Raw genomic sequence first — 72,089 nt, forward strand, 5'->3', positions numbered from 1 at the left:
CCCTGGCGGATACGCCTTCTTTTCCAAGAAATTCCAAATATTGTAATACCAAGGGTTCTTGTCTGAAGCCTTATTCATCGCGGCAATGGTTTCATAGGCCGACGTGTACTTCTGTTTAATAACGATTAGACACATCCTGACTCCCAATGGAATGTCTACCATAGAAGATAGAGTTACTAGTGCATCAACAAATCAGTTGTTCTCCCTTAGTAGATGGGTAAACGTTAGCTTTTCAAACCTCGAAATTAACATATCCAAGGCTTGATGGTAAACCTTCATTTTCTCCTCATTAACCCGCCAATCTCCGTTGGCTTGAGACGCAACCAAGTTCGAATCCCCGATGATGTCCAACCTTTTTGCCCCTAGTTCTAGGGTAGCTTCTAAACCAACAATACACGCCTCGTACTCTGCTTTGTTGTTGGATACTTTGAACCGGAGTTTGAAGGCTAAGGGTATATGGGAGTCATCGGGTGCTATTAGCAACACACCGATCCCATAATCGTATTGATTGGTTGCTCCGTCAAAGTACAAGAATATCTTTATTTGGGAAAAAGTACTCCGCCGCTTCATCCCCCTCTACTGGGTGATCTGCCAGGAATTCCACTATAGCTCTCCCTTTAACCAACTTGCATGTAACATATTTGAGATCAAATTCGGAGAGGAGGAGCAACCAACAGGCTAGCCTACCCGTAAGCGCTGGTTTCTCAAAGAGATAATGGAATCTAATGTCGAAACCAGAATTACCGTGTGAGCTAATAGGTAGTGCCTCAACTTTCGGGTAGCCCATACCAAGGCTAGGTAAGCTTTCTCGAGGTGAGTGTAACAGGTCTCGTAATCCAGCATTTTCTTGCTCAAGTAGTAAACAGTTTTCTCCACCTTGGCCTCTGATTCTTGAGCCAACATACACCCCCTAGCTGAATTCATCACTAACAAGTACAAAACCAACGGCTTTCCTAATTCTGGTGATGATAACAGGGGCGGATTCTGCAGGTACTGCTTGACTTGTTCAAAAGCGAATTGACAGTGATTATCCCATTTGGAAATAAACCGCTTTATGAATTGCACTTTACCCAGAAAGTCGCGCACCTCCTTTTCAATCCTTGGTGGTGGCATTTCTAAGATGGCCTTGATTTTGGAAGGATCTACCTCAATTCCTCTCTGTGTGATTAGGAATCCCAGCATTTTCCTATTGTTACGCCAAATGTGCAATTTTGTGGGTTTAACCTCAATTTATACTCTCTGATCTCTTGAAAGAATTTTTCCAGTGCGGTGTAGTGGCCCTCTCAATCTTTGGACTTGACAATCATATTGTCCACATATATCTCAATCTTTTTATGGATCATGTCATGCAGAATGGTGGTTGTAGCCCTTTGATAAGTGGCCCCAGCATTCTTCTACCCAAACGGCATGACTCGATAACAATAGGTGCCCCACAGAGTAGTGAAAGCGGTCTTCTCCTTATCCTCAAATGCCATCAGAATCTGGTTATACCCAAAAAATCCATCCATGAATGACAACAGCGCATGGCCGGCAGTAAAGTCTACCAACTCGTCAATATGCGACAGTGGAAAATCATCCTTCAGACTAGCCTTATTCAAATCCCTAAAGTCAACATAGACCCTGATTTTGCCATCCTTCTTCGGTACTAGGGCGATGTTAGCCAACCGCATCAGATACTCAGATACAAGTATGAACCCTACCTCAATTTTTTTGGTAACTTCTTCTTTAATCTTCAAAGCCCAATTCGGGAGGACTCTACACAATTTTTGTTTAATTGGTCGGGCCTCAGGGTCAAGAGGGATCTGGTGCTGTAAAATCTCAGGATCAATTCTAGGCATGTCCTCATAGGACCACGTAAAAACATCTTTGAATTTTTTTAATAAAACGATTAAACGCTCGCGTTCCTCCAAAGACAACGTGGACCCGATCTGGACCAAGCAAGGATCTTCCTCAGTACCCACGTTAATTGATACGATTTCATCTGTACAGGGCCTAACACGTCTCTCCTCCTCATGATCAACCAAATTTTTCAAAACCCGAGGAATTTCTTCCTCTTCGTTTAAGTCGAAATTTTGAAAATCAAGATCAGTACAACAAACCAAAGGCACAGAAAAATAGGCAAAGTTCACAACATTCCTATTCAAAAAGTCTGGATCTTCGGTTATAATAGACTTAAAAGAAAAGCTGAAAGATGACCTGGATAGGGCTTTGGTATTCGGGTTACCACTTCTAAAAGTACCAAACTCAAAGGAACTTGAATCTGACCCCGACTCCACAGGCTCGGAGGAATCAGATTCGGACTCACTATCTGATTCAGTACTGTTGATGGTGCCTCTCTCAAACTTCTAGACTAGGCGTGAAGCCTCAGACGCGTCTACGATAAGATTGGAGAAATTCGCTGATGGGTTATCCCTGATCATTGAGATAGTTAAACTATCCCCCAAGTTGGCAGACTCAACTTCAGCAGTAGAACTTGCCAGTAGGTCAACCAGCACTTTTCCCAACAACTCTTCCTCTTTAATGTCCAGGCTTGTAGTCCCGCCTTGATTAATGCTAGGGCTCAAGTCTGCTTGTTCATCTTCCTCTTTTGGCAACTGTTGTCCGAAGAAGATCTCGAACCCCATATACCTTGTTTTTCTTTCCTAGTCATACCAAGGTTCTGGAAATCCACAGAAGGGGAAATCTTCTCCTTGGCAAAAAAAACGTCCGTTCAAGGTTCCCCATATTGGTTTGTGGACTAACTCGTACTGCCTCATAGTCCTTTTTTCTTTCAAGTTTCCTCGTAACTCCTCCCCCTTTCTTTGCCAATCTATAGCGGTAAGTTTGTATCCCAGCCCAAAAGCGTGGAGGTTGTGACTTATCTCCTTAGTAATAGTACCTCCGTGCCTGCCATTTTTGCCCATTCCTGATCCAGGAATATGCTCATGTTTGTTTATCATGTAGATGGATTGCACACTCACGTAGTTCCCATCGCCCTCAGCCATGATGGATTGGAACAACCGAGCTTTTTCCAGAGAGAAACCAGAAAGGAACACGTCCTCATCCCCATGTATGATTTCCAATAATGGCGTAATGGTTCCTTGGGGAGTATGGATCGCAGAATTACCGTGCATAATGGAAATCCTGCCTTTGAAGGGGTACTTCACTAACTGATGGACTGTTGATGATACAACCCTCATCTGATGTAGCCAGGGCCTTCCTAGTAGTAGATTAAAAGTGGTCGGAATGGCCATGACATGGAATTCCACCTCATGCTCAGATGGGCCGATTAGGATATGGATTTTGAGCGTTCCTATAACATCCTGGCTTGTATTGTCATAAGCCTGAATGGCCTGAGTCATAGGTGTAAAGTCAACCGGTCTCAAACCGATAGCATAGGCAGTCCTCACTGGACATACATTGATCGTCAATCTGATATCTACTAATACCACCGAAATCCACTTTTTCTGACTTTCCAGGGTTACATATAAGGGTCGGTTGTGGTTGGCACCCTCAGGCGGTAACTCCTTTTCTGTAAATGATATTACTGGCATAACGTCCCTAAATGTAACCAACAATACCAATTGGTCAACAGTGGTGTCGATAGGTAATTTGGTCCGGTTCATTGCCTCTAACAGTGCTTGCCTATGCTCCCGAAAAGCCATTATCAACCCCCAGTTTGATATATCTATCTAAATCTTCTTGAGCTATTTCAAGACTAGGTTTTCTTCAACATCATTCTCTTTTGCTCTTTCAGCCTCCTTTCCAAAGGTGTCTGGCTGATCTAATGTCTCGGGTTTGAAGTACCAACCACTCCGAGTGAGATGATTGATCTTGTCAATATACCAGGTGTCATTAGGGGTATCAGCTTTCCACCATTCGTCAATGTGCGAATGACTTAGGTCGCTTTCTTTCCACCACTCTCCTGCAGTCATGGCCGGGCTAGCATTAGGTTCTATCTGGAGCATGTTAACATCACGCGTCCTATCATCATACCATTCTTCCTCCACCACAGTCTTGGTTTCTGAATCTCGATATTTTCTGAGCATCCTCAACATCCTTTTCCAGTCGCTGGGCTCCCATTCGACGTTTTTGGTAGTTTTGACATCACCCACCGTTGTCTCAGGTTCTTCTTTCTCTTTTCTTTTTCCCTACTCCAGAGTTATCTTTGTCTGGATCTCTTTTATCCTTTCCCTTTGAAATTGTTCTAGTGCATGTTCTTTCTCAGTCAGAGGTACAGCCTCAACCTTGCCACTAGCACCAATTTTCTCTTCCTTCCAAGTCTCCTCTATCTATTCCTCCGCATCTGACTCTTCCTCACTCAACCATTTGTTGTTTGTTTTCGGCTAGCTTGGATCCCACCATCCCAGTTGTACACTGCTTGTATCCTCTTCTTCAAAAAAGTAAAGGTTGTCTAGATTCTCTTCTAGCTCAGCCAAGTCTTTTTCCAGTTCAACCAAGTCATTTAGGCCCTATTCCAGCCAATTGTTCTGATTCTACCCTAACTGGTTCTCCCCAATAGCATTAATGCTGGGAAAGTCCAACAAGATGACTACTGGCTTTGGCTAATCAACGGCCACAATGTATAAACTGGGATCGTACTCCTCTGCGAGCGAGACCCCTTTCTCTATGACACGGGTATCAAATGACCCTGCCTTCAGTACATTCTTCTCTTTCTCCATTTCTACTACCACGGGCCTGGATTATGTTTGTTGTGTTAGATCCATCATGCACTTGTATGTGCCTTCTAGAATAACCACCTCCAGTTTTGGGAGGTGGGATGAGGTAATGTATGTGTCAGGGTTAAAGATGGGTGGTAGTGTATGGATGTGGTTAATATTTCTGGGCGGGGGAATTTGGTTATGTGCAGGGAGTCGGTTGGTTGTTACATTTGGTTTAGCGGGTGGGGTAATGACTTTGTTATCGATGAGATCCTAGATCTCATGACGTAAACGGTAGCACAGGTCCATGGGATGGCCATGTTGTTAGTGGAAGATACAATATTGGGTAAGGTCATGTTTGGGTGGCAATGGGTCTAGAAGTAGACGAGGATCGAGAGGCTTAAGATGCCATTTTTCCATTAATAGTTTGAGGGCACGGGCCAGGCTCATATAGAGGGGAGTAAAAACTCTTCGATTCTAGGGTGGGCTAGTGTTTTGTGAAGGTTGTGAGGTTGTGGTAATAGCAAAGGGATTAGCCATCTTGGTCGTTGAAACAACAGTACTAACATTCACAGGCCGTGGGATAGTGCTATTGCTAGCATTGATATTCCGAGAGAATGGCCTTCTGGCAGGTTCACTTGTTCTGTGGATGATACCATTTTTGAATGCACTCTCAATCTGGACCCCCAACTCATGTAAGGAAGCAAAGGTGGATAACGGTGCCACTATCATCCTCTGCAGCATATCTGGTTCAAGATTCTGGACCACCAGTCAGACTTGTTCTCTTTTAGTAGGTCTATTTGTCATTCGCGCTGCCTTGAATCTCCACCGGGCGACAAAATCAATGAATGATTCTTTGGGGTTCTGGGTAGTAGCCTCCAGCTCACTGATGGTTACCCCTATCTAGGTGTTATATGAATGCTATTTGACAAATGCCTCAGATAACTCCTCTCCATTCTGCTTTGTTGAGTCTTCCAACTTAGCATACCAGCTGGCTGGCACATCAGACAAGGTTCTCCCAAGTAACGAGAGCTTCTGCACCCGAGACAAACCCATAGACCTCAATACGTCTGAAAACAACCAGACATGCGCAATTAGATCCCCACTTCCATCAAATCTGTTGATGTAGGGCATCTTAAATTTCTCTAGTAATCTGACTGAAGCCTCAGTGTACCCGTCTTCGATATTCGAAATGGAGTTGAAGCCTTGGGATTTCTTCAATGCTTTCTCCAATCTAGCAATCTTGACCAATGCTGGATCAATTTCATTGATATCAAAAGGAAAGATTCCTACAGGCGTTGAACTGGAGGCCTATAAGCCGGAGCTGGGGGAAATATTTCCTAAACATCTGGGATTTGGGGATTTTCTACTGGTGAGGGTAGATCCGGGTTTGGCTGAGTAGCTGAGATCGAATGCACGGTTGATATGAGTGTTCCAGATGTACGTCGTAGATTGGCAATAATTTCATCCTATGCAGCCATCCTTTGGTTTACAGTATCCATGGTTCTCTGGAAAGCTGCCATCATGGTCTCAAATTCCTCTGCGCTCTGTGTTGTATTCTGTGCCATTGCTTGTTTGGGTGAACTAGATGTTGGTGAACTAATTGAGTAAGAATGGATAGGTGTTTACAGAGTGCTTTGTACTGGTGTTGCTGACTATCTGTTCCTTCTTCATCAAGTAACTGGCCGAAGTGAGACTAACATTGGCTGGCCACCAACAAGGTCTTAAGCTTTGCAAAACCTGCCAAAACGAGTCCATACAACTTGGGGAATATCGGGTCTTTCTGAAGCTATGATGGTAAACTACCTAGCAAAAGAAAGAAAAATTATTGATCAAAATCAGATTGCATCTTGGCCTAATTCACAACAAATAAAACATAACTGAAGAACCACAATCCCCACAGAACTCTGTTCTCAAACTCATACTGATATGAACCATCTTGTATAGTCAAAAGCACATACCAAGTGAAAGAACCAAAACACACCTATGAGGGGGGTAAGGTTACCCTGTCCTAGATTTTTTACATGATCTAGGTTGCACTATTTCAAACAATGAGTTTCACAACATCTTGCAAATGGGTGGCATCCTGTCCTAAGTTGGAATAGTCGCTATAGCTTCACTATATGCAACTAGGTCAAGTGGTCGAAAAGGTACCTTAGCAAGATTACCTAATATACCTCTCACACCTAACACCAAGAAGTAAAAGGAGGATCAAACGATACAGCAGTAATCCAGATCCAAAGGTTGTGTTTCCAACATGGTAGAGCCCATGACTGCTCAGCCTTTTGGCAAGACTTTTGGGCAAGCCTCTGGCAAACCGTCTAGGAATAGCAGATAGAAAACACAATGACTTAAAGTAGCCATGCAAATATAATGCAAAGAATATATAAGTGTAAATAAAATTTCACATCATGAGTTTCAAGTCAAGTTCTCTAAATCCCTAGCAGAGTCACCAGAAACTGTAGCTTGCTTTTCGTGCTCCTTTCGGATATGACTAGTTCTACAGTTCGGACTCTCGCGGTTCTAAATCTAATTTCACAAGTGGAATGTGAAATAGTGAAAACACAAAAGAGTGTCCAAATCCAACAATTCTTTTTGGAAAATCAATGTTTAAATCAAATGTCAAAAATGGACTACTTTGCCAGATTACAGAGTTGCCACCTAAATATTTTAGAAAATTTAGAAAACCCGAGACTCGTGCCAAAGGCCTTTATTCTGTCATCACCAAAGTGTCTCGGCCCATGAACTTAGAGGCACGAGAGGGAAAGGTCATGAATTGAGCACCCCACTCGCCTGATCAAAGATCAACCTCTACTAATCATGACGTGATTTTTATTTACATTATATGCTCTTGTTCTGGTTTTATTAGAGTAACATTACTATGTGACGTACATAGGTATAGACTAATTTGCAAAAATTGGAATGCTTCAATTTCATGTTTGTTTGAAAATTGTTTTTGATACTTGTCACTTGAAAATGTGAGTTTGTACATTAATCAATTTATCCCAATTGTGGCAATTAGCCTCCATCCACAAGCATTCAAACAGGTATATCATTTAAGCAATTAGACTCATGAAAATATGCTTGACATTACAACACAAACATTTGATGCAAGATGCTAAAACTCAAAATTGCTCACCCAGTACTCCGAGCCAAAACAAAGCAAAATAATTAGAAAATATGCATGTTCCTAACTAATGCGATATGACTAATGCAACGCACACATTTATGCAATACTTAGGTTCGGCTATGAGCATGGCATATGATTTCATTCAAGACAGGTGATGAATCACGTATTCAAACAATGAATTTAAACATTTGGTTAGTATGATGAGCCGAATCTTGGATGCATGCAAGACAATGGATGTAAAGCATAAAGATGCTAATTTGAAAAATGATGTTCTATACTAACCATCATAAGCAAATAAGTAAAAGGGAGAAAGATGTGGGGTTGGAAGACATACAATTTATTACATGTCGGCCCTTGCACAAGAGGGTCCTAATGAGTATTGAATGTACGGCTTTAAACTAATTATTACAAAGCCAAGTGAGTGAATGAATAACTATCTAAGCTATAATTAACTAACTAGCTAATTTATTACAACAAAATAAGCTAACTATCTAACCAATCATTTCTACAACAATATTAATTAAGATGATGATAATTATAACAATATTGAAATCATTAATTTACAATTTACAATGGAAGCACAAGAATGGAATGCTTATAGTGGTTTCAAAAGTAACTCTGTCTGCCTTCCTTGGAATCTGTCCTATTTCACCTTCACTTACTGCCCTCTACTTCTGCAAAACACACTGCCTTACCAAACATTGATGGCTAGCCAGGCCCAAATAAGGCTGGCCGGGCCTTAATTTTACGCAAAATCCTGTTTTTGTGCTCTGAACTGAAAACAATGCAGACAGAGTTGTTCTGAACTCTGTCTGTCCCTTTTACTCTTCTCTCTCATGGTAAGCCTCAAGAGAAAAATGATGTCATTTCCAAAACCATCAATGAGAAAATTGATTGCTTGATGAGTTAGGGCATGATTTTGGACGAAAATTAATGAATACAATGAATCAATAACCACCCCTCCCTCCTATCATGGAGTTAACTCAAAGAGGAAGGCAGGAATGCTTCAAGGCTCATCGAAACATCATGAATTGATGCAAGAGAACCCTTGACACAATAGACTCAGCATAACGTTCGGCCGATTCCAAGCAACATAACTCATTTTCTTTATGTGGGTTGGTTCATTTTAGCAATTTTTTAGACCTTTCCATTCTTTAGTCCATTAGTTCAAAGTGATGATTACGTCCACTAAACGAGAAGTGTGTCAAACGGGAAGTGATTCTCAACATGAAAGAGAGAATATGCCATTGGCAATGGACCTCCATAGAGATTAAGCCATTAAGCATAGATCTCTAGTTCATGTTTTGAATAATCGTCAACTGGTTGAAATAACTCTCAAATGAAAGAAATGAATGGTGAGTTGATTATTAAAATGAGGCACTTAAACATGGAAATTAAACAAAGAAAGGCCAAGAACAACATACAAAAGCTATATATGCGAACTTATGAGACAATAAGCAAACTAATCAAAACATGAATTAATTAAACAACCTAGGATAGCCCTAAAACAGCCCTTAATGGGTGAAAAAAAGTGGCTCAAAGTACATGAAAAGAGCCCAAAAACCTAAACAACAAAGAAGGAAAATAAGGCAAGTAAGTAAGAACAAGGAGGGGTGGCTAACCCCTCCACTTTTGAAATCCCAAAGCATGATTTTAGTCTCTTTTAAGCTCTGAAAATCAATTTAGAAAGCAAAAAAAATGGTGTAAAAACAAGGGTTTGAGCTACAGGTGAAGGTGTAAGAAAGAGTGTTAACTCTCTCTACCCTTTGGTAGCTATCTAAACCCAATCTTAGACACTTGAAAGAGGATCAAAACAATACAAAAATACAAGAACTAGATAGCAAGAGAAGAGATAGTAAGCTTATACCTCTCAAGAAAGTTAAGCTCTTTGTTGTGAATCAAACTAGGTCCAAACACACTCTTAAGCTTCAATTGTGCTGCTTAAGGCTCAACCAAGGTTCCAAGGCTAAGGTGTGAAAGTGTATATGGTGTATGGATATAGGTTAAAGGTTGTAAGCTTGCTCCAAGGTTGCTTGTATAAGAAGAAGAAGCTCTCAAGAAGGTGTATAAGCTTTTTAGAATTTGTTCAACCCTCAAAACAGAGATATAACTTCGTTTTTTATAGAATTTGAGCAAAAGATGTCATAAATATCTTCAAAAATAGACAGCTGGCGGGTGGGAATAGTGTTTCTCGCTACCAAGGCATGGCTGGCTCCCAATAAGGCATGGCCAGGCCTTAATGTGATCCCCTATCTCTCTGCTTCATACTCAACATAGGGTGGAAAAATGTGTAAAAATGGATTTCTGAGGTACAAACAGTGGGAATATGGAAGGTTTGGGATTGTTTCGGAGCTTAAAGATAGCCCCTTCGTTGAGACCTCGAACCACGCATAACACCACTTTTATCATCAAGTGTACCTGGCAAAGCACTCAAGCCTTGTGGCAGTGAAAAATGGGATGTTTACACATACTATCAGCACCTAAAAGTTAGTTTCCACATAGGGTGAGTTAAAGTCCAGTAGAGAATATCTTAAGACATTGTATGATGCTTAACAAAGTCATATGGTGAATGCATATGAATGTCATTTACCAAAACATTACACTTTTCTCTTTCAAAATAATACAATGCCATGATTATAAATCAATTTGTAAAAAAATACTTTTTGAAATTAAACAACAAAACAGTGGATACACAACACTGGCAATCTCTAGGTACGTGCCTACCAGTAGGCTATGCAAGCACCACCAATGTCATTTTACTAGTACTAACCAGAAGGATCGGTACCTAATTGCACGGATTTTTAGACTTACACCAAGGACACACAGGCCAACATAGATAATACTAGAACAACACCCCCTAACTAGATTCACCAAGTTATTTACCCATTTTTCTCAAAACGATACATTTTCAATGTATAAGTATGAAATAATGTTCAATGCAAGATATATGGATAATTGGTTTCAATTAACCTAATCCTCTTGCAATTTCTACAACAATCAAAGTTATCCTCCACTGATAGCATAAGACAGATATCTCTATACAAAAAATAAATCTCTAAACAACAGGTATAATTTCATAATCTTAATATAGGAGTGATAATACATATTAAACTTTACTCTCATCATCAACAGATATATTCATTTTATCATTCCAAGAACTCAACATCTTTCCCTTTGTTCTTAGTCCAAAAATCAATTATTTCTAATAAAATATCTATTCCATTCAAAATCATAGTTAAAGGAGAGATATTCAAGATTTCAACCCAAATTATCAATATAACCATCTCTACAACATTTCTCATGGACCCATTTGAAAACTCTTCTTTTATACTCCCAAAACCAAACCCAAACCCAAATCAAACCCTAAATCAAACCTACAACTCCCAAATTACTACACTTTTCAAAGAACACATAACGAGGCTAAGAATCATACAAAGAGGTTACAGAAATCCCTACCTCAAGATTAGAAGGAGAGAAGAATAAGACCCGAAGTTTGACGGAGTTGAAAACTAAAACTTTTTCAATTAGAATGTTCACCTCTACGAGCTCTATACTTTTTCCCAAAGCACTACAGTGGCGAGACCAACAAATTTAAGTATATAAGGATGTTTAGACAAGAACTAGAGAGAGAGAGAGAGTGAATAAATTTGGTAAAGTTACTTTTTAGAGAGAGCGAGATCAAAAAGTGAAAGAAAAGATCTTTTTCCCATACTAAAATACACACAGACCACTCGAGTGACCAAAACACCGCCTGAGCCTCAAACACAAAGAACTGCTCGAGCGACCAGGTCATGGTTCGAGCGCATAACAACCCTCTCCTAGTAGTTCAAACCTACAACGATACCATTTGAGCAAAAAAAAAGACTACTCGAGCATCAGACACATAATACCACTAGAGCGACCAATCCATGGCTCAAGCGAAGAACACCCCACTCCCAGAAGTTTAGACTGTAAACACAGATACTAAGAGAAACCAAGATTGCTTGAGCAAACCTGAAGAGAAACAAGAAGAAACTCTTTTGGGAAACTAACTCCCAATTTGTCCAAAACACAACCAACAACTCCAAACAATTAATCCCAATTAACAACAAGACATCAAGAAGTCTAAACATTAATAATGAGTACCGAATTTTGGATTAAAGAATACAAAAGGATTCGGTCTTAACCTGAGTCTCTACATCGAATGTATTGACTATTCCCAATATCTACATTTGAACCAGAGGATCTTTTGGGTTGATGACCTTGTTTGGATCGAATAAAACCTTTAACATTCTATAACTATACAAAGTTGTCCAACTGTTGAAGTAGAACCACTAAGTTTCTAGATAGGTGACACTTTCTTCATACCATTTAAGAAGTAACTTAATGAAAGTACATCTTCTTATTTTATCTTGGATGTCACAAGGGAGTTGAAGAAACAAATATAATACTTCTAATCGTAAAATGGTTTTGGCAACTAAATGGGTTGTCCTAATGAACTCGTTCATAAAACAGCTCTTCCCTACTGCCTGCATTTTTTCTGATATTTTCAGCATTGTTTTGTGTCACCAAGTTTAGCACTTCTTGAGTCTCTGCCAGGAGTGTTTCCTTCTCTAGCGGTGTAAGTCTTGTGGATGTCGATGCCATCTACAAGTTCTCGAGTTAGAGTATATGCTAAACTTTTTTTATTACCATTAATATGTTCTATATCAAAGATAAATAGTTTTAACCAGAGTTGCCATCATAAAAGCCTCTCTTGCGCCTGCATGTTAGATAAATTCTTATTTACAAAGCCTAGTAGGCATTTGCAATCAGTTCTTATTAAAAATGGTTTTGGCAACAAAAATATTTTTTAAAAATTATATTCCTTTTATTATGGCTAATAATTATGTTTCCATGGTGGGAAAATTACATTCTGCTTGATTAAAACTTCCACTACAATATCTACATAGTTGATTATTTTCTTTTATTTTTATCATTGCGCTCCATGATTGTTACTTGCATCAATTTCTAGTATTAGCTCATCATTTTCATTAGGAAGTGTTATGGTAGGCAAATCCTTACACTTTTCTTTTAAAAGTTTTACTAATGTGGAGTCGGCTGAGTTCTAAGTCCAACTCTCATTCTTTTTTAATTTCTTTTGTAATGATTTTCTTATTTTAGTCAAGTCTTTTATAAAATATGAGGCATAAGTTAAACATCCTATAAATCTTTCTAATTGTTTCCTATCCGAGATTTTATTAGGAAATTTATTAATTTTTTCGAGAATATGAATTTGTATTTTTATTGATCCTGCCGTGATTTCAAGTCTTAAAAATTCCTTCTTTTTGTGTGTGTATGTGTGTGTGTGTGGGCATACACACATTTCTTTTCACCTAACACTATTCCATGTTTTCACATTTTTCTGTTATTATTCTGATATCTATTCTATGTTGTTCAATGGATCTAAAAAAAAATTAAAATATCATTTATATATGCAAGACATTATTTAGCTTCTTAAAGATGTTATCCATTCTTCTTTGAATTTGAGGTACATTTTTTAATCCAAATGACACTACAAGCCATTCTTAATGTTTTTGTGACGCACTAAAGATTGTTAGTAATGCACTCTCTTCATTTACGTAAGCCTCACTGTAGACACCCCATTTTGACCTCCCTTAAGACTTGGGCACTTCATGCTGAACACTCGATGATGAAATGTTACGCTGTCCAAATGTTCGAATCTTCAGCAAAAACAATTCAGTTTTGAGCTTCAAACCCAAACCTTGCACCCCATTTGGATCAAACCCTATTTTTCTAGCCTAACCACACAAAAAAGCAGCAAAACCAAAAATGATCGACAAGCTTATGTTGGCCGAACAGTCATCCTCTTGGTTGGCCGACCATGTTTGCCGAGAACAAATATTTTGCAGTTGTAGTTGCTCCCATGCACGAGCTCGAAGCCAGCCATCCTTTTTCAGATATTTTTGACATAAACATCGAAATTCTATAAATACAACACCTGTCCTCAATGTTTGGGGTTGAGAAACTTAGTAAGCAAGCCTTTTTCGAAGATATTCAAACCTTTTCTACCCTCTTGATATAGATACACTAGATATACACCATTGAAGCTTGATTTTGAAGCTTTTTGCTGAGATTTTGAACACTATTTCAGATATTTGAGAGTGTTTAGCTTGTGGTTTGTGTACCAAGAAACTCTACCTCTTCTATAGAGGTTGATTCTTTAACTCCTTTCATTTCATTTTCTTTTAAGCTTCTTGTTTTTCATTTCAATACTGATTTTCAGAGTGTTTTTAGGCTTAAACATGTGATTTAAACCTTGTTGAATGTGGAAGGGTTAGCCACCCTTCCATAGGCTTGTTCTCTAGTGTGTTCTCTTGTTGTTCTTCATGTTTTTGCTTCCTTTATTTCATTTACAGCGCTATTTTAGGTACATTTTGATTAAATATGAACTGTATATATGTGTTTAAAGCTTATATAGATAGTTTAATTCTTGTCTCATATCTCTCTTCTTGGAAGATATTGCAAAGCTTTCTTCTAGTTTCTCTTTTATAGCATGGAAATGGATGTTCCATCCATGTTCCATGGGTAAGAAGATAAGCTTGCAATCATCTCTTCATAGCTTTTATTTCTTGCTTTTACTTAGTTTAGTTTTGCTTTTCCTTCAAAGCTACATGAGAGCTTTTTCATCAAGACCATTAGAGACTCTCTTCTAGTTCCTTTGAAGCATGGAAATAGAGGTTTCAATCCATCTTCCACTAGTAGGAAGAAGAATTTCTTTGGTTTTCTTAATGATGGAACCTCTTGTGTATGAACTTTGTCTCCAAGAATGGCTCCTTCTAAACCTATTCTCTCTAAGCTTGAGTATTCACTTGTTCTTGTTTTCTATGAGATTCAGTGGGGTTTGGCGATATCTTTGATTTTATCTTTCATAATTAGTTTTAGTTAGCTTTGAATCCATTCATTGTCATCTCGTTGCTTCGCTAATCATCATTTAAATACCCTTGGGATGTTTGATGATTTGTGAAGCAAACCCACTCTCTCCGTAAGAATTTTTCATGTTAGGAGAGAGAAGGAAGAATGAACATCTATTGGAAACCCCCTATTTTGCTCTGTTCCAGTTCTAATTGTAGCAGATCCTCATCAATGGTCAGCCAGCCAATCCCTTATACAGCCAACCACTTCTATAGGTCAGCTAACCACTTCTCATAGAATTCCTCCCCCTGGTGTTTTCATTACTTCAAAAAGAAATGGATAAAAGAAACCAAAAAAGAGAAAGAAAAAAACCAAGGAAAAAAAAAAAGAAAAAAGAAAGGAAAAAAGAAGGAAAAGAAGTCAACCATCAAGCCAGGGGTATCCATTAGAATGAAATCCAATCAACCATGAGGAAAGGAACTTTTGTCTAAAATCAGGGAAGCTAATGCGAGGAGATACCACATTGCGAGAAGAACCAACTCTAAAAATAGAGCAAAAGAAAGGAAGAAGACATGCATAAGGGCATGGAAAACCAAGCTCAAATCAAGGTGATGTCAGTTCCAGTGGTAGGGCAAGGATGACTATTGATCAAATTCATCGCAAATATTATAACGCTATCCTTGAGAGTCTCGCTAGGTCGAAAGCCCGAAAGGGTGACCTAGCCAAAGTTATAGTATAGAAAATGAGAAATCGAACAAATGGAGCTCGCAAGATTGAAACCCAAAGGGGCGACTTTGGCAAAAGTTAGAGCACAAAAGAAGAGTGTCAATACCCGAGTAAACCTCAGCGATGAACTACGTTGGCCTGATTCCCATTCTTAGGATACGTAGGCAAATTCATCCTGAAGTTCAGTCTCAATGATATCCATTTCATCCATCTCAACTCAATAAACCTTGCCCAATTCACGTCGTTAGCTTCGCATCAATCTATAAGCTACACCGACTACTATGCATGTCATACTTGCGTTGGGTAAGAAAGAACTAGCTTGAATCAACAAGTGGAGAAATTTTCACTACTTGAACTTATCATTAGAATCTCTAACTTGAGCAAAAGAGAAACCAAAACTCTAGCTTTACGAAATTCAGTTCTAAATGGAATATAAGTAATACGAAGGGCACTATGAATGATCAGTCACCTTGAGTCTTTTTCTACTTTTGGGTCAGTTGTGAGTTCTGTTGTGTCGCACCTAGTATTTGTCTCGGTCTGTGCTCTTCATTGAGTCACCTCTCAAAGTTCAACAGAGTGGCATGGTCAAAATTTCATATATGAATATTCGCTCCAAACTCAAAAACAAATCCATGTATGGAATTCATAAACAAACTGAGAGTACCCATACAAGGGGCATCGCGTTCATGATTAGTGTATGTGAGGAATCCATCACTACTTTGGAGGAGATTGGAGTAAGTTCTTAACATGTCAGGGCAGAAGAGAAGCATGAGTCTGATTGGTTGGCAATTAGTCCAGGATTTGATGATCCCCATCACACGTGCCTGCATAATGTTAAAAAAGGTGGCCAGTGGCTAGACACTAGGGGCAATTTTTAGTACATCTGATCGGGTCATCAATTGAACAAAGGGCATGAACTCAACCTTTCTCGCAATCCGCTCAAAGCCATTTGTTGGGCACTTTTCCCTAGGTTAGGGTAGCTCACCCCCATAATGATTCTAATATGATTCAACTTTCGAAAGTTGTCTCCGACCATTTCAAAACTCTCATGGGATTACCATCTTCCCTCTGATTAATACACGTGCTTTATGCATTCATGCTCATACACTCGGGTTGATTTGATTTACATGCTTGGTTACTCATGTTCTTGACTTTGTTTTGTACTTGTAAAAACAAAGGGTCATCGAGTTACCTTCCGCAGTGTTTTTTAGTTACCTTTCAATAAGTTGTGGCAAGTTTCCCTACACTCATTCCATAAGGTACATGATGCACTGTCTTATACATTCATCTTGTATCGCACTATTTTGTGCACTTCACCCCACACTGTTTTGTGCACCCCACCTTGTACTGTTTTGCGCACCATCATCGCACTCTCTTGTGCACCCACATCGCACTGTTTTGTATGTTCACCTGCATCACACTATTTTATGCATTCAACCCGCATCGCATTGTATTGTGCACCTACATTGTACTATTTTGTGCACCCTCACCGCACTATCTTATACACCCACATCGCACTGTTTTGTGCACCTGCATAACATTGTCTTGTGCACTCACCGAGTCTAGGAAATCTTAAATCCTCTAAAGGTGCAATTCCTTTGGTGTTTGTCATGCCTGAACGACTTCAGATGATCCAGTATAGCCACCTGACCGTGTTTGTAGTGAGTTCCTAGGAGATCAACTGAGACGGTGGAAACTAGAGTTCGAATGGTGATGCCTAGAATGCAGAGGTTTGGAATTTTTTAGACTAAAGTCTGGTTTAAATACCCAGTGATGTATCCTCAGCTTAAAATCTATATGGCAACCCTATAGGTTGACATAGCTTGTATGCACCTTAATTCTGGATATTGAACCAACCTAGTATGTTACCTTATTGGAGAATGGAAAAGTTACAAACATGGCCAAGGATAAAAGTAGTACCTGTGGTTTGGAAGCACAAGATGAAGGAAGAAGTCTCAAAACCAAAAAGAAGAGGAAGATCTCCAGTAGAATGAGGTGAGTCATCGCCAATTGCCCTATAAGGTGCTTTCTAAGGCACCACTTCCTAACTGCTACATCATATCTATTATCATCTATTACCTCTATCACATTGCATATAGCATTTATCATGCATCTACTACATTATCCATTACATCCATTATATTATACCATTTATTGCCTGCATCCTTTCCATGTTAAGCTTAGTTTGGCATGTGCTCATACCTTTCCCGCGTTGAAGCATAGCTCTGCATATGTACGCACCTATTCTGCAAGAATTGTGATCTAAGGGTGTCGACACCTTTTCTGTGTTATATGTGGTTTCTTTTGTGTCCATGCCTTTTCTAGATAAGACGCAGTTCGGCCTGCACCCCTTATTCACTTCATTCATTGCATCCATTACATCGTAAGATCATTATATTTCCCCAGTAGATCATTCCTTATTTATATCATATCACCCAATTACTTGTACTTTTTCTGCGAAAGGCAAAGTTCCGCATGTGTACGCACCTATTCTACAAGAATTATGGTTTAAGGGTGTCGGTACCTTTTCTGTGTAAAATGTAGTTTGATTTGCATTCCCATTCCTTTATGATATTCGTGTGGTAAGCACTGCTCATAGTTTAGATTGTTGCATTGCATTGTGTATTATTTGTATCCTGTCCCTGAACTACGCTGGTTTGATTCCTTGCAAAGGAATACGTAGGCAACCCTCGGGTTTAACCAATTACATCTGCATCTTGTTTGTTTGCCCAAGTATTGCGGCCTTGTTAAATGGGTCGACTTCAAGTTTTGAAATTCACTAACGTCATTTCATGACTTCGACCTTTGTCAAAGAGGGGCAACTATAGATACCCCATTGTGACCACCCTTAAAACTTGGGCGCTTCCTTCTAAACACTCAATGATGAAATGTTATGCTGTGTAACCATTCGAATCTTCAGCAAAAAAATTCAGTTTTGAGCTTCAAATCCAAACCTTGCACCCCATTTAGACCAAACCCTATTTTTCTAACCTGACCACTCAAAAAGCAGCAAAACCAAAAATGACCGGCAGGCCACATTATGTTGGTCGGTCAGCCATCCTCTTGCTAGCTGGCCATGTTCGCCGAGAACAAATATTTTGCAGCTGTAGCTGCTCCCATGCACAAGCTCCAAGCCAACTGTCCTTTTTTCAGATATTTTCGATGTGAAATGCCGAAATTCTATAAATACAACACCTGTCCCCAGTGTTTGGGGTTGAGAAACTTAGTAAGCAATCCTTTTTTGAAGATATCCAAACCTTTCCTACCCTCTTGATATAGATACACTAGATATACACCCTTGAAGCTTGATTTTGAAGCTTTTTGCTGAGATTTTGAACACTATTTCAGATAGTTGAGAGTGTTTAGCTTGTGGTTTGTGGACCAAGAAACTATACCTCTTCTCTAGAGGTTGATTCTTAAACTCTTTCCATTTTATTTTCTTTTAAGCTTCTTGTTTTTCATTTCAATACTGATTTTTAGAGTGCTTTTAGGCTTAAACATGTGATTTAAACCTTGTTGAATGTGGAAGGGTTAGCCACCCTTCCATAGGCTTGTTCTCTAGTGTTGCTCTCTTGTTGTTCTCCATGTTTTTGCTTCCTTTATTTCATTTTCAGTGCTATTTTAGGTAGATTTTGATTAAATATGAACTGTATATATGTGTTTAAAGCTTATATAGATAGTTTGATTCTTGTCTCATATCTCTCTTGTTGGAAGATATTGCAAAACTCTCTTATAGTTCCCCTTTTGTAGCATAGAAATGGACGTTTCATCCATGTTCCATGGGTAGGAAGATGAGCTTGCAATCATCTCTCCATAGTTTTCATTTCTTGCTTTTACTTAGTTTAGCTTTGATTTTCCTTCAAAGCTACATGAGAGCTTTTCCATCAAGACCATTAGAGACTCTCTTTTAGTTCTTTCTTTTTGAGTTGTGTGCACTCGAAACTCTTTTAAAACAAATCACATAAAATCAAGTTATTTCCGAAGCAAACGAATCAGTCTATACTTGCGTGCCTCACATAATAAGTTAGCATAATTTAATCAGAACAAGAGTATATAATGTTGATAAAATTCACATCATGATTCGTAGAGGCAGATCTTTGATTGGGTGAAGGGGATGCTCAATTCGTGACCTTCCCCTCTCATACCTAAGTTCCCAGACCGAGACAACTTTGGTTACGATGGACAAGTGGCCTTTGGCATGAGTTACAAGTTTCCTAAATTTCTCAAAAATATTTAGGTGGCGACTCTGAAATCTGACAATGCAGTCCATTTTTGACATCTCTGATGATTAATGGATTTTCTAAGATTTGTCGGATTTGGACTCTCATTTGTTTTCTGTTTCACATTGTGCTTGTGAAACTAGATTCAAAACCACGACAGTCCAAACTGTAGGGCTATTGTACCCAAAGAGACTATACCCTCCGAGGAGCATGAAAAACCAGCTACAATCACCCATTGCTTCTACAATATATAAAAGATTTAGCCTTGCCTAACAGTTAGTAAAAACTTGAGAGTAGATGTGAAAATTGAGAAAATATATAAATAGCATATCCAATTTATAAGGAGATAATGCATAACCATCTTTCTCCATATGAGGATTATTTCGTTGGGTATGTTGTTTGATATTTGAGCAACTTGATTGTGATTTGCTGTAAATTCTTGATTGTGATGTGCATTGTAGTTTAATCAGGGTAGGTATCACTTGAAGTTGAATCAATCTTTTGTTCTCCATCTGCTCTTCCATTTCTTCCCATAATCATTAATTTTTTCAGAGATTTACTTAATCCCATTTCCATGTTGTGTTGTCTTTTGCCAGTGTTAATTTTATGGTTCAATTTTGATAGTATTTAAAATATTATTAGTTATATTATGTACTTTTTAATATACATATTTTACAATCATTTGATACAAAACATAGCAATAGATTTTATCATTTTGATATATGTTGTACTAATTTAATAATAATTAAATTTATTATGCAATAAAATATAATAATACTAAAAGGAATGGTGGGTTGTCTTATTTTGAATTCTTTCAATACCTTTTTTAATTCATATTTATTCATTGTTGATTTATGCAATATGCTGAGCGGAAAAGATGGAGTAATTCTAGCATGTCTCCAACGGCTACTGTTTTGAAGATTATGTAAGAGTTGTTCTAATTGAAGAAAAGTAGTATTGCATAGAAAAGCAGCGCAAGGAGAATGAAAGAAAAATTTGGGATATTCATTTGTTCTTAAAATAAATATAACTATGTTTTATTAAGTTGTATTTTTTTAGAGTAAATTTGTTGAGATATTGAGCAAAAATTGTAGAAGGGTTTTCATACCCTTTATATTATTCAAAATAGTTTTTGTGCGTGATTTTTAAGATAAAATTACTTGAATTATGTGTGACTAGGCAAAAGAGTCAAAACTAGTTCGGTTATTTTTGTGAGTGATTTTTAAGATTAAATTACTTAATTAGGTGTGACTAGGCACCCGAATTCTAAACTAATCAGAGTGACTGAATTTGGTGACTTGCTATAAATGTTCATTGGAAAGTGCTTTTCACTTTTTTTTAAAAATTTTATTTTTTATGTAATGTTTTCATTTTTTAGTTATAATATCTAAAAAAATTAGCACGTGTGCTTCAATTATTATTTTCTTTTAATTGATTAAATTATTAATTGTTTGAGTGATAGCACAAGTGTATCCACGTTATTAAGAAAAAGATTGAGATCCCTTTTTCCTTGGTTCCTACTACTCCTAATATATTGAGATTGGTCATCTCTTTATTTTTTGTTTTGTTTTTTTTTTTTTTTCTTCTATTACTCATTAACATGTGTCTATGGGGTCAAGAAAAAAAAGAAAATAATAGATACCTTTTTCCTTGACCCCACAAACACAAGTCAATAAGTGATAGGAGGGAAATGATAGAGACCCCTTTTTCATTGACATGTATCTATGGGGTGAAGAAAAAACTGGTCTCAACCTTTTTCCCATTTTTTTCTTTTAACTGATAGTAAAACACTAAGGTCAGTTCGGTGGTCTGCAATCGATTGGCCAATTGATTCGTCAATTACAGTGGCGCAGGAATTGATTAACGAAATCCACCATCAACTGGCTGAGTGACTACTGCTCAACCCATGCAATCCAGTCACTAGACTTGCAACACCTCATAAGTTACTTTGGAAATCAATTGGCCATTCGATTGACAGTTTGAAGACAAAATTCTAAGAAAGCGGATTGGCCAACCTTGAACAAACATATTCAAAAATAGTCTAGAAAAACATTTTTTTGTGTGTATGTGTATTGTGGTTTTAATGAACCCTTGATAATGAAACTCTTGATTCTTGAACATTATTTAGAGATTCAGTGATAATACTTCTTGTTTACCCAATTTTTAGTATAAGAAAAGTCACTTTCTCATATTGGTACATTTAAAATATACATATATATACACACACATAGAGATAGAGGTAGCATAGCATAGATAGGTATATGTATACATGCGTACATATTATCTACCCTTACACCCATTAGTTTTCTTGATTATTTGTATCAACTTCTAGATGTTGAAATCATATATTTAATAAATTAGTAATTATATCTCTTGTATTAATTTGTTTTTCCCAATTTTTAGATTTACGGTGAATCTGCATCGTCTAATTAGGCATCATAATGGGGAAATGAGGAGTGGTCCCTGGAGGACCAAGACTAATAGGTAAATGGTTTTGTGCTGCCTACTCTCCCGGTATACATTATTTGACCTTCTCTTTTGACTTCTGATTTGAAGTTGCTCTTAAATTGCTACATTTGGGATAGTATTCCATTTGCTTTTCCCTTTTGTTTTCAACTCCTCTCATTGAACATTTTAGTACCTATCGAGGTTTTGAAAAGCGGTTGTGGTCGCCGTAATGGTGGCGGTGGCGCAATTGAGATTACAAGGTATAAAAGTCGTAGCGTAGCAGTTGCGGTAATCAAAATTGTGAATTTTTTTATTTTTCGCACAATTTGAAAAAACTTACCAATATGCATTTTTCTTTTCAGAATCATATTTATTGGGTTTTAAAATAAATTTTGATAAATTTTTGATAATTTTTAAGTATGATCCAATATATTTCATATTTTTCAATTACTATAAAATGAGTTTTTTTACACTTTATTTTAATAATTAATTACTTTACATGTCATAAATCCATATTACACTCGTGGCAAAAATTTCTTTTATTGGACTTAGATGTATAAAATGATTTTTAATTATTATATTTGTGGAAGCATACGTAGATTTTAACTCAAATAGTTTTTAAAAAGTATACATCCTTAATGGAAGAACGTAACAAAGTACATAACATCATAGCACAATTCGCAAATAATAGAGATTACATTTTACATAATGTTACTACTAAAATTACATAATGTCACCACCAAAATGAGTGACGTGATGCATTTTGGTATTCAGATTGTTGAGCTTAATTGCTGCTACTACTTTCACCCATCAATTAGGAAATCTATAAGTGAATGTTGTCATCATGTTATCCCTTTATGTTTGGTGCACTGGGGGAGAAAATGGATACCTTGACTGAAAAGGATCAACATACTCTTCTTGAACTTGTAAATAATTTGGCAAAGTGTATTATAAAGGACCATGTTGTTGAGGGGGTCAAGGGTAATTTTGTTGAGGTGGGTAAGGATAGTTCTGTCTATCACTGTTATAGGATAAGTAAGGGTGACATGGATAACTCTAACTACTATCAGATGAATCAAGTTGTTGGTCTCTGCTTGTTATTCTTCTTTCATTCCTCCGTGTATCACTACCACGAAACCTCTTAGGCAGTTGGGGTAAAAGTGCAATAGGTTCTCCAACATCATAATGTTCTCCAATATCACATAATCTAAATCCTCTAATAAAATCTTCACTTCCTGAATCAAAACTAGTACCATTACCACCATTATCGCTGCTACCGTCACCGTGAGAAGTGCCTCCACCGTCACCGTTATCTCCTCCTCCATCAGATGGTATTAAACCACCACTATTGTCATTTTGAGTTCGAGCAGGAGTTGAACTTTAAGAAGTGCTTCAAGCTTGATATCCATGGGTACCACCACCATCACCACCATTGTTGCCGCCACTATCACCGTGAGAAGTGCCTCCACCATCACCATCATCATCATCACCTCCTCTATCAAATAGTGTTAAACCACCACTATTGTCACTTTGAATTAGAGTACGAGTTGAGCTTTATAAAGATTTTTTTTTTTTTTTGAGCTATTGATTTTTTTTTAATAAAAAAAGATATTTAAAAAAAAATGTGCCATAAAAATTGTTGTCACAACACATTACAATAACAAAATAAAAAATATTTATAATTAAATATTAAATGAAATGATTATAAAAAATAAAAATAAAAAAAAAATGTAACCACTATTTATACATTTGGATTTTACAAGCTAATGGAATCATATAAAAAGACATTTTTTATGGCATTTTTTGAGCTATTGTTTTTTTTATTTTGTTTTATAGAAAAGAATTTTTTTTTAAAAAAAATTGTGCCATCAAAATTGTTATCAGAACACATTACAATAACAAAATAAAAAATATTTATAATTAAATATTAAATGAAATGATTATAAAAAACATTCAACCACTATTTATACATTTGGATTTTACATGCTAATGTAATCATATAAAAATTAAAAAAAAAAATTATACGTAGTTGTTTTTTGGGGCTTCAATCACTTGAATATTTGTTATCTTTTTGAATAACCTAAAAAAAAAAAACTGACATATATAAAATGTATTGATATAATTATAGGTGTTATGATTTTTAGATATTATAAGAAAAGTTAATCACTAATTATTATATATAAAATGCTAAAAATAAGTACGTAGCTATATATAAATATTTTTTTAAAATTAAAATTGCAAAATATATCACCATAATTTTTTTTTTTTTTTTTGTTTACAAACCAACTGGAGATCATTGTTTAAAAAAACAAAACAAAACAAAAAAAAATTGAAGCCAATTGGAGACCACACAAACAAAAACAAAATAATACACATCTTCCAAAGGTAGCCAAGTAGCCGGGGACCAGTGTTCCAAAGGCAACCAAACAAAACAAAATAATATTAATATCTTCCTGAGGCAGTTAGAGACCATTGTCCAAAAAAAAAAAAAAAAATAGCCAACCGAACAAAACTTTCACTTACAGAGTCACAGGTTTAACACTGGTTCATCTCCTTTTACAGAGGCAGCCAATATTATTCATCTCCTTCATCTTCAACATGGGTTCTTCATCTCTTCTCTCTTCTTTCTCTCTCTCTCTCTCTCTCTCTCTCTCTCTCCTCTATATTTCCTCTTCTCTCTGTATCCCTCTTCCCATGAACCACTTTTCTTTTCTTTTCTTTTTTTTTATAAGAAACTCAATTCAAGATGGTTGAAAATTTATGGCTCTGAAGTTCTGAATCTCAATTGGAGAATTTCTAAAGATTAAAGGTTGTGGATCTATTCTGAATATTATGGAATCTTACTTCAAATGGTTCACAGGCTGAAAAGAACTCAAGACAAAATCTGTACAAAATCTGTTCAATCATAAAAGTATGTGCAAAATTTGTTGAGCATCCATAGTTTTTCAACTTTTTCTTTTGTTTTCTTTGAAAAGAATCAGCTCAAAACAGTGTATAACGGTGCGTAACGGGTCGTTACGGCTGCTACGACCGACATATCTGTGAATCTCAATCATACTGTAAAAACAAGAGTAATGCGTAATGCCTACCGCAACAACTATTAAGTAATAGCCGCAATCATTATGTAACAGTGTATTTTGAAACATTGGTACCTATCAATTATGCCAATACGCCACTGACAAAAGTTAGCCATGCTTCTGGAAGTTTGACAGTGATTGCAATTGCAAATCTTTCAATGGGTTTGACAACAATAAAATAAAATAATGGTTTTAAAAAATATGTCTGGATCAGTTGTGGCATTCCATTCATTTGTGCTGCTTATTTTGGGAAGTGGGTTAAAAGTTGTAAGGCAATCTTCACTGTATTTAAATTAATTAAATTCTGTTGTGTACTAAACAACAACCAGAATAAAAAGAAATAAAGAAAAGGAGAGAATTTGTTTGATTACAAAAATCAAACTCGTAATAAAAATATATGAATAAAAAACAGATTTTATTTTGTTACAAAAACAAAATTAAAATCTGAATAAATAAACAAATAAAAACAACTGAAAGTAAATTAAATAACTTACTTGATTTAATTTCTTCGAATTATTTTTCTGATCAAGTCCAGTGTTTGACACTGTGTCCTTAAGACAGATTCGTCCTCTCCACGGTGCTTTCAGAATTTGGACGTCTATCTCCCAGGATGAAATGATCTACCACAACAATAGCAGCACTACTAATTGTTTGCCTTACGAACACACTAAGTGTTTACACTCTTTCTTTAGGAAATAAAATGCAGCAAGATGAAGAATAGAAAACAGAAGTGAAATACGAAATTTCTGAATGAAAACATCAAATGAGGGTGGTCCTATTTATAGATGTGAAGGTGGCTCTTGGATTTGAATTAAACAGGTATGTAACTCTTGGTTTTGAATTGAACAGGTATCATACCTGTTGGGTTTTGAATTCAAACAGATTTGAATTAATTCAAACAGATAGTATCCAAAATCCGTTTAAAAACGGGAAGGGCCCTGTTTGGATGAACAAAAAATTCAAACCAATTTAATTTGAATTCTGGATTTTATTTTAATAAAAAATAAAATTAAATTCAAATGTTTTTGGCCCAAAAAGATTAGAAGCCCAACCCAGCCCAGCCCGCCCGCCCGACCGGCAGCGGCGCGCGCGGGCGGTGGTTTTTTGGGTCCAATGGGTCTAGCCCATTTTGCCCATAACCTCTCCCTCTAAAACACTTGGGTACCCCTTGGGGCATACCCCAAGTATCTCACCCTAATCCTTATAAACCCTTTCAAAACCTCCCACCAAATCAATGTGGGACAAGCCAATTTACAACCTTAAGGAATTTCCACCAAAACTCCATTTCCATGGAGCACACTTTGGCTTCAATTTCCCATTCACTCGGTAATGGTTTTAAGCGACCAAATATACCACGTGAATCACAACGCGGCATAGAACGCGTTACCACTTTGACCCGAGTAAATCGACACTCGGGGCCCACCTAAAAATTAGACCGAACTTAGGAAAAAATTCTGGTTTTATCCAGAATTTTATAACCATTTTCAACAAAAGTCTCTCTCACAAAAAAGTTTAAAAAATTTAAAAGTAATTTTTTACCATCTTCCCAAAACACCGGTGAGTGCGGGTCGATTGTGGTCACGAAACCTTCAATTCATCATTCGTCCGCTAGATTGGCGGATTGACGGATGGATTTGAATCGGTTTGACGGTTTAAAATTTTATAAATTTTCAACATAATTTAATTTGTGCACTTCCTCAAAAAAAAAAAAAAAAAAAAAAAAAAAAAAAAAAACTACAGTCAATGACTTAAAAAATTATTACAATTACTGCATGTCTCGTCCAAAGAAAAAAAGTTTGAAACTTTATAATATTATAACCACTGCATACAGCATACACATATTTCAATCACAGCATGCACCATCCACATAAAATATTATATAAAATATTACAATCTATAGTTTTTAAAATATAAAAACAATTCAAACCACCAAAATCATGAACAGAGCAGTAGTAGAGATTGTATGCCTCTATATTGTTACATCTATATCTGTTTTTGAAAATAAAAATTAACCAGCATATATCATCTTTTTATTTATTATTTTTAGAGTTAGATTTAAAACCAAACAAAATATTCAACAGAATATTTAAACTCATTTTTAATTGAAAACACAAACAAAATATATAAACAAATTAAAAATACAAAGTCTCACAAATTATTAGGGATGCTCGCAGTTTGGCGGTTTAGTTACGGTCAAAAGAACCTCAAATCTGCCATCCGTTCAAAACTAGGCGGATTGAAAAAAATCAATCCGCAACTGTCTACTCATCATTACGTATCCATCTAAAATGTGACAGATTACTTCAATTTAATCGATTTAGACAGATCGATGTATTCGCTATCCACTTTTAATTACATATTCTTTACTTGCTCTCTTCCAGAAAACATGTTGCTATTGTTTGTTTGATTATTGAAAGAATAAAGTAAAATTTGACTTTGGACACGGACTAATGGGAATTTGTGCTCCAAATTCACATTCTAGTGTAAGTTATAGAAATGTTTTATTTTAATTTTTTGTAGGAGCGTTTTGAATTCCATAACAAAATAGAATTTTTGACACATTGAACATTGGAATTTGATTTCTGCCTTCTGGATTGCCCAAAACCTCCAAGAAGTCCATGTTGTATGCTACATTCTAGCCGCGCTTTATTTATATATTTTGTTAATAACTATCCTTCTGGAGGGAGAAAAAAAAATTAAATTAAATTCACTATGCTTGTTTTTAGTTTTTTACAAATATTTTTTAGAAAATTCTACTTTCTTATTTTTCGTATTTTTTTTATTTTTATTGAATTTTTTTTAATATCTTAATTTTTAGACATCCCTAACATAAATACACTTAAAAAGTATAATTTTCTTGAAATTTTTTTTAAAAAAAATCACTAAATACCAAGAATTCAAAAAAAAAAAAATTAATTTAGTATATTTTTTCTTATTTTTGTATATTTATTAATTTTTTAAAGTACTTTTTTATAAATATTTTACTTTTTAAATACATCTAAGTAAGGTGCATCTAAAAAAATAAAAACAATGCTTAAAATTTTAAAAATATTTACTAAAAAAAAAAACACGAAAAACAAACAACTCAACTTCTAAAAAACTGAATTCAAAAAACTAAAACCAAATACACTGATTGTTGTGTTAGTTACATTTTAAGAAAAAAAACAAATTGATAGGTACTATTGTTCCTAAGATTTTAAAAAGTGACCACAATCGTTACATAATGCCGTTATATAACAATTGTAGTAATTATCACCACCTATTACAACTGCTATAACAACGTAGTAGAAATAAACCTTTTCCCTTCCGTCAAGTTATATCGATTGAGACTGATGTTTCTCATCAATGTAAGATAAGTATTGCATGTGTTGCCCCAGTCCTTCGAATCAAACCTTTTTGTAACATGAGGTATGTTGTAAAATCATGCAGTGGAGATCTATTGCAGGTTTCACAGTTTCGGGAGCTAGATTGTATACAGATGAAAATTTTACTTCGGAATTTAAAATTTTCAAATCCAACAGGTGTGATACTGGTACCGGAACTGGTGGCTCAGCTGATTTCGGGTGCTGGATTGAATTGAAGGGTCCGGGTTGGGTGACAACGCTACGCCTTCTGTTTTAGCTTCTGATTTTCCAGGCAAATGTTGACCGAGGTCAATATACATTGGGTTACAATCCTGAACTTTTGATTACGAAAAAACCTTATATCTGCAATGCACCGCTCAATAAGAATGTGGTTACTCTAAAGAGTGGATGGTTCTATCCATTTAACTTAGAACTGAATTATTGGTGGTGTAATGCAATGCTCAACCAACCCCCCACTGGATTGTGCCAACATTTTGGGATGCACCAGTTAAAGAGGCTAGATTAAGATTAGATTGTCTGCTCTGCCCTCGGGTTTTGTTTCACAGACCTATTAGTGCGTGGCTCTTCCATGGTGCCGTAAAATTGATCATATTTCCTTGCAGTGCAACATTAACATGCAATGGGAAAGTGCACAAAGTTAATAACCTCTCTTCTGTGTACATCTTTCACTAGTTCTCAAATTTAGAGTTATTATCGACAAATCTCATCTTGCTATTGGCTTATTTAAGACTCATGGCTATCCAATGCTATTATAGTTCAAGTCAAATTTTTGGTTAAAACTTACAAAAAAACATGCACATTTAACTACTTGTGGTTTTAAACTGAAAAATAAAATTAACACAAGATTAAAAAAAAAAAAAAGTGTTACACTAATACATTTTTAAACATGTGAATACTCCTACAAGAAATATAGGAATGCAGAGAACAAAGATATAGATCGAGAATGAAAAAGAGATTCATTTTCTGTTACTAAATACAGACGATACACATTGCTTTTTTGATCGAGAGTGCTATGCAATTCTTGAAACACATGGACACGCACGTGTAAAAACAAGGCAAACTAGCTTGTTCCAATGGAACCATGAAAATAGAGCATGTGATAATAAGAACTAGATACTCGTAATCCAAGTTCCAAGTATATTTTGAGAAAAAAACAATTCCCAGAATTGAATATAGCACAATCTGTTTTCAATTTATCCAACCAAGAAAACAACACCCAAAACTGCTTTAATCATGTAAAATAAAAAACACAAAAAGGTTCTCACATTTAGAGAGGCCAATCAACGGACGTTTACCAACTCAACATCAAAAACTAGCCACGAGTTGGGTGGTATCGCTCGACCAGCACCTTGACTCCCATAACTGCATTAAAAAAATTAAAATTAAAATTAAAAATGTCACCAGCGAGAGAGAAAAAAAAAAGAAAAAAAAAAAAGAAAGATCCCTTATCAATAAGGTCCACTTCTATGCTCTCTCAATAAAAAGTGTCATTTATCGAAAACTAAATGGATTATGGACTTGCTACTAAAGTGGGGGTTCACAGACATCAGATGTATCAAACCAAATGGTAACAATTATGTATTGAAAATAAAAGCAATTGAATACCCCATGGCTGGTGGAATTGTGAGTCTTCTTTTGTCCCCAACACGCATGCCTGATGATTAGACATTGAATAAAAAATGTCATGTATTCTTCACAATATTTGCAAATAAAAAACTAAGGAACAATAACTTAAAAACAAAGTGCCTCCTGAATTGGTAAGAATAATTACCATTAACCCCAACATCCCATCCTTTAATAACTTGTCCCACACCTGGAAAAACAACACAAAACAAATTAACACAACTAATCAAGTGCCTGCCATGTGTATAATAAATTCAGTATAAGAGTTACCTAGGCGAAACTTAAAAGGGGCTCTGCCAATGTTTGAGTCAAATATTTCACCATTCTTTTTAAGCTTGCCAATATAATGGACGCTAACCTAAAACACAAAAACAAACTTCTCTGCAATTAAATGAGAGAAAAATGCATTCAACATAAATTCAAGTAGTATAAAATTTAAATATTACATATATTTATTTCAATATACTTTACAAGCATTTTGTCTCATTATACTTTACAAGCATTTTGCTTTTGGCATAAAGGTAAATATACATTCATTTTTTCTTTTTTCTTTTTTCTTTTCTTTTTTCTTTTCTTTTTTTTATTTCATAAGCTACAAAGAGAAATTTCATTACAAATATAAATAAATAAGTACAAGCGAGCACAAGGTAGACAAGACTTCTTTTCAATTTATTAATTACCTAAGAAAGTCAACTTATTGGCTTAACTCCACCTATGAAACACGGATACGGACACAGATACGGACATGGGACACGGCAATTTTCAAAAAATGGGAACACGGACACGGCGGGGGACACAGTGAATTTTATTTTATTTATTTTTGTATATTTTTATATGTTATGTAGATTCATATTACATTCATCCTAAATTAAAATTAACAAACACTAACATAGTAATATTAATTCAATAAATATTACCACTACATTTAAACAAATTAATAGATCATCCATTCATAAAAAAATCGTAATAAACGATAACAAGAACTAAGACGAGAAGGGAAAAACATTCAACATCCAACAATATTTTTTACAAAAGTACTAAATAAGAGAGGCAAAATAAAAGAAGAAAAAAAATTTAGCTACGCCGTGTCCCCTACAAAAAAAAATCATTAAATTAAAGAGACACGCCAGATGGCGTGTCCCGTATGTGTCCCCTGCGTGTCCCCGGCGTGTCCCCGTGTCGAACACCACCACGGCACTGATTTTGGGGTGTCCATGGTTCATAGAACTCCACAATGTCAATGGCCACAGGTCAGGTTTGGGGCGGGTTTATAGAAATCCGCCCCCGCAACGTATCATATTGGGGGCAGGGCAAATCGGGGGGTGACGGAAGTAGGGCGGGTGCGGGGCGAGTCCACATAAATCAAAGTTGCACCATGTGTCTCAAGTCTCATGACTCTCACGTTCAATTCTAACACACTAGATGATATGGACCATTTGGTAGATCAAAAGAAGACCATTTTGAAAACAAAAATGTAAGAGACCCCAAAAAAATTACCAACTATTCTACCCAATACTCACATGTGAGTACGGCGTAAAAATTTTCATAGGTTTTTTAGGGACCCCAGCATTGCTCTTTTGCAAATCATCATGTTGGCCCAAGCTAAAAAGAACAGTATCCTAATATGTAAGACTACAACTGAATAGAAAAAGAATTTACATTTTTCCCAGGAGAAGCTTTTTTTCCATCTGGTTTACCCATTGCCAACTCCTCAATAACCAATCCATTTGGGAAGGACCTCACTTGAAATGGCTTCACTTCAGTTTTCTTCTCGATCTCTATAGTGGATCCATTTTTGTCTGGAACAGTTTGATCCACATTTGCATCTGCATCGCTCCCTTGCTTCTTGCTCTTTTTCTTTTTCTTCTTTTTCTTTCCCTCAGCAATAGAGTCAGGATCAATATCAAGGTTCCTGATATATATCCAACAAAAAAAATCATGTTAACCAGCATTGGCATTAGCATTAAAATCATGATCAGAGCTAAAAACAAAGCTTCCATTTTATCAAAGAAATAAATCAATACATAAAAAAATAATGGAAGGCATTTGTCAGTTCATGGAGGAGAATTATACGTATCCACACAGGATTTGCAGAAAAGGTTGGTGCAAAATGAAATTCCAAACACTTAAAATGCTTATAAATATTTCTGAACCTTTAAAGCTACGAGAAAACTGAAATTCAGGTCTTCTTCGCATCTATATGCTAACCAAATCTTTCACAGGTGCTGGCAGACATACGCAGACATTCACATGCAGACAGAAGCACAGAGAAGACACAATATCTTCTCTATGAAGGAGCTCTACTAGTTTAGGTGAAAAGGAATAATGACTTGTTGGTCATTATTGCGTAGTAGTGGGATTGAAGATATGATCATTCCCAGTTTATGCATGATAATGCATAAACTACTCTGTAGCTTCAAGCCTCTTCCTCCCCTTTTTCCTTTTCTTTTTTTCTTCAAAGAATATATATGGTGTATGGCTTTTTATTTCCTTTTGTGTTCAATCAAGCCAAAAGGGGGCAAATTCACAGGTTCAACACGCACTAAAACAGCAGTGTTTATTACCCAGATTTGAGAGTCTAAATGTTTGGAGGAAGCACTCACTTCTGATCACATTCCTTTCCAACTGGCAAAGCCTGCTCCGTGTCCACGGTAGCTGCCTCAGGCGGGATATTGCTCTTGCTGTCTGTACCAGCCTCACGAGTCTTTTCATCTTTACTCCTTACTTTCTTCTTCTTATTCTCCTTTTGTTTCATGTTAGTTTCAGGAACTACTTCAGTATTTGCAAGTGAAGAATCAATCTGCTGGCCTTTTTCCCTATTTCCAAAATAATGAAACCACAATTACAAAAGAATCTTAGAGGTACCAATTGTCAAGGCTATTCCTAATCACACTCCAAATATACCATAAACATGAACTAGAAACAGAAATTCTAGAATCAACCAAAAAAAATCTTACCAATGCTGACAAATTTTCTTTGAAGCTGAAACTGGGTAGATATACTCACATTGTTTGTTCACCATCTTGGATAATAGCATCAACTTTTCTTTTTAATCTTCTGACACAATCAGAATCATCTTTCGCCTTCTTCTTCTTCTTGGCTTTCTTATCAGTTATATTATCTTTAGTTTCTTCTGCTTTTCCTTCGACACACGAAGCATCAGCATTGTTCTTATGGTGGGAAGATATAGGAAAGCCATCTTCATCTTCACTTTCTAAGATTCGGCCACCAGTATCACTCTTAACAATAAGTTGTTGCACAGAATTTCCATTGTTGTCAGAAGTGCTCAACGGGTTTTTCTTCTTTCCTTGCTTAGACTTGCCTTTCTCATTAGCAGGCTTTTCATCATCAAATATCTCCTCTATCACCACTGATATAAAACCAACAAAATTTTGTAACGAGGAATATCAAATGTTAGATACTGTTAGAAATGACAAAGCACAATATAATAATGAACTTATAGAAGTTTGATAACCTTTCAACTCAAAGAGGACATATATCCCCACCACAGCAGAAATTTAAGTAAAATGCCAACTTAAAATATTCCAAAATAGCACTATCATACTTTATAGTGATTTAAGTGGGTAATCAGTATAATATAAATTTTCAAGCCATAAGCAATTTTAAAATATTCTCAACATTCACTATTAAATCCTTGTGTTGAAAACTTTTTGAATAACATTATAGTAAGAATCAAATAATCAAAGGCCTTTGAGGAGTGTTTTTAACTTCCAAATAATCCTACTAGTTTTTAACTTCTGGAGGAACTAATTCCAAAAGTACGACTAGCGTTGGCAAGGCATGTGATCTATGAAGCATGGGAACTTCGACAAACATACCGTACCCGTACTGGGTACTTACTGCCCTATAACACTTCTGCATACGTCCCAGGTACACGAAACGCGTACCCAAATTTTTTCTTATTAACTTTTGACGTCCTCAGACGTACCTAGTATATACTCAAGTTGTACTGTACCTCAGTCGAAACAATATTTTCTTCTACTATATAGATAAAATTCCTTTGACTAGACTTCGTTTTTATTTTTTAGTTTTATACTTAGCATGATTTTGAAATTAAGCTATGGTTTGACAGTTATTTAATATAATGACATTTAATTTTGGTTTATACCTCTTTACTTTTGGCATTAAATATTAATTGTAGGTTGGATCTTAATAAATTAAACCATATAATCAATTTTTGCATTACTACAAATTAAAAATAAATATTTTTTTACAAACGTATTAAGCCATACTCGTACCTGTACCCGTGCCTCATAGCATGTGATAGGTAAAATGATAAAGTGAACAACCTAAACTTTGCAAGTTGGAGTGATTCATGTGAGAGGATACAAAAGCTTAAGGGCTATACCTCCACTGTTGGGGACAGGCGAGGACAGGTACATGTCCATATCATCATCAATAAAGTCATCCTCATATTCATCTTCATCAGTATCATAATCAATAGATTCATCAGACTCAGTCTCACCAATATCTTCCCCAAATGAATCACTATCATAGTTTAGGAAGTTAAAAATCCCAAACGCACAAGTGCATGAGCAGGTTATTCAACTTAACACTGCCATTTGTTCATATAATTTAAAAATTAGGTGAACAAAACCATAAAAAGTACATAGAGAAATCAACTTGGACAAAATCAAAAGGATACGTCCCATAATCATCTCTAGCAGAATCTTGAGTTTCACCAAGAAAGAAACCAGAAAGATGAATGCTGTGAGGCCCAATTACTGAGAAGATAACTTCATCTTCCTCGTCAAATTCAAGATTCAATGGACAAGTCTCAATTCTATCTGGTAACAAAGAACATAAATAAATTGGTCTCTTATCTCCCACATTGCACTGGAGTATGCTCTTCTTTGTTGATGAACCAGTGCCTAATGTTGCCTGAATCATCAAATGGTTACATAATGTGTTCAAAATATACCAACCAAAACATTTCGACTAGGTAACACGAAATTAGAGAAACACAGAAACCCTTGAAAAAGAAAAGAACCTTGAATCATCTCAAAATCCTCTTCAGTTTTCTTTTTCTTTAGAGCATCCCCAGTGATATAGTATTTTTTGTGCTATTTTATTACAACAAAAGTGCACTTTATACACATTTACAACAAACTACTCAACATTATGTAGTATTTACTATGCTAAAATAGCACAAGCTTTCCAACATAGTAGTATTTTATGTACTTTATTTTTTATTCGTCATCTATCAAATACCAATTTTTTTTTACAATAATGCTTCAATTCATTAATTTAAGTCAGAGTTACAAAATAAGTAAATGGACCTGTGCATGTAATTTTTATCGTTACATTTTATTTATCTTCAAATGACATAGTTTTAATTAGTGGTAAATTAAGCTCCAAATATAATGGCATCGATGAATTTTTTATCAAAAAAAGTTAACTGGTCAAACATATAGAATAAAATAGTATAGTGCTATTTCTACTCGAGCACAACATATGCTACATTGCTAGTGTTTTGTAATGTACTGCTATTTTAGCACTGTTACGCCAAAATAAACCACTCGTTAATATGCTCTTAGAGCATATGACTAGATTCAACTTTCTAAATTCACATACAAACACACAAGGGAGAGAAAGGGCAAAAATGGGAGATGCAATTTTGTATAAAAAGTGTGCTCCAACCATTTCATCAAAATCAAAATTGATGACATGGGTGGGCCCATAAAGGATATGGCCCACCACTTGAGGCCTAATCCATGATTCAAATACTAAAGCCCAACATTCTTGAAACCCAACGTTACACCAAGCACCAATAACATCTAAACACTTGGCAAGTAAAGAACCAGCTACATCAGACAAAGATCCTGCAGAGTTATTACACCACACATCAGTCATTAATGAGTTTCCCTGCAGCATTTATTATGGTAACCCTTCACGTTAGAACAAAGCAGCCTCACCACAAACAAGGCAGCCTCACCACGAACAACGCAAGTTAGGGCATAGACTTTCGGCTAACATGACAGCTCAGAATGGACAAGGAAATGATTATCAAAAGATATAAGCGGGTTTTCTAAGACAAAGAAAAGGGTTAAATTCTCTATCACCATTCTATCTCTACATTCTATCACCCTCTCTCTTCTCTAACTTGATCGTCGGAGGGTTCGCTGGGGGACTCCCCGTTCCCCGTTGAACTCTTGTGCAGGTCTCTTTGCGGGCTCGACACTCAGGCAACTGTTTGGAAAGCGTGGATCAATCTGACCCGTTCCCTCTGGAACTCATAGTATTATCAATTGATAACAAAAAAAATGGCAAAAAGTGTGCTCCAACCATTTCATCAAATTTGTATAAAAAGGGAGATGCAATTTTTTCACCCAATCAAATCCTTCGCCAAATTTTCAACAGTCATATCTTTACTCAAATTTGATGAAATTTTAGGAGCAATGATTAAAGCAGATTTTCAGGATAAAATTTGGAATTGTTCAAAAATATTTGATGAAAACAAGAGAGTAAGGATTGGAGTTTCCTTATCACATCAAAGCTTTTAACCAAATTTTATGAAAAAATAGAGTAAAGGATTGGACAAGCCCTAAAGAAAAAAAATACCAAAACAGACGAATATCGCATGACTCAATGATGTCCGAAAATCAAAGTTAGCAAAACTTTCAAAACCTTGAAGGTAGTTTGTATAAAAAATAAAAAATAATTAATTAATTAAAAAATTAAAAAAAAAAAATGAATCGAATCGCAGTGAACTTGGAAAACAAACCAGAGATAAGTGAAGCCTTCCTTGCTCATCATCGAATTCATGAGTGTACGGTTTGCCCGGTTTTACTTCAATTCCTGCGAGAATAACAACAGATAAAATCCACATATAACCGATATATATCGAATGCAACAAAATCAAACCCCTTGTTTGGTTGCCTGAAATAAAAAACAAAAAAACAATAAAAAAAAAATATGTAATCGGAAACTAACCCCAGAATGCCATCTCAAGAGCTTTCTCTAAAACCCCTGGAACGTAAGCGACTCGGTGCTCTCGGCCTCTTAAAACCCTAAAACCCCCCACTTTTTTCTGCTACGATCACCTTTGTTTTTACGGAGAGCGCATGAAACCATGCTCCAAGGACTGCCACGTGCGAATATCCTGCACAGGTCGTCATATTTCCTCCATGAACTCAATTTTTAAAAAATTAAGGGTGTGTTTGGTTTGTTTTTGAGATATTGATTTTCAAAAAAAAAAATTAGGGAGAGAATTAAAAAAAAAAATTGATTTGTTTGATTGTATATTTTTTAAAGTAGTTTTGGAATTTGAGAATTTGGGATTATTTGATATTTTGTTATAATTAAGTAGATGTGTGTGAGAGAAAAAGTGATTGAGAATGAGTGAGGGAGAGAGAAAAAATGATTGATTGATGTGTAAGAGAGAGAAAGTGATTTTGAAAATTTTTTGAAAAAAATCACAAATCAAACAAAATTTTGAAATTTTTTTTCAAAAAACAACTCTTCCAAAAACAAACCAAACAGGCATGTATCTTTTATTTTTTTAATTTTTATTTTTGATTTTTAATAATTTTTTTAATATTTTAAATAATTTTTTTATTTTTTGGATTATCTTAACTTAGATATATTTAAAAAGTAAAATATTTTAAAAAAATCAATAAATATATAAAAATACGAAAATATATTAAATTGTTATATTTTTGGTATTTAGCGACTTTTTTAAAAAAAAAATTCAATAAATATTATACTTTTTAATTGTATTTATACTAAGTGTATCTAAAAAGTAAAAAAAATTCTTAAAATATTAAAAAAATCACTAAAAACCAAAAAAAATGAAAAATAAAAAAAAAAACTCAATTTTCATAAATTGAATTTAGGAAATTGGAACCAAACAATTATTTTTAATGATTTTTTAATTTTTAACAAAAAAGACATGTAAAAAATAAAGAAAATAAATTCTCTTTCCATGGTATTTATTGACTAATTTAATAATCGTATTGAAATAATTTTTTAATAATTTTTTAACTTTTTATGAAAAAATGAGAAAAATAATAATAATATGACAACTTATTTTAATTTTTTAAATTTTTAACTAAAATTATTAGTTGTTAAATGAGGCCTTAATTACTTTTTAGAGGGATAGACCAACAAATCCCAAATTTTAATCTTGTAATCCATTAGATCCTAAATGTTTTCTTGTTAACCAAAAAGGACTTTAGTGTTATTGTTTACCAATTTGCCACTGGGAAATTGTAGTTGTGTTTGTATTTATGGAGATAAGGGTGTGTGTTGCCCACGCAGCCTACAAAAGCGCTATAATACTTTTATTGTTATTATGAATTGTTGGTGTGTGAAGGTGGGGTTATGAACAGTCCGCGTGATGTAATTGTAGCTAATGTAGCGTGAATGACCTCGTAACGTGGTACCCACACAGATTCGGATGCGAATATTTGGTTCGAATGTAGCCAATAAAATACCATCTTTGACGGAAGCGCTTTTTGACCCGATCCACAATGGAAGGATCATTATGTTATGTGTGTGGAAAGTGCCCAAATTGGATAGTTGAAACGTTGCCACATCAAGAAGAACCCTAGGTTCAATTTCATTGTAATTCGCCATAATTCAAATTTCAAAATCTCCCTGACTGATTCCCACTTCCGAGATTCGGGGAGGATTTCGCGATTTTGTGGGTGGAGTGTTAATACGTTGGTTGATAGAAGGTGGTGAGTTTGTCGGTGTGTGAAGCCCAAAATGCTGTGAACTAGGTTACATTGTGTGAACTTCGTCGTGCAGACTTGAAGAACGAGAGCAAGGACACTGAAGATTGACGAAATGACTGGCAAAAGTAAGTATTTTGTGTTGTTGTTTTATGTTTGTATGTTTGTGCGTGATATGGTGTTGGGCTGAAGGGTGTTTTTGTTGTTGGGTTATGAATTATGTGAAAGGTGTTACGTTGGGTCGTAGATCGTGATTTATTGATTTTATGTGTCAAGTATTTGATGTGGTTGTTGTTGGGTGTGATGGGTTTTTAGGTCCTGTATGTGCACTACGTACTGACGTTGAGGGACCACACATTAGGGGGGGTAGTGTTTGTCCTGTTGGTATTTTGTGGAGTATGGGGTAAGTATTTTTGAAATATGTGTTGGTGGTATTGTGGTGTGCTATGTGGGGTAAATGAAAATATTTTGAGTGGTATTATGTTGAGTCTGGGGGAGACGTGGTCAAGTTGTTTTGTATGTATGTTGTGTGGGGTTGGATGTGTGAATGTATTGAGTGTGGCCGAGGTGCAAGCATGTTGTAAAATATACTTTTGTGGGAGTTTTTGTATGTATTTGTTTGCTATTGGGATATATTTGAATGCGGTCTTAGTGAGGAAAGTTTCATTTGATGTGAGTGGTGGCGGATGTGAGTAGTGAATGTGTGGTTTGTTGTTACATTAACTGGTAGCTGTTGTTTGTTTGGTGTAGATGTGACAGTGTGGGTGGGTGAATGATGTTTGATATATTTACTACTCCAACTGCATGTTACACACTGTGCAAGTTGTTCTATATAGGTTAATGTTTTTGTTTCCCTATTTTCAGTGTATGCATAATTATGGCATAGTATTGATAAATTTGTAAACATGCAACTGCATGCACATTAGTGTTTGATGATGTATATGTTTGTCCAACTATTGAGTGTTTGTATAATTAATGGCGCCATGTATTGTGTTGTAGAAGTTGGCAGGACGTCGAATCCATGGACTCGGTCATGTGAACGGAAGCGGAAAAAATCAGAAGGTGGGACGACATCAAGTAATTTTGTGGCTACTATACAATGTCGTAATTTGTTTAAGCAACAGAGCAGTGGACCCCATTTGGGTAGTGTTGCAAGACGTTCGAAACTGAGGTTGAACTTCCGTTCTAACGTCACTGGGCTTGTGCAAATGGTGTACGCGGGGAAGTTGACAGATATGCATCTTGTTCTGATTAATCAGTTAGACCACACTGAGTTCCGAAAAGATGATGATGTGGTCGTGAGTATTATACAAACGGTGATGATGTGGTCGTGAGTATTATACAAACGTATAACGTGCGCGAAGGAAAGTTCGTTGTTGGTGTCGTGGCATCGACTTCACCGATGATGACATGAGGTTGCTTTTTGGGTTACAATGTGGCGGTGCATTCCTGGATTTGACGGCATGGTCTAGGCCTGTATCAGATTTTGTACAACGCAGGAGTGGTGGTGTTAGTCGAATAACTACGAAACTTGTAAGGGACTTGTTATTTGATGTAGCGGTCGGAAGTGCGACCATAGCAGTGGAACCCATTTGGGTAGTGTTGCAAGACGTTCGAAACAGAGGTTGAACTTCCGTTCTAACGTCACTGGGCTTGTGCAAATGGTGTACGCGGGGAAGTTGACAGATATGCATCTTGTTCATTTACGGAAGACACCTTTCTGGCTACTGTTCAAGGCAATACTGATTAATCAGTTAGACCACACTGAGTTCCGAAAAGATGATGATGTGGTCGTGAGTATTATACAAACGTATAACGTGCGCGAAGGAAAGTTCGTTGTTAGTGGTCGTGGCATCGACTTCACCGATGATGACATGAGGTTGCTTTTTGGGTTACAATGTGGCGGTGCATTCCTGGATTTGACGGCATGGTCTAGGCCTGTATCAGATTTTGTACAACGCAGGAGTGGTGGTGTTAGTCGAATAACTACGAAACTTGTAAGGGACTTGTTATTTGATGTAGCGGTCGGAAGTGCGACCATGGATTATGAGGACACTGCCAAACTGGTTTGCTTGTATGCTTGTGTCAAATTGTTTTTTTCGACATCTAGAGAATTTGTAAGCTGGACCTTTATTTGTTACGTGGGCAACTTGGATGCAATGAAGATGTGTGATTGAACCAGTGCAATACGTAGTATGTGGATATGTTCGGCTTGGGATTTCCATCGGACACCACACAAAGTGACAGGGTGTGTGGTTTCTTTGCTGGTAAGTTGTAACGAACCATATGTATATGTTGTTTGCCTCTTTAAATCAAAGTTTATGTCGTTGTCGTACGCTGCGAGGTATTGTAATGTACAATGTTTTATTGATATTTCCTTTTTGTGTTGTAGTATTGGTTATGTGAACACACGTCTATAGTTAGGGCAAAATTTGCACACATGTTTCCAAGGTTCCTGAAATGGAACTTGAGCGAGTTGACAACAAGTATACGTGGCGTGAAGTTGGCAGACAGTGGCATTTTTACTGTAATCTTAATTGTGAAAATATTAAACAAAGTTATAGATGTATGGATATGCATGTTTTTATTTGTTTGTGGTTGTTGATTGTAGGTGCGACCGGGGAAGCTAGTTGCTGGTGAGCACGAACTTGCGATCTTGAATGGGGAAATTTTGTTGGAGGGCGTGCACGCAGATGGAAGGAGTAGTGACAATGATGCAGATGTGCGTTCAACGCCGAACATGCATAGACGTAGCATCGAAATACGTGATGGGGATTGGTTGGCTGTTGAACCTCATATTACGAGAAATCCAAATGGTCGAGGCGGCAAATTTGTCATCAGTGACCGAGCTATGGTGGATGTTAATGATGATGAAACACGTAACCGCGACAAAGATGAAATTATTTCGAAATTGGAAGACGAAATTACTGATTTGAAGAAAAAAAATGAGATACAAGCAGTACATTTGGTGGGAGGGTTTGAAAGTGTGTTAAGGGTGAAAGAGGAAGAGAAAAGAAGATTGGTGTAGGAAAATGCTGAGTTGAGAAAGGTTGTTAGTGTGTTGGAAGAGCAGCTGGCGGACCAAGTAGTTCACAATGTCACGCAACGGTTCAATATGTCACGAGAAAGTAATGAGGTGACCGATGGTGGGACAAGTGGCAATGCGCGTCACACACGTCGAGCAAGTAGTCATGACACATCGAACCATCCGGAAATTTTGGTAGATGCGTCCCCAGTATAATGCATACCTGCTATGCCAAAACAAACCGAACGTAATGGCCTAGATGATGTTGTGGAGATGGTGGCGAGTGATGTGGTTGTTGTCAATCCGCTATTGGCAGAGGGTAGAAAGGGTGATTATTGGTCGAACTCGTTTGTGCGTAACATCAAGGGAAACGTGAGGAAATATTTGCAGTTGGCAGAGTTTGAGTACCCGAAATTGCGAGTTAGGCAACGGCAGGTAAATGGTGAGGGATGCAGCATACCTGCAAACAGAGTGGATAGGGTTGGCAAACATGATGTGGGTGTCAAAGTGATCGATGTGAACGCACTTGGGGGTGGTGACAATAAATTCTCTAGGTTTGGAATTAATACAGTTTTGAAGATGATGACGTAACAGGAGAAAGACATTGTTAGTTCTGAGTACAAACGTTACGGCGATAGGTGGGTTTTTTTGTAATTTATTATTCCAGCATGGTGGTGTTGTGAGTATTGTGAGGATATTTGACGTTAATGGTTGTTTTATATTTATGTGGTCTGGGCAATCATGTGGGTTGGGCAGGTGGATGGTAATGCTGTGTACTTCTTAGATGTTAGAGCAATAGTCCACCAAGCTGGTTTGCGGGGTAATGTAAGTGGTAGTGGCCACATATTCAGTTCGTATTTATGTTATATTTATGTGGATGGTGTTTGTAACGTGGGTGTGTTGTCTGTCAATTTTTGGTTGGTTATAGGTTATTGACGCATATGCGGAGATGCTAGCTGATGAACAAACTAGGTTGAACGCAGGGAAAGAATTCCAGGAAACATCATATTTTTCCAGCAGCACATGCCTGGTTAGTATGTTTAGTTTGTGTGCTACGAGTTGATGTGGAATTTTTGTTTTTACCGCGTGACATTTAATATGGTGTGTGCAGGATATGATGAAAAACGAAAACCTCTCTGCACGTTATAATTATGTAACAAGTAACTTGGCGGCTGCTAAAGGTGCTCGTTACATCCATTTCCCAATTTGTCATCTTTCACACTGGACACTTGTGGTGTATGACATGGACGCTGGCTGGTGGAAGCATTTTAATTCAATGCGTAATAGGAACGGCTCAACGGGGGTACATTACGCTGAAGCGTTATACTTGGTAAGTTTGTGATGGATATAAGAAAATTCTGAATGGTATGTATATGTTGGCATTGTTTCTGGTGTGATGGTTTTTTTCCCTGCAAAAGAATATTGTGACCGAAATACAGCGGCAGATGCTAGATGCACGTGGTAGGGGCGATGTGGTGGAGACACAGGATTTTGAGATTCCGCTTGAGTCGGTGGTTGAATGTCCGCAACAATGTTCGGACTCGTAAGTGAGACGTGAATATGTGAATTTACAGATTTGTTCATGTGTTTAGCCATACTGTGTTGTTGATATTTTTTGTTTGTTTGTTTTTTGTAAGTAAGCGCAGTCTTGATTGTGCAATTATTGTATGCGCTATTATGAGGCAGCATGTGCATCATGTGGAAGTGGGACGGTGTTTGCAAGGCAGCAACTGTAGCGTTTTAAGAGCTGACATGGTGAAGTTATTGGTGAATGATCCTGATCATGGGTTAGCGAGCAATCTCGGAGCAAGAGGAGGTTGAACTTACTGCATCGTGACACCGAATTAGGTTTACTAAATGGTTTTCACATAGTCAGCATATTTATTATGCTATATATTAAGGGTGTTACAACATTTTGGTGCATAAGACGTGGTTAAGATGTTAACTTATGTTTGTTCGTACAGTTAATGGGTCGTTGGTTTTTTGGACAAAGTATTGATCATTCACTGTTTTTGTTTTGGTTTGTGACGTATGGTTGTTGCTGTGCAGGGTTGATTGAAATATAATATGCTAGTATGGTTGTTATTGGGCATTGTTTGGGTTGAGTTTCAATGTGTGTTAATGAGGGTTTTGAGGTGGTTGGTATGTTGCATAATATAGGTGGTAGAGACTTGCATTTACCTACTACGGTAACTGATTTGTGTGACGTTGTGGCATGTGAGTCTAATAAATATGCATTTGTGTCGTACCTCAAAACTAAATGGGTTACATTATGTTGGTCATTGTGGTAGTTGTTTTTTTGTTTAGTTGGAGAACGTGGCATGTGAGTCAAATGACGACAAGTTTGTGACGGACGCCAAAATAAAATAGGTTACGTTATGTTGGTCATTGTTGTAGATGTTTTTTGGTCATTTGGATTTGTGATGTTTGGTTGTTTTTGTGGTAATTGGATTGAATTTTGATATGGTGTTAATGACATCCTTCGTTACGTTAAATTTAGAGTTTTTTTGTGATGTGAATGTGGTTGTCAATGGGTGTTATTTGGATTGAATTTCACTGGAGTTGTTATTGGGTGTTCGTACTGCTAACAGGTTGATGGTTTTTGGATAAGTTGTTGATTGTTCATTATTTTGCTTCAGTTTGACACGCATGGCTGTTGCTGTGGATTATTGATTGAAATATAATATGGTCTAATGGTTGTTATTGGGTGTTGTTTGGATTTAATTGCAAGGTGTGTTGATGAGCGTTTTGATGTGGTGGTTAAGCTGCATAAATTAGGTGGTAGAGACTTGCAGGTACCTATTACATAACCTTATTTTGGTGACGATGTGCCAGGTGAGTCGACTGATTATGTATTTATGATGTACCGCAACAGTGAATGGGTTACGTGATTTTGGTCATTGTGGTAGTTATTTCATGTTCAGTTGGATTTGTGATGTTTGGTTCTTGGTGTAATAATTGGACTAGATTGTGATATGGTGTTAACGGTATCCTTTGTTACGTTGAGTGTTGTAGGACATATGTTAAGGTGGTCGCCAAATGCAGTAATTGGTGTGTGGAATTGTGAATATAAAGCACATTGCTTGTAAAACAAATTATTTGCTAGAATGTTGTAAACCATAAGTTTGGGAAAATTTAACGTACTAATACTGGAAAATAAAAATTCATATGGTGTCACTACATAATGACGACTTATTTAAAAATATTTGATAGTAGATTTGTTGAAGATGTGAACGGACTATATTGGTATGTTGCATGTCTTCCTGTTATGGTTGCCTATACGGTCGCAATGGCCACAATGGATTTGTTGTACATGCTTCCCCCTTGAAAGTATCCACTTCTTTTTTGGCCTGCCTGGTGGACGTTTCACGGTAGGGGGTTGAATGAAGTAATCATTTGGACTGAACGGAGGTTGTTCCACTGTAGGTATTGGGTATATGGTTGGTGCGTTTGTGGAACAGTACTCAGACACATGGAAGTACGGTTCTACAAGCTCGTTCAAATCCCTACCACTTCTTTGAATGGCGACCACATCATGTGCACATGGGAAACCTTTGAGTTGCCACTGGAAGCATGAACATGTATGCCTCCCAATGTCAACAGTGACTGCGGGGAATGAGTGTACTTCGTATACATCTACATTTGATTGGCTGACATTCCACGACCTGTCTGTGTTGAAAGCTGTATCCAAGCGGGCCTCCATTTTGGGAAAAATTATGCCAGTCCAAGTTTGGGATGCCACACAACGTTTGGCCATTTGCCGCATTAATTTGGTTCTAATACTGTCAACCATGCAGGTTATTGGAAGGTTGCGTGACTCTCGTATCCATGAGTTGAATGATTCGGCAACATTAGAACACATCTCCCCATAATGGTTGCCCCTGAAAATTGTTAAATGATGAGACAATATTAATCTACTCGTTATAACACAGTATTGTGATTAGGTTCTTTACATATGCCACATGGAATTTGGTAAGAACACATAAGAGACGTACCTGAAAAAGGCATTTGCCTAATGTTGTGGATGTGCGTTTGCTATGAATTCGGCTGCAATGCCACGTCTTGATTTGTGGAATTGTTCAACTTTCTAATTAAATGCGGCGACTGTTGGTGCTTTCGCACAATGTCGTAGTTTGGTAACCAACCCAGCCCGATGCATATTGTTTGAATACTGTAACCTGTCCTTCAAGTTCCTCTGCAAATGTTGGAGACAAAAAGCGTGTTTCACGTTTGAGAAAACGGTTGGCATCGCTTCAAGAAAACCAGCATTTTTGTCAGAAATGAACGTCAGTTGCCTGTCCACATTAACCACTTGTGCAAGTTGTTGAAAGAACCAGGAACAGTTTGATGTGTTCTTGAAGTCCATGACTGCGTATGCAAGGAGGAATAACCCTGACACGGAATGCGAAACCAAATGTTGAGGACTTTGTGGATTAATATGACATATTTGTTCATATCAAAATTGGTTAGATGAAATAGTTCATTGATTTTCAAGCTATGGGATGTACTAACCTTGGTTGCCATCCTTCGCAGCGGCGGCAAGTACGAATCCTTTGAAACGTCCTTTTAGAAAAGTAGCGTCCAAGAAAAGCAACAGACGACAATGATTAAAACCGTCAATGCATGCTTTAAATGATATGAAGTACCGAGTGAAACGGTGGGTGTGGTCATCGTACTCGAATTTGATGTAACTACTTGGGTTGTGTGCCATCACAGCATTATTGTACCATTGTAACTGATCGAAAGAAATGTTATGAGCACCGAATAGTTCACCCCTTGCTTTTTCGATCCCCAACCACGCGACGCAGTAGCTAATGTCCAGTCCATGAGTGGTCGGTCACATACCCCATTGTGAAATAATGTCAGACACTAGCTTAGACCCCACCAGTGGATTTTTCGAAGTACGGATGGCTACGCCACAAATGTGTTCACTATTTCTTTTTCAAAGGTAAAAAAATCTATCTGCCTCTAATTTGTGAGTATGAATAGACCATGTACATCCATTAGTCTCAAGCATTGCACAAACAGTGGTTACACGTACATAATCATTTTTCTTGTATTTGAACTGAAACCCACATTCGACCGTGTATTTCAGCAATACATTGCGGAACTCCGAAGCTCCACCCTCAAACCCCTGCCCTATGTAAGTGAATCCAGTTGCCCATGAATGTGATAGGAAAACCTTGTCATTGTTTTGACAAAATGTTGGCAACAAATCCACCTCGTCATCAACGTCCATGTCACTTTGTACCGTTACTCGGTCAGGAGAGTTGGCTCCAACGTGGGGATGTTTAGCAACACGAGGACCGTCCCCCTCACCTCGGTGGTATTCAATAACGACATCAACAAGTTGTAATCAGAATGACTGGGCAAGGCATACCATGTTTTGCATGTCAACGTTGTTCTGCAAGGCAAAATTGTTATACCCCGGAATCTTGTAGAACAACAACACTTTCCCCGGTGATAGACCATCGTATTTGGTACATACGAAATCAACAAGTTTGGAAAAGTTATATGGCCGTTGCAGTTTGTATGCAACATTGATGGATTGGTAACAACATAAAAGCATGACAAAGGAGTCCATCTGTAACATAAATAGAATTGTTTACAACAATGATTACTGTATTGACATGAAATGAACTAGAAGGTTCAGTGCAAGGAAAACCAAAATGATCAGAATCCCGTCAACACGAAATGATACATTAAATGGGACAGAGAAACAGTGTGCCATACCTGAACACGACGAAAGTTGATCATGTCGACTGCAGAAACCCTACTCCCACCTCACACACAACAAAACCCAAAACCCTATTCTCCCTCAAACCCCTTCGCAAATTGAATCTAACGGCTCTACGCAAACGTCTGACGGCATATTCCAAAAATATAACATACCTACCCTAAATAACTAATGAGGGTACATATGTCCAACTAATGGCCATCATAATTTGAAAAAGGACTTCGTGGTAAAACGTTCCATATAATGAGGACTACGCAATCAAACATATCAAACGCGGGATTAAATGGTACGAGAATTGTCAAATTGGGACTTTTCAATAAATTTCCCTACTTTGTAAACTAGACGTTAATATGAATATAAGTTTAGCAGTAAACTATGAATCAAACTAACCTGAAGTTATTTTACTTGTTAAAAATTTGTTTCAAAACTATTTCCTATTTAGGTTCAACAATGTATTATTTGATTTTGACTCATTTTTAATAATATATACTAACATAAAAAAGATAGAAAAAAATTATTTAAACAATTCTAAAATTTGATCTTTGAAATAAAATAAAACTTGAATTTTTAATTTTATCAATTTAAAACCAAAATTTTTAATTTATTTTCAATTTAAACTATTTTTTCTATTTATGTTAAGTAAAACTAATGGAAAAATAGTATTTTAGTTATTAAACTCAACAAAAAATAGTATTTTAGACATTTTATGTATATCTAAATTGAGTTTAATGACTAAAATATTCTTTTTCTATCAATTTTACTTAACAAAATAGACTAATAATTTAAAATAAAAAATTTAAATATTATAATTTAACTTAACAAAATAAAGAATTAATATTTATTTTGTTGCAATAGTCAAACTCTGAAACTAACAAAGCCACCATGCGACACTGCTTCACTTACAACAACACATGTTGTGCATAGAGTATAGCAGGGACCCCAAACATATTTGGGGATGGATCTGACTACTAGAATTGAGGTCAAGTTTGTCAACTATACATTTTAGTTAAAAAGTCACTATCAGTTATCACATCATTCTCTCTACTTTTCTATATATTTTTTTTTTCATAAAAATAAAAAAATGACTAAAATAACATATTCCCAAACGAGACCTAAATGATTTTGGAGAAATAATTTTGTTCATGGCATTTGTAATGTTAAAGTAATATTATTAAATTTGATATTTTGGCATTGTTAAATGAGGAATTAGCATATTGATTCGCTTTAATATCATTCTTAGACATATCTACAAGAAAAACAATAAAAGGAATAGGAAAAACAATAAAAGGAATAGGAAAAACAAAGAAAAAAAATATTATTAACATTTAAGATTGTGATGCATTGCAAACAGAAGCAGGGACTGACTAGGTATATTGGGTTGATATAATGAGTTTTTTGGGATGGAGTACATAAGGGAGGCTTGGTATTAGGGTTATGGATCTCAAGATTGGGGTATCTATGTATATCATGTCTTTTGGAGTATTCACACATCGAATTTAACCTTTTTAAATATGTGAATCCTTGAGGTCTAAATCAGTAATACACAGTAATATTTTCATAAATTGATTTAGATCACAAATTATCAAAAATAGACCGATTCACAAAAGATTGGAGTCGTTACCTAATTTTTAAGAAAAACTAAGGAACTCTAACTTCATGCTAATTTAGGCTTCTAATCGTTAATAACCAAAAATCTTGGTTCAGTTGTTTAGGAACGAAATGGGAAGGTCGTTAATGTGAACATCCTTTTCACCCAATCAATTGATTAACATATACTAATTCCCTTTATGAGATTTATTTTCTTATTTATTTTCAGTTACTCATTTAATTTCACCTAATCATTTAAACTAAACCTATCATCTATGTGATCCATACAATATAGATCATATCACTTTAATTTGAATATATGCATATTTGTAAAGATTTGGTTTCAAAGTGCACTTATTTTTATTATCAAGAAGCATCCAAGCTCCGAAGTCTTACGATTTATAAAAAAAAAAATAGGGTGTCTACAACACTGTTGTTGGTTGACTTATGAAACTTAGGGTTGGAGTGTGGGTCCTATAATTGAATCAGGATTGAGGATGAATCTAGGTCAGGTTGATTGGATTGGCTTACTTGGTGTTTCGGGTCAAAGGTTGATTTGGTTTATATGGATTGTAATCTTCATATGTCACACCTCAGATTTACAAGATCCAAAACCAAGAGAGTATCCATGAATAATAAAGAAATGACGACAATAAATAATGGAAAGTAAAATCTTAGCCTCTATGTACATAAAAATATATTATTCAGTACATGAGATCTATTTATTGTATACATCTTATATTCATTACTATATGGCATAAATATACAGTATGTAAGTCAAACGATATCAATAGTTTGTACAAAAGAGTTGTCCTTAAGCTTATATGAAAACAAATGATGTAACCATTACAAAATAAATGGTGCTTGGCCTACAAAGTATATGGGCCCTAAGCCGACAATCAATAGAGCTCTCTCTAGCCCATGCGCACATTAATGCCAACTCAAGGTCATGACATGTTTTCAACACCTGAAAAAATTTCAACTACATAGATGAACATATATTCTAGTAGAGAAATTTTTTTATCTATCAATATGTATTTACATAACCATATGATCATGATACTATCCATTCCATTATGCATCATGTTCGCACCTTACGAGATATGGGGTTAAGATATCCATTTAACTCTATTATGTGTCATGCTCACGCCTTACAAGACATGGGATTTAAATTTCATTCCATTCCGTGTCATTTCATTCTTTGTATATTAGGGTGCCAAAATTCAAGTCACAATTATAGTCTAATAAGATGTGAGTTAGATTCTAAACATGCCATTTTCCAGTGTGTGCTAATGTTGTGAGTTGATCTCCATTTTTTCCGATTTAGTTGAACTTTACATCTGTGAAATCATTCGACTCCATGGAGTTTTGGTAAGCATAATTTCCGATAGAGATCCTCGCTTCACTGCTTGGTTATGGCAGAGTCTTCAAAGTGCCTTGGGTACTCAACTGAACTTTAGTACTGCCTACCACACTCAACCTAATGGACAATCCGAGCGCAACATTCAAATTTTGGAAGACATGTTAAGAGCTTGTATGTTAGACTTCAAAGGGTCTTGGGAGAAACATTCACCTTTAGTTGAGTTTGCTTATAACAATAGCTACCAGGCTAGCATTGAAATTGCACCTTTCGACGCTCTTTATGAGCGTCCTTGTAGCTCACCGGTTTGTTGGGCCGAGGTAGGGAATTCACCTATGCTTGGGCCCGAGTTGGTTCGCGAGACCGCCGAGAAGGTGGCTCTCATTCGAAAGAGATTAATTAAGGTCCAAAGCCATTAGAAGAGTTATGCCGATTGGAGGTGAAGACCATTGTCCTTTGAAGAAGGAAATCATATATTTCTAAAAATCTTGCATATGAGGGGATTGATGAGGTTTGGTCAAAGTGGGAAATTATCTTCCTAATTTATCGATGCTTTTGACATATAGAATGAATAGAAAAAGTTATGTATCGTCTTGCCTTACTACCACAACTCTTCGGAGTGCATAATGTGTTCAATGTGTCAATACTTCACAAGTATGAGCCCGATCCTTCCCATGTGTTAGATTGGACGGATATTGAGGTTGATAAGGATGTCTTATGAGGAGAGACCGATTCAAGTTCTAGATACTCAGGAACAAGTATTAAGGGGTAAGACCATTCCATTAGTCAAAGTGTTGTGGCATCATCACGGTGTTGAGAAAGCAACTTGGGAGCGTGAAGCTAAGGTCTGCGAGAAATACCTGAATTTATTTCTAAACATGTGATGTTTTCACTTCAATTGTTTTTCCTTTAATGTGTGGTAAACTGGATATAATATATCTTTCCTTTTATATTTTCCTTTTTTCCTTCTATTGCTATTAGAAATTGTTCATTCGCTATTTGGGAATTGTTGGGAGTTGGCAATTATTGTATTGATATTGTATCTTTGATGATATGTTGAGGATTGACGTAATTTCGAGAGCGAAATTCCTTAAGGGGAAGAGATTGTGACAATTCGTTTCAGGTGACCGCTCAAGCGGTAGAAAAGACTGCTCGAGTGGAGATGAGGTGTTTCTAGTAGTTTGTTTTGTAGGTCGAGGGCCCACTTGAGCGAAGATGAGGGGGTTTCTAGTAGGGGTGATCATAGGGTCATCCGACTTGCAAAAACCGCCCAATCCAATCTGATCCACGCATGTGCGGGTAGTTTGAACCTACAGTAGGGTCGGATGCGGTTTAAAAGATTTTCATGTTGTGGGTTGCGGGTTTCACCGTGCACCCACACACATCTGCCCGCACTTATATATATATATATATATTCAAAAAATTCTGGACCGTAGATCTTGATCTTCCATATTAGTAGATAGATTTTGTTTACCCAAACCCTAAACAAACAAATCCCATACTTTATTTATTATTTATTTCTAGTAAATTGAACTATTTTTATTTATATACGTATATGTGTTTGTGTTAGTTTATGATTTGATTTAAAAGTTTAGGATTTTGAACTTTTTTTGTGTTAGGAATTTAATTCATTAATTATTGATGTTCTAAAGTAATTATTGATATTTGGAGTTTTTTAAGGATTTCCATCTCCTTCGAAAATAATGATTTTATGATAAGAAATATGTGATTTTATGGCCCAAAATAATATTTAAAAAATGAGGAGAAAATGCCCAAAATAATATTTAGAAAATTGGAAAAAATAGGCCTAAAAACAAATTTTTAAAGAAAAAAATTCAATCCACAAACTGCCCGCATAATTGTGAACCCTATCCACACAAACCGCAACCCGCACTACGGGCGGTTGCGGGTTGAATTTTTCTCAAACCGTAGACATGCGGGCGGATTCAACCGGCAAACTGAACCGGCCAAAACCAATCCACAAAACCCCTAGTTTCTAGTATCTCGTTTTGCAGGCAAAGATACTAAGAAGTTTCATTTACTACTCGAGCGGTGAAAAGACCGCTCGAGTAGTTTGCACGATAACAGCCACTTCAAAAGTGACTTTTAGATCATTTCACCACTTTTTTCTTCTCTCTTCTTTCCTCTCTCTTTAGCTCCGAAAACCCTAGCTATTTCTCTCTAGAAATCTTCCATTTCTACATAGATTCACATACCCATGACTTGCAAAAGTTGAAGTTTGTGTAAGGACCTAGCTTTTTACCGATTTGATTCGGATTTCGCAAAAAGTTCGTTGACAATCTAGCTTTTTGGTCTTGAAACTTGAGGTAGGACTACTTTTAACTTTGTATCCCTTTTATTTGGAGATGAATATATGGTGTTGCCATGATATTGTTGAGTTGTTGGATGTTGAAGTCATAAAATGAAATTTTTCTTACAAAAAATAGTATTTCCCCTACAATTTTCTTAAGATTTCTACTTTTAGCCATGGATTATAGAAGTTTTTAATGAAAATTAATATTATATATGTTCGAGAAGCAAAAGCCCCAAATCACATAAAAACCCTAATTTTGAAATTTAGAAATGATGTAATAAAATGAAATTAACCATTAACTCTTTAAATTGATGATTGGTTCATAATACTAAAGTGGTATTTGAATGGAGAATTATGAATTTGAAATGTCCTGAGATTTTGGATATTGTCACTTTATTTTTGACACAATTGCTTGGATGGTGAAAATTTGCTTTTACTTTAATGAATGCTTGGAAACTTTAGAAAAATTGTTAAGGGGGTGATAAATAGCATGTGAATCTGGGTAGAGAGTCAGTTTTTAGGAAGATAGTTGTGTGTTGTGTTGGTACTCGCGCAGGGAAGTCTAGGTGCTCAATTGCCCTGTCTTGAGCATATCGCCGAACGAATGTCTGGAAAATATTTTTGGGTGTCCACTTGTCCTGCCGTATTGTAGTCAGTAAAAGTGGACAGGACAAATAATATTGTAGTCAATAATTTTGGCTATCATTTTTCACCGTATTAATAGCCAGCAAATGTAAGAATATTTTTTTGATGTAAACTAATGTATATGTATGTATTGGAACTCTCCTTAGGGACTTCATGTCATATTTACCCCTGATGTTGAAATTATCAATTTTGTGGAAACTGTAATTCTTGCTTTCTCTTTTAAAATAATATTAAGAGTTGAATTAAATATGTTTCGGGGTTGTGATGATGCCATATGGATCTTTGAATAACTAGATACTTTGTTACAAGATTTTCTACTAGGCATCTAGCTCATTCCTATCTAACATTTCAGGACATAGTGATGTGCCACCGCCCTAATGAGGTGGAAGTTGTGTCGGTTGGAGCACAAATGCTTATTGATGGATTTTGTAGAAGCTCCGAGTATTTTTGTTTGGGACCGTAAGTCCATTTTGTTGTAACAAGGCATGGCCTTGATATTTGTGAGCCAATAATGCATTTTTATATTATCTCCTCTAAGTTCTTGAACTATGTGTAGACACCCCATTTTTGATCATCTTCAAGACTTGGACGTCATCACTTGTGCATATGATGATTGTGATTGCATGTGTTCGTTTTGAATGCCCGAAGTCCTCGGCGGAACGCCTTGTCTTTTCGCCTTTAAACCTTGTCTTTTCTATGCCTTGTTTTGGACCAAGACATGGTGTATGGACCTTTTGGTGACCTATCGGCCACCACCATAGGTTGTCGGCCATTGGTGTGGCCGGTCGGCCACCTGTGTCTTTTTCCAAATATTTGTTGACATTTGTGACAATTGTTAGCACACTGAGCTGTATCTGTCTACACGTGTATGGTGGGATGTTTCTAAGCTCATGGCTTGTTTTTCTATATATATGGGGGTTCCTCCCCCATTTTGGAGGGTTAGAAATTTTGGAACAAAAAATCTCTCTCTCTCTCTAGATTTCTCTCTCTCTTGCTATTTGTGCTTAGTTGCTTGTTTTCTCTACACTTTTACATACACTACCTTAATCAAAGTTGCTTCTCTTTGGGCTAAGGTTATTTGAGACCCTCTTTGAGCTCTAGCAAGTGGTTTTAGCTTGGTTTGGTGCCTAAACTTGAGCTTTGCTTCAAAGGTATAACACTTGCCTTGTTTACTTTGTTTCAATATACTTGTTTTGCCATCTTTTCTTACTGTTTTTTGGCTGGTGTTAAACTATTTTTGTGGGTTAAAAGTGGTTGTTTGAGCCCCATTTTAGTTAGGAGGTGGTTCACCCTTCTTGCTTCTTAGTTTGTCAAGCTTTTGTGCCTTTGTTCATCACTTTCAAACTACCTTTTTTGGGCTTTTTACCCGCTAAATTTCAGAGGTTCTTCAGTGGTCAAAAACTCATTTTGAAATCCAAAATTGGAGGGGTTAGCCTCCCATCATTGTGTCTTGTTTGCATGCCTAGTTAGCCTCATGTATTAGCTTAATGTTTTAGCTTTTTGTGACTCAAGTCCAGCATGATTTAGGCTTTGTTTTGACTTGTTTTAGCTCTGTTTTGGGCTGGTTAAGTCTTTTGAGTGTTGTTTTGCATAGTTGTAGTGTAAGTCATTTCACTAGCTTAGTGTTTTAAGGCTTTAACCACCATTGGTTTAAGTTGATTGCATGTTTTAGTGCTTTTTCTCACCTAATTTTAGCACTTACAATCTCTACAATCTCCCTTTCATTTGCTTTGAGGGTTGTTTCAACCTTAGGATTGTTTAAGCTTGAGATTAAGGCTCATGCTTAATGGTTTAATCCTCCTTAGAGGGTTCATTACCAACGACATGAAGCTTCTCTCATGCCTTAAACTACGCTTTGGTTGACACTTCTTTCATCTTAGAAGACACTCACCAATGGACAAATTGATTAAAGAATGATTTGGTAATTAAAATGTGTAAACAAAATTAGCAAGTAAAAAAGGCAAGATTAAGCATTTTTTGTATTGCATTGCATGTGTTCAAATCAACGTTAGTTTGAACACAAGGAAAATGAGATATTTCATACTCAAAAGTGATGAAATGTGCCATTTTCCTAAGTCTCCACCGCCCTTGATCATGCATAATAGGGTAATGGTCATTTAAGTCTTGTTTTTGCATTTATTAACTTGCACAGTTGGTTTCACGAGCTATTATGCAATGATTTGCTTGATTGATGGTTTATGAACCAACCTTTGTCCCTCCTTTGATTTTCCCATGAAAAGAAGAGGCAGAGTGTGCAAACAACCCTTGAGAAATACATTATTTTGCTATGTTTGCTCTCTAATGCAGCAAGGAAGTCCAGGTTATCAGTGGCTGACAACCACCATCAGTAGCTGACCGGCCACCATTGGTAGCTGACCGGCCCTCTGTCGGCCATCAGTGGAATTTGCACAGTGTGTTGTTAAGGTGGATCAGAGGTGTTCTAGAAGTGGGCAGAGTTGTCAGTGCTCAAATGTGCAAATAGAGGCATTCAGCAGCAAGGCAGTGACTTTTCGGGTGGAAGCATGCATGGGCCTCCCTCGCTTCCCGGGGTTAGCTAATTAGTTTAATTAGCATTAGATCAAATACATGTTGCAATTAATTGGTTGTAGCTAATTAAGTGTTGTAAATAATTAGCTAGTTTAACTAGTTATTCGATTTCGTTTTGTAATTAGTTAAGTAGAATAGTTAATTAATTCAAGTTTTGTAATAATTAGTTAGCTTAATTAGCGTAGCTAGTTGGTTAGCTTTTATTCATTCGGACCCTCCTTCGCAAGGGCGTAATGTTGTAATAAGTGTGCGTGTGTGTGTATGTTTTCCAACCCCACGTCTTTCTCCCTTTTATTTAATCGCTTTTGATGGTTAGATTATGGTCATGTTTTAATTAACATACCTTATGCTTGCATCCCTTCATTCGTATTGCATGCACTGAGGCTCGGCACATCATTCAAACTGCATCGTCATTGCAATATCTTTTTTGAATACGTGTTTAATTGCATGTTATTTGAATTGATTCATATGTCATATTAGTAGTCGAGCCTATTAATTGCATATTGCATGTGTTGCATTAGACACTTAACATAGTTAGGGATCATGCATCTTTCTAACTAGTTTCTATTTTGGCTTGGAGTACTAGGTGAGTTTTTATGCTTTAGCATACTTGCATAAGTGTGAATGTTGCCATGATTAGCATGCTTGCCATGAGGCTATGTGCTTAAATGCTAAACTGCATGAATGCATGTAAATGAAGACTTCTTGTTTGAATTGGAACGATTCAACGAGTATGCGTTTTAAGCCCACTTTGTTGAGTGGCAAATCATGTTTTAAGCCCACTATGTTTGGTGGCAAATTTGTAATCTTTTAAGCCCACTTGAGGTGGCAAATTCAAACCATTTGTGCAAACAAACATAAGTTGAATTATTCAAAGTCTTGCAAACTAGTCTATACTTGCCTGTGCGCATCACATAGTAAAACTAGTTTAATAATTGGAACAAGAGCACATAATGTTTATAAAATATCATAGTATGATTGGTAGATGCCTATCTCTGATCGGGCGAGCGGGGGTGCTCAACTCATGGCCTTCCCCTCTCATACCTAAGTTCCCGAGCCGAGGCAACTTTGGTGATGACGGACACTTGGCTTTCGGTACAAGTCAGGGTTTCCAAAATTTTCCCAAAAATAAAAAATTTAGGTGTCTATATCTGGCAAAACAGTCCAATTTTGACATTTTTTTATCCTAAAATCAATTTTTTAAAATGATTTTCCGGATTTAGACTCTTTAGTGTTTATCAGTTTCACATTGCACTTGTGAGATTAGATTCAAAACCGCGGGAGTCTAAACTGTGAGGGCTTTCTTTCAAACCTTCCGAAAGGGGGCGCGTATAGACTCGACTTTCTTCGCGTCCCCTTTCAGAGAGCTCGAATTGGTCCTGCAGTTCAGACTCCTATCACGGTTCTGAATCTAATCTCACAAAGTGCAATGTGAGACTGATAAACACCAAAGAGTCCAATCCGGCAAATCATTTTGGAAAATTGATTTTAAATCAAATAATGCCAAAACTGGACTGCTTTGCCAGATTACAGAGTCGCCACCTAAATATTTTATTTTTGGAAAATTTAAGAAACCCTCACTCGTGCCAAAGGCTACATGTCCGTCATCACCAAAGTTGCCTCGGCTCGAGAACTTGGGTACTAGAGGGGAAGGTCCTGAAATGAGCATTCCCGCTCACCCGATTAAAGATCGGCCTCTACTATCATGATATGTTGTTTTATAAACACATGTGTCCCTATTCTGATTATAAGCTAACTTTACTATGTGACGCACATATACAAGTATAGACTAAAATCGCGAGAATTGGAACAAATCAACTCATGTTTGCTTTTAAAAATAGTTTGACTATGCCACCCTCAAATAGGCTAAAACGCAGGTTTGCCACCCTTAAGTGAGCTTAAAACATGATTTGCCACTTCGCAAAGTGGGCTTAAAAAAATTCATATTCGTCGAATTGTTTCAATTCAAGCAACCAAGCTTTCATCCACAGGCATTCAAGCAGTTAATTATATAAGCAAATAGTCTCATGGCAAGCATGCTAAACATGGCAACACTCACACTCATGCAAGTATGCTAAAGCGTAAAACTTACAGTGTATTCCAAGCCAAAACAAAAACTAGTTAGAAACAATGCATGATCCTAACTATGTTAAGATGCCTAATACAACTCATGCAATATGAAATTAATAGGCTCGGCTACTAATATGGCATATAAATGCAACGATTTGATACACATATTCAAAGAAGTATTGAAATACAATGCAGTTTTAATGATGCGCTGAGCCTCGGTGTATGCAAGACAAATGAATGAATGAAACAATGCAAGCATGAGGTATGCTAATTGAAAATGTCCCTAATCTAACCATTGAAAGTGGGTAAATAAAAAGGAGAAAGACGTGGGGTTGGAAGACATGCACACACGCACGCACACTTAGTACAACATTGTGCCCTCGCAAAGGAGGGTCCGAATGAATAAGAGCTAAGCTAATCTAAGCTAAGCTAATCAAACTAATCTAATTAAACTAGTTATTACAAATCAAAATAAGAAAATAGTTAAGCTAAGCTACTTAATTATTACAACAATCAATGCAAATTAACTAAGTAATTAACATATTAAACTATGCTGCTACTACTTTGCTTCGAGAAGTAGAAGGTGCATGCATGCGGTTTTCGCCCAGAAAAGTCCCCGGTTTGCTCTTGAGAGGCTCTATTTGTAGGGTTGACCACACTCTAGAACCTTCAACTCCAACTTACCAAACCAGTGCTGAGAACTGCCCCAGTGACTTGCCGACCATGAATGCTTGCTGCCGACCCTCTGTCAGCTAAAAATGTGCCATGGCGGCCAAGGATGAAGGACTGCCTGCCATCAGTGAGTCACTACCGGCCACTGGTGTGCTAAATCACCACACTGCAACAGAGCACAAACAGAGGAAAATAGAGGGTTTTCCAAGGATATGTTTGTATTGTGCCCCTCCTTATCATATCAAAACATCAAAGGAGTGGCACTCTTGGATCCAAAACCACCAATCAAGCATTTTCAATGCATGATGCCCAAAGATCCAAGTTGCCCAATTTCAATAAATGCACAAAAACAAGACTCTAGAGCACTACCTTGTCATGAATGATCAAAGGCAATGGAGACAAAGGAGATTGGCTCATTTCATCACTTTGAGTATGAAATGCTCCAATCTACCTTGTGTTCAATATAACGTCCAATTAAACACATGCGATGCAAACACAACATGCTTATCTTGTTCATGTTTTACTTGGCATGTTTTATTTACTCATTTTACATTACCAAATCATTCTTTAACCGGTTAAGTCCAAGGTGATTATCCTCTAATGAGAGAGGGGTCAACCAAAGGATGATTTAAGACATGAAAGAGATCATGCCTTTGGTTAGTAGAAACCCTCAAAAGACAATTAAAACCATTAAGCACAAGTTTCAATCTCAAGCTTAAACACAACCTTAAGGCTAACCAACCTCAAAGAAAATGGAAAAGTGAAGAAATGAGGGAGGTTGCAGATATTTCAGTATTGAAATGGCATGAAAAATGATGCTACAACATGCAAGCAACTCATGCACAACATGTTCAAAAGCCAAAAACACTAAACTAGTAAAGAGCACTACACTATAGCCATGCAATACAAAGCTCAATTGACCAAACCCGCTCTGGACAGAGTTAAAACATGCCAAAACAGAGGCTAAAACATGTTGAGATTGAAGCACAAAAGGTTAGAAAAACATGCTCACATGTTAGCTTGTAAACAAGACTTAAAACACAACTCTCAAAAGCAATGAAAGAATGAAATAAGTGAGAGTGTGACAGAGCTATAAACACTGAAATCATATGTAAAATGATGCTGTAACATGCAAACAATTCAAGCATAACATGCTTAAAGCCTTAAAACAATGAGTTAATGAAGGCCATTTGCATTACAACCATGCGACACAAGGCTTATATGACCAAGACAGCCCAAAACAGAGTTAAATCAAGCCAAATTAGTAGCTAAAACATGCTGAGATCAAGTCACAAAAAGGTATAAAAACATGCTCACATGTTAGGCTATCTACACTTGCAAATAAGACACAAGGAGGGGAGGCCACCCCCTCAAATTTTGGACCTCAAAACAAGGTTTTTACCACTAAAAATCCCCTAGAATTTAGTGGATAAAAGAGCCAAAAAAAAGTTGTTTTAAAAGCTTTGAAAGATGGCACAACTCTTTAATAAACAAGCTACAAAAAGGGTGGACTACCCCTAACTCAAATCAAACCTCAAACCACCATTTTAAACCATAAAAATAGAGATTTCAGAGGTTAAAACCAGCCTCAAAACAGCATGCAAATGTGGCCAAACAAGTATTTAAATTAAACTTAAAACACAAGTATTCTACATCTTTGAAGACAAGATGCTATTTAGGCAACAAAGGCAAGTCAAACCAAGCTAATATCCACTTCTAGAGCTCAAATAGGACCTCAAGCAACCTCAACACAATGGTGATCAAGTTTGATCAAGGACTCACAAGCAAAAGTGTAGAGAATTTAGGCTTTAAGGCAAAATATTTAGAGAGAGAGAGAGAGAGAGAGAGAGAGAGAGAGAGAAATTTTTGTCTCAAAATTTCCAACCTTGAGCATGCAAGAGGAAGGCTTCTATATATAGACGATACAAATCCTCTCCAAGAGATCCAGCCATACACGTGCAAGCAGATGGCTCAACCTGTGCAAACAGCTGGCACAAAATATCAGAAAATATCTACTGATACACTGGTGGCCGGCCGGCCATCAAAATCCATGGTCGGCAGTGCCTTAACATGGCCGGCAGTGCATCAAGAATAACTTACTGGAAAGACCAAAACGTGATCCAAAAATAAGACAGAATTGATGCAGGATTTGGAAAGCTCAAACCTGTGGCATTCCGCCGCGGAGTTCGAGCGCTCGACGAGCAATCAAACTTGTCGCTGGATGTACCTACAAGAACATCCAAGTCTTGATGACGCTCAAAAATGGGGTGTCTACAGTTCCCTATCTTTGACAGAACTCAGAGTCACGAAGATGACATGAGTGAATGTCAAAGCCCAGAGACGACCCATTTTGACAAGGCCGCAAGACTTAGACAGACATTCAAGATAACAATATATGGATGCGCCTGTAGGCTAGGGTAGGATGCAAATGATATTCACGATGCAACAGCATAACTTATGATCATGCAATGAGCCTGTAATGAAGCATTTAAATGCAAATGTTATGCAAATAAAATGCCACATTTTAAGCAAACCAACAAAGTACAGTAATCTTACACATGAGAAGAAATAAGCAAATAAACACGCCACGCGTAAGAATCACAAGTCGAACCGCATTTCATGCAGAAAGGATGTACAAAAATTATATAGTCTTAACTGTGCCTTACGCAGGAGCTCAGGAAAGCCTAAAAGCGACTGTCGGGTGCATCTGAAGGCTCAAACAAAACACATCCTAGCGCGTCACACGTGAAAGGAGAAAAAGAAGTGGTGTAAACACCGGAGGGTGATATAAACATCGGAACACGTCCCAATGTTTCTAACCAAGACAATATGGTATAAGCGTCGGACACACATCCAAATGCTTTTAATCGAGGAGTGGTATAAACATCGGGCGCACGTCCCAATGTTTCTAACCAGAGCAAGTTGGTATAAGCGTCGGACACACGTCCCAAATGCTTCTAACTGGGGAGTGGTATAAACATCGGGCGCACGTCCCAATGTTTCTAACCAAAGCAAGGTGGTATAAGCGTCGGACACACGTCCCAAACGCTTCTAACCGAAACAAGGCTTCAAAGGAGGAGGCAGGAGTGACCTTACCTGGAATCCCTGAATGAACCGTACATATAATATCGTCTGGTTGCACCAGCCTTGAATGAACTGTACATACAATATCGTGCCTGCATAAGAAAGAAACTTGACACGTACAACACAATAAGGAATGCATGTTCAATGCAAGATGAATAGCCACGACACAACGCTTAGAGATGCATGCTTCATGCACGACATGCAAGAAACAAAACAGAAGCATATTCTATGTAAAATAATCAATGATGCATATTCAATGCAACATGCATATTCTGTGCAAACATGGTGATGCATGTTATATGTAACAATTCAAAACGCATGTTCCATGCAACGACAAAGAAATGCACATTCTATGGAGCGACACAACACGTTTGATAAAGACGACTCAAAGGCAACTTCCAATTTACCTCTCTGAAGAGTTGTAATATGTCAAAAAGGATACACCTTGTTCAAGCTGATGAGCGATGACCACCACGCACTGGAAACGCAATTCTGAGCTTCCTCGAACGCATTCTGAATCAAACTTTGAGCATACCTTGCATTTATTGGAATCTAAGGACACAAATTAAAGCCAAGGAGGCAGGAGAAGATTTTGGAAGCCTGCCAGCCATCAGGGGAGGCCGCCGACCACTTGTCGGCCACTTGTTGTGCCTGTCGGCCACCAATATGCTACTGCCGGCCATCGATGTGCCACTACCGGCCATCGATGGCAGATTTGGGCATTTTCGACCTTTCACCCTTGGGTCTTTAAAAACAAGTGATGCCACTTCATTTCCTCACAAACCCATGTCCAAAATTCTTCCCCCTTGCTCTCTAGGTGCTCCTTCTCTCTAGATCCACGCGTCCTACGCGTTTTCCAACACCCTAAAAAACATTTTCTTTACTAAAACCCTCTAGTTCTCTTCGCTTTGAACCGATCAGAATTTGATTTCGACACTTCTTTCCTCATTTCCACCATTCTAGGCTCATTCCCCTCGAGTTTCTCTCAAGGTTAATACACTTTTCCTGGCTTTGACTTTCTTTGACTTCTTTCTCTCTTCTAGGGTTGACTTTTTCAAAGTTTCACTCTTTTTCCTTATTTTTCCTCACTTTTGCTTCTCTTGCATCTATTTCAGATGGCAAATGATGTCCCTCATGACGAGGCTATCCCCGAGCTTCCTCTAGTAGAGTTCGAGGCTGACTTTGAGACCGAGCTAGAGGCCGAGCCGGAGCTATTACCACCAAGCATACACCCCTTCAATCCAACGAGGTACCATCCTGAGACTCATATAGTACCTATCGCAGGAGGCATCAAAGCCTTTACCGACTTCGCTGAGGATGTGCCAGATGACCTTCTACTGAGAGAGCCAGTGTCTCATTTGTCGGCCATCGCCGTGGAGGTACGAACACAGGTTTTTTGTAGTACTACCCTTAACTGTTTGCATTTCTTGCACTGTTTTGATCTGATTTCATCTCATAGACTACCTTGATTTGACTATATCTCATATATTACTGCTTTATATTCAACTGTACTTTTATTGCTTGATTTGCTTGCATCTCATGCATTACCATAGGACGGATTCCACTCCTTCAGAGGCTATGGTACGACGACCGCTCGAGACTGGTAGAGTGAGCTCCCAGTTAGAGTTCGTGACATTATTAATGAGACAGGCTTTGGTCTCTTTTGCTCTAGCCTGACTCGGGTCGTAGCGAGTTGTCCTCTCTTAGGGGCTTTAATGGAGAGGTGGTGGGACACCACCAACTCCTTCCATTTCTCTACCACGGGGAAGATGACGATGACTCCTTACGACTTTGCCATGATCATTGGCTTGGGCATAGGGGGCGATCCGATCCCTCTCGACCCTAATATGGTAGAGTGGAAAGCAGCATGGGCTGCACTACTTGGGGCACACCCACCGACACTCCAGTCAGGCATGGTCTGGTATAGCTGGTTTGAGGAGCAGTTCAGGGGGTCTGAGCCCGAGATAGTCGAGGAGACATAGCAGTACGCCAGGAGCTTCCTTATGTTCCTTTTCGCTACCTCCTTGTTTTCGAATAGGTGGAATACCGTGGGCCTGTATCTACTGAGCGCCTTGGTAGTGCTCCAGCGAGTTCAGTTCTATGCTTGGGGCGGAGCTGGCCTCACCACTTTGTATGGATACATGAACTCGACTTCTCACATGAGTGGGAGCTTAATCAGTGGCTACTGGTGGGCTTGGGAGGTACACAGCTTAGGTTCCTCTTTTCGCTTTTCATTTTCTTCTTAGCATTTCTTGCTTTACATTTTTTCAACACACGTACTTTCTGCTCTGCATTTTCTATATTTGCTCATACACTATATGCTTTCTTCTTTGCATTTTTTGTATCTGCTCATACACTGCATGCTTTCTACTTTGCATCTTCTGTATCTGCTCATACATTGCATTGATCACACTTTCCCTACAGCTGTGGGTGCAAGCATACTCTTGCTCCCAAGCCTATAGAGAAGGTCCCGACGACAGTCCCGTTTTCTCGAGTATACGACGACAAGCTCCGCCGTAGGACCCCAGGAAAGCTTCATGTTTTTTCGCCAGTACTTCGACGTGGTCGCGGCGCACGAGGTAACCCAAAACAAAGTTATTCTGTTTTTCAATCAACTTGATACACCCATTATTTAATTGACAGGGACTAATCATCTGTTCATTCTCTTATTTTCAGATCACATGACAGCTGTGGGACGCGATACCATCGGGGCTCTGATTCTAGTATGACATAGCTAGGGTCATCACTCGCCAACATATCCTTTTTGAGGGCCCAATCTATCGTGCCTGGTTCTTAGGTGAACGTTTCGTGCTCCAGACCTTAGGACTGCTTGCCCCATTCATTCTGATGGTGCCTCCAGTGTCTATGAGGGTGACGCACAGACTTTCTGCTGAGGAGGTGATCCAGTTCATGGTAGGACTAGAGGCAGACTATTTTTGTGTAGAGGGCGATTATGCGACCTTCATCCAGACACATCTAATGCCACATCTAATCGGCGATCGTGGAAATGAGGGAGCGAGAGCTCTAGCTGTGAGAGCGAGAGTCAGAGGGGCCAGAGCGACCAGGACGGCCCGTGGCAGGAGAGATTCGGGGGAGAGACAGAGAGCGGGATGGCCAGAGCTGCCTACTACACTGACTTGCTGGCGACCCACAGGGGAGACTTATCAGATTCCCATTGAGCCCGCACCAGTTGGTCACGAGCTTGTCGGAGTTCGAGGCCCGACCCCGGTATGTATCATACTTTACATTTTGCACATTCAGTTCATTTCCATTATGCTTTATAGACCATTGAGCATCTCAATACATTTACAGGCATCCATAGAGTACACTGGGTAGGCTCTCGAGCTAGCGGCTTCTCTGATGGGGATGGTTCAGACGAGCATGAGCCTGCTCAGCCTCTACAGGATTCCGGTAATTTCCTTCAGTTTGCACTTCATGCCATAAAAATCTCTCCTGACGCCTTAGCATTTTAACTGTAACCTGCTCCAAACTACACTGATCTGATTCATTGCGTCAAAACACTGCATAGATACTCTACTCCCATATACTGCATACATACACTACATCCATACACTGTATCTGATATACTGCATTTGATATACACCACAACTAACGTATTCTGACAAACTGCCATTTTCAGAACCCTTTTTCAGACCTCAGCTCCACCGGATGCCCCAGTAAGAGCCGCAGCAGGACCTTCAGTACCTCCTCCAACAGCAGGGAGAAGAGGGAGATAGGCTCCGACACGCAACCGAGGTAGAGCTAGGGGCATCCGCGGCGAGAGTGGCCCCTCAGAGCCTATTCTGGACGAGGATAATAATGAGACGAACGAGGATGAGGGTAAGGCAGCGAGTCCACAGTTAGAGTCATCTGAGGATAGAGACGACGACGCCGGCTCGGATTCTGCTAGTGGTGAGGCTGGAGAGACGGAGGAGGGCTCTGGTTCAGACTCTGATTCAGATTCAGATAGCGGTGCCGATGGAGATAGTGCTTCAGAGTCTGCTCCGCCGAGGAAGACGACGAAGAAAGCCTCTCGAGCTTGAGGTGGCTGCCGCCGATTTAGATGCTTTTTGCTTTGGTTTCTTTTTGCTAGTAGTGTTAGCACATTGTATAGCCTTAGGTAGTTTATTTTCTTTGTAAAACTTTTACTCTTTTGCAAAAAGTGACTATGATTGGAATGAAAACACAGCTTTTAATTTGAAAAGTGTTGCATGTTGCATTCTAAGCATCGCATAACATTGCACAACATGAAAATGAGATTGATCTTTTTTGAAAACTGCACATTCTAATGATATTGTCTTAATCAGGTAGTGAACCAACAACCAACTGAAAGAACAAAACAACTCAATAAACAACACAAGGTCTTGACAGGCCAATCAATGTAAATACAACTCGATAAGCAAGACAATGACTCGATAAACAACATAAATACAACTCAATAAACAAAAACTAGATGATTACAACTTAAATAAACATGCTCAAACCCCAAAAGGACCAAAAACAAGACCTCAAAGGATGCCAATAATAGAATACAACTACTGAAAACAACTGAATCATCACAAAGGAGGTTAGTGAGCATGAAAGGGAGGCTGCCGACCATGGAGGATGGTCTGCCGGCCATCAATGTGCCCCTGTCGGCCATTAATGAGCCTCTGCCGGCCATCAATAAACCCTGCCAGCCATCGATGAGCAGAACCTCCGAAACGTTGACACCTGGCCTCCACTCACTGCCTTATCTTCTACAAAAGCTCCAGCTTCGTGGTTTCTTCATTCCAGCTCTATTTTTGCCCCAAATGGAGCCATTCTTCACCGAAAAACTCTCCAATTGGATTGCGACTTTAGATGGCTCGGAAAAGCTGAATTTTTGGAGTTTCGGGATAAATGCACTATTCCCGCTGAGTCGTACTTCGCTGTGTTTTCCATTCCTTCATGCCGCAGCTAGATGTTGGAATCCAATTACACATGTTTTTAGCATCGGGGGACAAGAGATATGTCCCACAATCGAAGAATTCCAAGCTTTGATGGAATCGCAGCGTGAAGAGGAAATCCTGCCCCAGTCCCGTTTTGGCCACATCCAAGCTTTAGGACGGATGTGTGGGCTCACTTTACACGATGCCCGATCTTTGGTTCACAACGGGAAGTTGGATATTCCCAGTTTGATTCATCGATTTTTTAACGCCGACGATCGTCTCTGGCAAGGTTTTCGGTAACATGCCCTCTGCTTGTGTATGCTGGCTCATTTTCTGTTTGCCCCTGGTTTTGGAGGGTCTAGCATTTGCTTGATTGAAGCGGCCCAAGGCTTGAGAGAGGGCAAGAGCTGTATTGGCTTAGCATTAGCCGAGACTTTGATGGGCTTGGATGCTTTCCATCATCGGGAGACGACCAGGCTCGCAGGAAGTCCACTACTCTTACAGGTAATGTTTCCCACCCTTCTCACATATGTTTATCACATCACTCAGCCCTCAGGCTCTATTTTTCTCTCAAAACCCTTTCTCACTTTTCTCTCCACGTACACCTCTCTATTCTTTAATCTCTCTTATTTTTCATCCCTCCCCACGTATGGCTCATGGACAGGTTGAAAGTAGTGGACTCTTGTCCTGCATATTCAACACGAGGCTATTTCTTTCGCCAACGGCTAGTCGATTTCCCGAACGAGGGGTGGTGGTGCCATTGGATGTGCAACAGGTCTGCTGTTGACATTGCTTGGCGTTGCCCCTGGTTTGATCTGCCTGAGATGAGCTACAACATGTCTCGCCAACCTAGCATTAAGCTGATTGGTTTAACGCACAGTGTCTTCTATTTTCCATTTCGGTTCCGGCATCAATTCAGATAGGACCAAACTTGCCCAGTAGAGGGGGTAGAGTACCCGACTTCATTTCCAATCCGAGGCTCACAATTAGCTTGATATACCACTGTATAGAGGACAAGAGAACTTCTGGCTCCCACTCCCACTTTCACTTGCGCCCTTTATGGCGAATGCATAGCTTGGCTTGAAGATAAGGCACAAACCGGGCCTACTTTAGCATCTGAAGCTTCCACAACCTCTGTGAGGGGACGCAGGAACACCTGACTCAACTATGCCCCAAGTTTATTGCTTTAATCTGTACATTCAAGTTTTCCTTTTGAATGTAATAAAAAGCAACTTCGATTTGTATCAAGAGTCGGAGAACTCTGTATTGAAATCAATGAAATTGAAGGTTGTGGGTACTGAAAATTTTCCTTTTGGTCCAAAGATGGTCTGAGTTGTAAAAAGATTAATTTGAACAAAATCAACTTTTATTAAAACTTTTAAAAACAATTTTCGATAAGGATCACAACTAGACACACCCAGAATCTATTCTTGAGATGTACAACCCCAAATCTAATAACTGGAAAGTTGCCCATTGTCTGAATAGCGCTGCACTGTAACTAGCTCTGATAGCAAAGATCACAACTGAACTCTTGGATGCAGAAAAGACAAAGATGACCAAAACAATCACATGGACAGAGTTGATTTGGAAGTGTTTATCGCTGGACTTCAGAATGAAGTTACCTACTGTAATATCGTCCCTGAACGTCCCGGGAGGGAAATCTTGTTCTGTTCATATTGGGCTCACTACAGTTCGGACTCAAATTGCCATTGTCCTGTATCTAATCTCGCAGAGTGCAATGCAAGATCGATGAATCATCAAAGAGTCCAAATCCGGCAAATCGTTTTGGAAAATAGATTTTTTAGAAAGAAGTGCCAAACATGGACTGTTTTGCCAGATACAGAGTCGCCACCTAAATATTTTATTTTGGGGGAATTTAGGAAACCCTGACTCGTTTGCCTAAGGCCACGTGTCCGTCATCACCAAAGTTGCCTCGGCTCGGGAACTTGTGTACGATTGGGGAAGGTCAGTTATGAGCACCCCCGCTCGCCCAATCCGAAGATCGGCCTCTACTAACTATGATATCGAGTTTTGAAAACATTACGTGTTCTTATTCCAGTTATTAGCCTAGAATTACTATGTGATGCGCGCAGCAAAACAAGTATAGATTGGGTCGCTTGAATTGGAAAAAAGCATTTCATGTTTGTTTTGAAAACGGTTTGCTACTCGCAAGTAGGCTAAAATGCAGGTTTTGCCACCCTCAAGTGGGCTTAGAAAAGATGGTTTTGCCATTATCTAGTGGGCTTAAAACTCACAGTTAATGTATTATTCCAATTTAGGTAATTCAACATCCACCCACAGGCATTCAAGCAGTTATATCACATAAGCAAGTAGCCTCATGGTAAGCATGCTGTCATGGCAGTCACTCACACACATGCAAGGATGCTAAAGCATAAACACTTACCGAGTACTCCAAGCCAAAATAGAAACTTGTTAGTAATCATATGCATGATCCTAGTTCATGTTAAGATGGCTAATGCAACATACGCAAGATGCAACTATAATAGGCTCGGCTATTCTAAGATGGCATATGATGATGCTACAGCTAACACGTATTTAACTCGGAATTGAAATACTATGCAGTTAGTATGATGCACCGAGCTCGGTGCATGCAAGACAAATGTATGGATGCACGCATGCATAGCATAGGGTATGCTAATTTAAATATGCCCTAATACTAACCATTGAAAGCAGGTAAGTTAAAGGGAGAAGGAAATGGGGTTGGAAGATATGCACACACGCACGCACACTTATTACACAATTACCCTCGCTCGGAGGGTCCGAAATAATAATACAGAACGAATAATGAATTAACTATCCTAGCTAATTAATTATTACAAAACTTCTAATTAATTAACAAATTAATTACAAAAAAAAGCCTAAATATGAAACTAAAGAGACCGTTGCAGCTCTGCCTCGGAATGCGTGGATGATGCATGCTTGACTCGCCTTGCTCGAAAACCCGGTACCATGCCACTGTTGCCTCTGTTTACACTGCCTTACTCCTCTGAAAATTATGAAAGTTTCCAGGACCCTTCTGAATAACTCCCTGAGTGTTGTGGGATGCCACCGGCCATGATAGAGCATTACCGGCTATGAGAATGTGGCCATCGGCTAAAAATTGAACCACCGGCTGGACTTTGGTAGCCGGTCGGCACTATAAGTGGCCGGCCGGCCATTCCTTCCTGCAGAACCCTGTTTTGACAGCAGCAGAGGACAGACAGTGCATGGCATGGAAATTTCAAAGCAATGTGTGCATGGTCACTCTCCCAATCATGCTATGGACTCAAGGGAATGTGGCCCTTGGTCCTCGGGCCACCAATCACGCATTTCGATGCATGATGGCCAAAGGCACCAAGCTTGCAAATCAATGTAAATGCATGCGACAAAACAAATGAATGCCTCATGCCCTATCATGTTGAGATCAGGGGCATCGACAACCGAGGGTTGAGACGTGTTTCGTCACTTGGAGTACGAACACACCTCACCCCTCTTGCTTGGTTTGACACCCCAAACCAAGCAAAATGTAATGCATGTATGCAACATGGCTCAAACATGCGAAGTAGCTCAAGTATGACATATGTGACTAAGGTAATGAACATGCCAAATGCAATATGCCAAACATGCAAGATGCAATGCCATGCAATCTATCATGCAAGCTAGGATATGAAATGCAACTAGCTAAACAATATGCAAATGTGCAAACATGATACAATGCAAGCTTGATACCAAAGCAATGCAACACATCAAACATGCGATTATATACAAAGATGGACTTAAATAGAGATGGGAAGGCCTCAGCCCATCCCAAAACAGTGGCCAAGAATACTAAAAATAATGGTGCCAATCATGCAAAATAAACATGCCAACCGAAGGGCCTAAGACTAAGGCATGAAAGGAAACTCTCAAGAACACTCAAAGGTGACAAAAATTGACATTAAGCACTCATGTTAAACTCTGAAAAGCATACGAAGGATGATGCCAAAACATGCTAGGGAATGGGTGCGAGATAGAAGACGTTCAGGGCCACAAAGAAAGCATTACTCAACACCTACCCCAAGCAAACATGGCATGGATTTTTCAATGCAAAACTGAGTTTTATCATGCAAAAATGAGCCCCAAAAACCTCTGATATGGCAGCCCAAAGCCTCAAACACATAGGCATGCACAAAAGCCCTAAAACATGGAGCATAAGACCGCATCTCTTCAAGGCATTGAAAGGGTAACAAATGCAATTATGTAAGCATAAAACATGAACTGAAATGGCATAATAAGTGACTCCAAATCACTGAAATAGCCCAACTAAAGCATGCTTATGACTCACACACCCAAGGCTCACAAGCCAAAATGCATGGAGGCTATACAAATCATGGCAAGCATGGCCAAATCAGTACCCAACAGACCTTAAGCATGGAAAAATAATGCTAAAACCTTCTTGGAACCAAACCAAAATTGTAACGACCCACATTTATGTCTTAGTCATGTTCATGAGCATTTGTATGATTATGGCTCGTTAAGCTTGCATTTGCATGTTTATGACTTGTTTTGCCTAAGTAAGGTCCATGACTTGTTTCGCCTAAGTAAGGTCCATGCCTTGTTTTGTGTTTATGTGATTTGCCTAAGTGTTGTGTGCATGCTTTGTTCCTTCCTTGGTGTCTCGAGCCTAAGTTATGTTAAGCCTAGATCATTCCAAGCCGAGGTCATCTTCAGTCTAGAATTATCTTGGAACCACTTTGTTCGACCTCCACCTTCGCCCTGACATATTGGCCGAGACGTCATTATCTAGGCCGAGGTGTTCATCACTAAGGCCGAGATGTGTATTATCTAGGCCGAGATGTTACCTTTGCACCTAAGTGATCTTGTCCTGGAGTGGTATGACCTAGACCGAGATGTGGCGCATCTAGGCCAAGGTGTGGCACAGCTTAGTCAAGTGTTGTCCTTCCTAGCCGAGGTCATTGTCACCCTAGTTGCCGAAGCTTTGTCCTTAGCTGATGTCAACACCTGCCGGAGTGCCTTACCGGGTAGCTTGTTAGATACACTTTGTCTTACACATGTCTTGTCAATCTATCACCTTTTTGAGGAGAGCCAACCAGCCGTTGCCACTTGTCCGAGCTGAGTGTTAAGTCAGCCGGTAGAGGGAGAAACCTATCATTTCTATCCTTGTTTTGAAGAAGAGAGAGAAGCTCTAGAAGAGGGAGAGGAGTTCTTGAGGGAGAGTAGATTTCCAAGCTTGATCCCTAGAGATCGAACCGTTAGATCCGTGTTCTAAGGTTAGATTCTTGATCTGCTCATGTCGTTCTTTATGTTCATGTTATTGCA

At 37.8% G+C, this 72,089-nt stretch overlaps 1 protein-coding gene across 1 annotated transcript; it reads right to left on the reverse strand.

The window, feature by feature from the left end:
* Positions 1-29,614: 29,614 nt before the first annotated feature.
* FKBP53 (FK506 BINDING PROTEIN 53) lies at positions 29,615-37,249 on the reverse strand. The gene is made up of 11 exons (XM_028242393.2): positions 37,078-37,249; positions 36,869-36,942; positions 34,790-35,025; positions 34,493-34,632; positions 33,130-33,493; positions 32,727-32,939; positions 31,783-32,035; positions 30,394-30,481; positions 30,272-30,313; positions 30,106-30,154; positions 29,615-29,862 (listed from the first exon to the last, which is right to left on the reverse strand). Exons 1-11 carry the CDS (start codon positions 37,088-37,090, stop codon positions 29,781-29,783), a joined length of 1,554 nt encoding a protein of 517 aa, XP_028098194.2. The 5' UTR covers positions 37,091-37,249; the 3' UTR covers positions 29,615-29,780.
* Between the last annotated feature and the right edge of the window lie 34,840 nt (positions 37,250-72,089).

This window comes from Camellia sinensis, chromosome 1 (assembly GCF_055761805.1).
Source record: "Camellia sinensis isolate YWXY chromosome 1, ASM5576180v1, whole genome shotgun sequence".
In the NCBI taxonomy this organism is placed as follows: domain Eukaryota; kingdom Viridiplantae; phylum Streptophyta; class Magnoliopsida; order Ericales; family Theaceae; genus Camellia; species Camellia sinensis.

Bases quoted from the DNA above. Each gene is read 5' to 3' on its own strand.
- FKBP53 (XM_028242393.2), bottom strand. The intron at 32,036-32,726 runs GTGAGTGCTTCC...GATATATATCAG, and splicing joins GGAAAGGAATGTGATCAGAA to GAACCTTGATATTGATCCTG. The intron at 30,155-30,271 runs GTAATTATTCTT...TCTAATCATCAG, and splicing joins ATGGGATGTTGGGGTTAATG to GCATGCGTGTTGGGGACAAA.